The 72,089-nt window shown below is 36.5% G+C and overlaps 1 long non-coding RNA gene across 2 annotated transcripts; it reads right to left on the bottom strand.

The window, feature by feature from the left end:
* Window positions 1–32,505: 32,505 nt before the first annotated feature.
* On the bottom strand, window positions 32,506–69,129 carry LOC123611206. Of its 2 annotated transcripts, none has more exons than XR_006718491.1 (3): window positions 68,453–69,129; window positions 56,272–56,662; window positions 32,506–32,943 (listed from the first exon to the last, which is right to left on the bottom strand). It is a non-coding gene; the product is annotated as an uncharacterized LOC123611206 (long non-coding RNA). The 2 variants fall into 2 exon arrangements; XR_006718492.1 differs by lacking the exon at window positions 32,506–32,943 and adding an exon at window positions 46,851–47,792.
* Window positions 69,130–72,089: the final 2,960 nt, after the last annotated feature.

Genomic DNA, 72,089 nt, shown 5'->3' with positions numbered 1-72,089 from the left:
AACACTAGAAGTATTCCCATTAAAGTCAGGAATATGTCTCAGGATTCAAGATTGTACTATCTTAGGCAGTACAGTAAGAAATAATAACATAATAATAATAATAATAAATAATAAGAACTATAAATGTTATAAAGGAGGAGAAAAATGATGATATATAAATAATATTATCTACTTTGCAAATCCAAAAGAAATAACTAAAAAAATTACTAGCCCTGGTAAGCGTTTAGTGCAGTAACAATGACCACTTAGAAGATATCTTGAATACTGTTCACAATTGCAAAAAGGAATATAAAAATATATTAAACAAAATATATAAAATATTAACTTTAAAATTATGTAAGATTTATATGAAGAAAGTAGTAAAACATTGTTTCAGTGATGGATGGAATGACTCAGTATGGTAAGGCTGGCAATTCTCCTCACATTAATCTGTAATTCAAGATGGCGCCAAACAAAAACTTAAAAGCTAATTCTAAAATATATTTGGAGGTGAGAACAGTTAAGAAAAATGAAGGTAAAATATCTTCTAAAATCTCCTAAAACCAAAGCATGCTAAGAAATTAAAGGAGCTTGATGTTGGGGGCAAATAGAGAAATAAATGGAATAGAATGGAGAGTCCAGAAAAGCAAATTTAGATATCATGAAGATTATATTTTAAACCATTAGATATACAGGAAAATAAGCTTTTTTACTGTTTGTTTATTTTGAGAGGGATAAAGTGAGCATGCTCGCAAGCGGGGGTGGGATGGTGGCAGAGAGAGAGGGGGAGAGAGAATTCCAAGCAGGCTCTGTGCTGTCAGTACAGAGCCCTACACAGGGCCACAAACCATGAGATCATGACCTGAGCCACGCAGGTGCCCCTAGAGGAAAATATTTTTATGACGTTGGAGTAGGACAAGCTCTGTTAAGACAAAACCTATATTGCGCTGTATGTTAACTAAAACTTAAATTTTAAAAACTTACATCTAAAAAAAAAGACAAAACCTAGAAACTAAAAAATCAAATTATTGATAGCTTTGAACACATGCAATTTAAAACCTATGTATGACCCCCAAAAAGCCCATAAACAAAGTTGTGACAAGCAATAGATTAGAATAAAGTATTTATGATATATATAACAAAGGATTATATATGGAATAAAGACCTCCTAATAATTAACAAGCAAAAGGTAAACAATCCAATAGAGAAAAATGGGCAGAGAATATGCCCAGGTAATCTTAAAAAGAGGAAAAATATATGATTAATTAACAAATGAAAATGTGTTCCACCTCGGTAGTAGTCAGAGAAATTAAGATTAAAAGTGAGATATAGGGGTGCCTGAGTGGCTCAAACAGTTAAGTGTCCAACCTCGGCTCAGGTCATGATCTCACGTTTCTTGAGTTCGAGCCCAGCACTGGACTGTCTCCTGTCAGTGTAGAGCCCACTTTGGATCCCTTGTCCCCCTCTGTCTCTGCTTCTCTCTCTCTCTCTCTCAAAAATAAATAAACATTTTTTTAAAAAGTGAGATATAATTTTTCAGTTGTCAGGTTGGCAATTTTTTTTAATTGCTAGATTCTAGTGTTGGGGAAATGTGAGAAAATAACTTTGCTCATATCTGTACAGCCAGGACTTCCACTTTAAGATGTCTGTAGTGGACACTATTGGCTGCTAGCTCAGCATTTTCTCCCTGTAGAACCCTGATTTCTTCAGTATGGCCCCTCTATATGCCTCAAGGGAAGCTGACCCTACCCTCAGCTCTAAGGTGAGTCTGGTTAAACCAAAGGTATTCTCAGCCCCTGCTCTCTTAATCAGCAATCGGTCAGAATTCTTGACAGTGAGAATTTTGCTGAAAGTTTTTTAGGAAGGTCTTTCCTCACCTCAAGGAGAACATCAAGAAATCAAATTTACTTTATCCCATAAGACATGAGCAAGGAAGAATATAGCCCAGAAGATCTCCTATCACTGAAATTCCTTAGATGGACTAATAATTTTCCTATCTTGTGCCAGATAATGTTTTAGGCTAGGAACAGACAGTGCGTAAAACAGACAAAATTCACTGCCCATGCAACATTCTACTTGGGGAAACAGAAATTAAAAGGATAAATTAATAACATATATAGTGTGACAAATAATAAAGCAGGGAAAAAGAATGGGAAATGTTGGGATACAATTTAAATAGGATAGTCAGGGAAAGCCTCCCTGAAAAGGGGACACTTGAGCAAATTCTTGAAGGATAGAGGAAGTCATGTTCACATATAAGAGGGAAAGATTCCAGAAAGAGGAAAAAGTCCCTGCAAAGGCAAAGAGACCCAAGTATGCCTGGGCAAATTCTGGGAAGAAGAAGAAAAGCTGTGGGTCTGGATTAGAGTGAGCAAGGAATAGAATGGTAGGAGACAAAGTTGGAGAGATAAAACGGGGCTAGATTTTAAGGGGTCTTGTAGACCATTAGAATGGCTTTGGGTTTGGCTGGGGAGTTTGGTATGGTTGACATACAATGTTACATTAGTTTCAGGGGTACAAATAGTGTTTCAACTTCTCTATACCTTACATTATCCTCACCACAAATGTAGCTACCATTGGTCACCATACAACGCTATTACAATATCTTTGACTATGTTTCCTGTGCCGTACTTTTTATTCCCATAACTTATTTATTCCATAACTGGAAGCCTATATCTCCCACTCCCCTTCACCCATTTTGCCAATCCTCTCGCCCCCTTCCTCTGACAACCTTTAGTCTGTTCTTTGTATTTATAGGGCCAGTTCTGCTTTTTGTTTGTTTATTCATTTGTTTTAGTTTTTAGATTCCACATGTGAGTGAAATCATATGGTATTTATCTTTTTTAGTCTGACTTATTTCCCTTAGCATAATACCCTCTAGGTCCATCCACGTCATTACAAGTGGCAAGATCTCATCCTTTTTTATGGCTATAAAATATTCCATTGTGTATGTGTGTGTGTTTACCACACCTTTTATCCATTTGTCTATCATTGGGCACTTAGATTGCTTCCATATATTTGCTATTGTAAATAATGCTGCATTAAATATAGGGATGCATATCTCTTTTTGAATTAGTGTTTTTATATTCTTTGTGTAAACATCTAGTAGTGGAATTATTAGATCATATGGTTTTTCTATATCTATTAGATCATATGGTTTAATTTTTTGAGGAACGTCCATACTGTTTTCCACAATGGCTACACCAATTTACATTCCCACCAACAGTGTGCAAGGGGTGTCTTTTCTCCACATCCTTGCCAACCAATACCTGTTATTTCTTGTGTTTTGATTTGAACTATTCTAAGAGGTATAAGGTGATATTTCACCATGGTTTTGATTTGCATTTCCTTGATGATTAGTGGTGTTGAGCATCTTTTCATGTGTCTGTTGGCCATCTGTATGTCTTCTTTGGAAAAATGTCTATTCAGGTCTTCTGCCATTTTTTTAATCAGATTTCTTGGGGGTCTTTTGGTATTGAGTCGTTTAAGTTCTTTATATAGTTTGGATATTAAGCCCTTATTGGATATATTATTTGCAAATATCTTCTCATTCCGTAGGTTGCCTTTTTGTTTTGTTGATGGTTTCCTTCTCTGTGCAAAAGTCTTTCATTTTTACATAGCCCCAATAGTTTATTTTTGCTTGTTTCCCTTGTTTTAGGAGACATATCCAGAAAAATGTTACTATGACCAATGTCAGAAAAATTACTACCTGTGCTCTCTTCTAGGATTTTTATGGTTTCAACTCTCACATTTAGATCTTTAATTCATTTGTAGTTTATTTTTGTGCATGATGTTAGAAAGTGGTCCAGTTTCATTCTTTTGCATGTAGCTGTCCAGTTTTCCCAGCACCATTTATTGAAGAGACTTTCTCTTCACCATTGTTTATTATTGTCTTCTTTCTCATAGAAATAATTGACCACATAGGTGTGGGTTTATTTCTGGGCTTTCTATTCTGCTCCATTGATCTATGTGTCTATTTCTGTGCCTGTACCTTACTGTTTTGATTACTACAGCTTTGTAATATATCTTGAAATCTTGTATTGTGATACTTCCAACTTCATTCTTCTTTCTTAAGATTGCTTTTGCTATCTTTTGTGATTCCTTACAAATTTTAGTATTATTTGTTCTCACTCAGTGAAAAATCCTCTTGGTATTTTGATAGGAACTGCATTGAGTCTGTAGATTGTTTTGGGTAGTATGGACATTTTAACAATATTAATTCTTCCAGTTCATGAGCATGGAATATATTTTCATTTGTGTCATCTTCAAATTCTTTCATCAGTGTTTTATAGTTTTCACAGTATAGGCCTTTCACATCCTTGGTTAAGTTATTTCCTAGGTATTTTATTCTTTTTGATGCCTTTTGTAAATTGGATTGCATTCTTAATTTCTCTTTCTGAATGTTCATTATTATTATACAGAAATGCTATCAATTTCTGGGTATTAATTTTGTATCCTGCAACTTTACTGAATTCATTGGATTTTTTGCTGAGGGAAATTAGAAGCCATTGAACAGTTTAGAAAGGTGGCATGGTCTTAGTTCCATTTGAGAAAAATAACTTTGATTGGTGGGTTGGATGGACTGTGAAGGAACAAGGACAAAAGTAGGGAGAGTAGTTATGAGTTTACTGCAATAATCAAAGGAGAATTGACCATGACTTAGACCAGAATGATGGCAGTGGGGATAGTAGAAAGTAGTTGAATTCTGGAATATTTCCAATGTAGAGTCAACAAGATTTGCTGATGGACAATATACAGGGTGTAAGAAAAAGAGGAGAATCAAGGAAGGGTCTAAAATTTTGATCCTAAGAAACTCCTGAGAATGGAATTATTCTTAACTGAGAAGAGAACTAGCTGCTTTAGGGTAGAAGTGAGGAGATATCAGAGGTTTGGTTCAATTTTGTTAAGTTTGTGATATTTATATCTCAAATTGAATATGTTAAGTGCACATTTGGATACTTGAATCTGGCTTATAGTAGAAACATTGGTTTGGTGGTAAAAATTTGGGAATTGTCAGAATTTATATATCACTTAAAGCTGTGAGATTTGTGATGAGGTCACCAAGGAAGTGAACACAAAGAGAGAGACGAGATTAAAGGACTTAGCTCTGGGGCACTCCAATGTCCATATTTAGGAAAGCCAGCAGGGAGGAAGAAAAGGAGCAGTCACGAAGATGGGAAAAGAAATCCTGGGAAGCATAGTGTTTTGGAAGCCAACGAAAGAAATTATTTTAAGGGGGAGAGAGCAATCAACTCAGTGAAATGCCAATGAATTAGCATAGCATAATGGCTAAGATAAAGGCTCTGCAGCCATTTCTGCCAAGTTCAAATACAGCTCTGCAATCATTTGCTGTGTGACCTCGAAAAAGTAACTACACCTTTCTGTCTTCTTTTCCATCTGTATAAAGAGTATTATATTGGCTCTATTTCATATGGTTTTTGTGAGGCTTATGTGTCTAAGTTTGTTTAATACACTTAGAGTAGTGCCTGGAGTGTATAGTAAGTACCTAATAAATGACAACCATGATTATTATTTTTTATTGTTTGACATTTTTATTATTTTTTCTTCCAGTTTCATAGAGATACAATTAACATACAGCACTTTATAAGTTTAAGGTGTACAGCACAATTACCTGACTTATGTATATTGTGAAATGATTACTACAATGAATTTAGTTAACCTCCATCATTTCAGACAGGTGTTAAAAAAGAAGAAAAATGGTTTTTTACTCATGATGAGGATCTACTTTCTTTGTAACTTTCAAATATATTATACTATGATTATTATTATATTTAACAGTAGCAAGAATTAGTAGGAGGAGGAAGAATAAGGAAAGGACTGAGACTTGACCAGTGGCTTTGGCAATGTGGAAGTCACTTGTGACATTGACAAAGAGCAATCTGGGTAGAATGGTGGGGGCAAAACCTTGTTTAAAGTGATGTCATGTCCAAAAGAATATGGGAGAAGATGAACTGAAGACAATAAGGGAAGGAACCATTTCAAGAAACTTTTCTTTAAAAAGTAAAGGGAGCAGAAAAATAAGTTGGTAGCTATAGGAAGAAGTTTAATAAGAGAGGATTTTGTTATTATAAGAGAAATAACAGGTTTCACATAGTATATTTATTTTAAATATACCTTGGATCAGAGGTCAGCCTGAGGAGTCAGTCTGAAGGCTTGCTGGTGTTGGGCAGAGAGGTTCGGGTGGTGTGGAACACTGTAAAGGTACTGAGCTCCAGTCATCTCATATCAAATGTGTTTATTTGTTCTCTCCCATACTAGAATGTAAGCTCCATAAGAGAAGGCCCTTGTTTTATTCCTTGACCTTATCTCTATCACCTTGAACTACTGTTGAAGTAGGCAATCAATATGTATTTGTTAAATGGATGACATCTCCAGTGAAAATTTGAGGCCCCCCAAATTTAAATAAATTGCTTGTCCAGCTCATTATGTCAGAGTTGGATCTAAGACTTGAGTCTCTTGGTACTCAGTACAGTGACCATTACAGTACTAGGAAAACCTGGGTTTCAGAATTCATATCCTGCTCTTCAAAGTAGCACATTATCAAAAAAACTTATATAGGAATGCAAGCTGGTGCAGCCACTCTGGAAAACAGTATGGAAGTTCCTTAAAAAAACTAAAAATAGAACTACCCTATGACCCAACAATTGCACTACTAGGTATTTATCCAAGGGATACAAGTGTGCTGTTTCGAAGGGACACATGCACCCCAGTGTTTATAGCAGCACTATCAACAATAGCCAAAGTATGGAAAGAGCCCAAATGTCCATCGATGGATGAATGGATAAAGAAGATGTGGTATACACACACACACACACACACACACACACACACACACACACACACACAGTGGAGTATTACTCAGCAATCAAAAAGAATGAAATCTTGCCATTTGCAACTATGTGGGTGGAACTGGAGGGTACTATGGTAAGTGAAATTAGTCAGAGAAAGACAAATATCATATGACTTCACTTATATGAGGACTTTAAGAGGCAAAATAGATGAACATAAGGGAAGGGAAACAAAAATAATATAAAAAACAGGGAGGGGACAAAACATAAGAGACTCACAAATATGGAGAACAAACTGGGGATTACTGGAGGGGGTATGGGAGGCGGTATGGGCTAAATGGGTAAGAATCACTAAGGAATCTACTCCTGAAATCATTGTTTCACTATATGCTAACTAATTTGGATGTAAATTTTAAAAAAGAAAGGAAAATAAAAAGAAACATATAGAAATTCCAAAGGCTAAAATGAGGCAGAAAAGAATGGAACTACTTCCCAGATTATCCTAAGTCGTTATCCTAAGTCATTACAAACACTATTTTTATTCTGTCAAAAAGTTATATTTTGTTGATGATATGGCTGTTAAATAAAATTTATAAGCCTTGAAAAATCTATAAATGATATAACAATACTAGTTATTTGTTGAATAATATGAATGAAAATGAAATTTTTGAAGATTACCACAAATCTGACCTTCTTTGTATTGCACACATATTCTGTATATTTTTTAAGAACTACAATTGAAAACTTGAAAATATGATTCCTGGAGGTAAAAACGTTAACTTATGTTTAAATGTAGCAGATATTTCCACAAAGCTTATTAATAATAGGACTTTTTATGCAATTAAAAATAACCTTGAACTCTTTTTTTTTTTTAAATATAAAATTTATTGTCAAATTGGTTTCCATACAACATCCAGTGCTCATCCCAACAGGTGCCCTCCTCAATGGAACTCTTAATGATACAGAACAAACTGAGGGTTGATAGAGAGAGGTGGGCGGGGGATGGGCTAGATGGGTGATGGGTATTAAGGAGGGCACTAATTGTTATGATGACCACTGGGTGTTATATGTAAATGACGAATAACTGAATTCTACTCCTGAAACCAATGTTGCACTGTATGTTAACTAGCTAGAATATAAATAAAAATTAAAAAAGAAATAGCCTTGAATCTCTTTATTACTGAGTTTGATAAACCATATCCAACATAAGATTGCAAAATTAAGAGAAGAATTGCATTTCACTGTAGGGTTTACTCCTAGATGTTTAGTGGCATTGGGAAGTAGCAATGAATCACTCCATCTAAATGTAAAACTTATATACAAAGTGTGTCTAAAGCAATATGGATGGAGACATGTAACATGCCTGTATATCGAATTTGAAAATTGGGTCTCCAATACTGTAACCATAAAAGAGTCTGTCTTGCTAAGTTTCTAAACTGTGAAATTAGACAAATAGTTTGCCAGAGAATTTTTTTCAGCTTAACAGTGGCCTTATCTTTTAACCAAGTAATCTTACTTCTGGAATATTACTCCAGAGAATAATCAAAAGGAAGGAAAATGCTATATGTTTGAAGATGTTCATTGCAGTAGTGTTTATGTAATTACAGAATTGGGAAAAACACATAGATGTCCAACAAAAGAGGTTTAATTAAATTGGAGTGGGTCTACTTTGTATAATATGTAATCATTAAATGCATAGTATAAAATGCTCACTGTCTTAAAATATGTACTTAATTTGTGTATGTCTCATTAAACAGTTCATTCTCAATCAATTCAACCATTGTCATACACACACACACACACACTCACACACATATAAATGTAGCTGTGTGAATGCTACCTGGATTAAGGGCAGGGGAAAAAGCAGAGAAGTAGCACCTTTTATAAAATTTTGTCTTAAGAATGCTTAATTCTGACACGACACATTGATAAAGACTTTTAGGTTCCCACCTAAGCAATCACCATTTCTCATTCATTGTAACTCGCCTCTTGAAGCAGAGAAATTTAGCTTATTGATTCTGGGTATTTTGCTAGCCTCTTCAAGTCATTTTGGAATCTTTTTTCAGATGATATGAAGTAACTCTATTTCAGTGCACATCTTTGCTATAGAAACGTGATTTTTGGCTTTGCAGCCCAAAGATACATTCCATGTATGAATAGAAGTCTTTGTGCAACAAAAGTAAAGTCATCAGCTTCTATGCTATGAAGAAGAAATGTTCATCTCCTAATGTGCATATATGTAAGCCACCTCTTTAAAATCAGCCTCCTTAAATGGCACTGAGTACGCTTCTGTGTATGACACATCAATGTCCATTAATTGCATGAAGAGAACCGAGATTCCAATGGCAAAATCTGTAAAAGTAGATATACAAAGAAAAGTGGAAGCATCTGTTTAATATATACGACATTAGAATTTAATTTTACCTCTGTGATGCTTTTGTGTGGCTGCAGTGTTACAGCAGAGCACATAAGCATAGCCGCGCAGTGTCAGCAGGTGCATGCCACCAAATTACTGCTTTTAATTTGCATATTCATCTGCTAAGAAGCATGTCATTATCATATCAAAGGGATACTAAGCAACATCTAGCTTGGAGAGATGTGGCATAGTTTCAATAGGAGCAATTAATGCAAGATGAGGACTCTCTTTCTGTCATGTCTCCCAGGGCTAGCTGTAATCGGGCTGATTATTGGATACCAATAAGACCGAGGGCCCAGTTGGCACAGAATAAGAGAAGAACTGGAAAGGGAGCCTGCTAGTCCTCTCCACTGTACACTTGATGGCAACGTGATGCTCTGGTCACTCAAAAGAATCCTGTTCTTATTATAGACGCTGTCTATATGCATTCATCTATTTCAGTTGTCATAAAATGACCAGATGTGGTCCAAAATTAGTCATGTATTAAAAAAAAAAAACTGATCTTGTCTTTAGAGAGCGTGTGAGGAAATGTGAAAGAGACATTGAAATTGGGTTCATAAACATAGGTTTTAGTACTTGGGTAAATTTCATTTGAACAAACAAACATCATCTTCCTCCTTCAAGCGTTTATTGAGAACTTAAGTATATGTCAGACAATGTCAGGTGATGAAGATGCAGATACCAACTAGTGACAGTCCCTAATCTCAAAGAACTTGCAGTTGAACAGGGGAGAGAGACACATATACCAAAACAACCTTAAATAACATTTTCTTTGTTGTTGTTTATGAACTTAGGAAAGGCCACACAGGTGGCCATTTTGATAGGACAGCAAGGGCACATGGTATCATCTCTTTTTAGAAAAGTCTTTAAGAACTTTAAGAAATCTTTAGTTTCATTTTAGAAATCATCTCACCTTTCCTCTCCTGATGGTAGGAGCTAAAAACAGTGTACAAATGTGAATTCTTGAATAATGAAAGTATAGTAACTTCTCCAATTGTCCTGTTGTTTCTCAATCTGTCATTGGATGCAATGGTATAAGCAAGTGCTTTTAATGAGTGGGGACAACTAATAGCTTGCTTCCTACAATGTCTAGGATGGGATAGTATACACATAGACTTTCACTAATTTATTCATCAGAAAAATGTTGAACACTGTGTAGCAAGCACTGTTATAAGCACTGGGGATATGGCTGTAAACAAAATGGGCCAAGGGTCTGCCCCTGAGTTTACATTTACGCATGCCCCTGCGTGTGAATATATGCACCAAATACATGCCTAATGTAAAGCTCAATGACATTCATTCAACAAGCATTTAATAAGCACTTTGTGTCGCATTTGGGAAATGACAAGGATATAAAGTTTACCTTGGAAACTACGAGCCAACAGCGAGTACAAAAAAGGCTTCCAAATGACCCATATACTGGTCATTTCAAATGGCTTATGAAAAACAAAACTTAAAATAAGAAGGTATTCTTTCACGGGTGTCCAGTCTTACAAGTAGTTTCAGACATCAGCCAGGCATCTCTGCATAGCCCCAGAAAATTCACCAACCACCTTCTTGTCCATTGCTGTTAAAATTTCAGGGATGAGCCATTGGACCTTAGTGAGCATGAGAGACAGGCACTTTGGGTGCATCATCTTATTTAACACTCAGAGAAATCGTCAAAGATATGTGCTACTACACCCAATTTGCTGGTAAGGTAACCAAGGTTCAGAGAGTTTATGTTTCCCAAGGTCAGTGGGTTGGTAAATAGCTGGGTAGGTTTGGAACTCAGAGTTTTCTGATGCCAAATATGTTTGTAACACAGCATTCAATATTCCCAGTCTAATCTAGTTTGTGGCAATGAACGTGAATATCAGAGCCAACTTACATAATTATAGCTGATCATTTGAGGAAGAACAATATTTGACCAGTACTACTATTTTACTTTATTATGGTGGGAAATTATGGGTTAAATGATGTATATTATATGAAAACTATAAGTTGTAAATTTTAACAAATGAACAAAAATATAGTCTAATTGTATCTTACTACTCTGGTTGGCTTTTTCACCAAATGGAAAGGATTGTTTTCTCTTTTTAAAAAATTTCTTATCTGAGAGAGAGCACACGCGAGTGGGAGAGAGGGGCAGCAGGGAGAGAGAGAGAGAGGGAGAGAAAGAGAGAGAGAACCATAAGTAGGCTCCACAGTCAGTGCAGAGCCTGACGAAGGCTCAATCCCACGACCCTGGGATCATAACCTGAGCTGAAATCAAGAGTTGGACACTTAACTGATTGAGCCATCCAGTCACCCAGATTTTTTTTCTTTTCAGTTAACCTTATGCTGAGAATTATGGACTCAGGTTTTATTTGGTTTGGTTTTGGTTTTGGTTTGGTTTAAATTGGCTGCTGGTAGAGTTGAAAGAGCTGCTGACTTGTAGTCAGAAGACGTGGACTTGAATCCTAGTTGTCTGTGGAAAATACTTAGCTAGCAAAGGCTTCAGTCTTCTCCCCTGCAAGGAGAATTTCATCTATATGCCATCTTGGAATGCTTCTGGGTCTAGCTTTCTATGATTCTGTGAAAAACAGCTAGCAAAGGTCCTATGTCGAATATAGTACATAAAATACTTGAATTGTCCACTTCTTGAATCCTTTTTCCTTCAAATAAACTAAACTAAAATTGTCTGTTATGTTTTTAAATATTAACTTTAGGCAAAACTTCAGTAAGCGGTAATTATTGATTGTTACCTTCTCACAAGAGTTAATTGCATCATAGCACTCTTTACTGATTTCTTTGTTATGAAGAAGAAATAAAAGAAGCAAGGGAGGGAGAGAGAAAGAAAGGAAGCCAAACTCGGGTAAATGTATGTTACACATATAAAAATATACATGTTACATATGCATGCATACTTGTCTGTGTGTCACATATACACACACACATTTATACTAACAACTTCTTTAAGTTCTATGTTTTTTTTTCTGCCATAGAAGAATAAGGAAAATATTGCCCTTAGACAGTTGCATATTCCAAGTAGTTAATGGCATTCTTTCTCTAAGTGCAGCAGTGGGTTCCACAAGTGCTGGAGTTTTACAGAAAAGTTTACTTCATTCTCCTTTTCTGTTAACAGGAGTCAGCTTAAGAATCAATCATGAATTGATTGAATTTATGTTTATAGCTATTTATATTGTTTGTTGCTATTAAGTTAAATATCATTCAATTATCATCTAATCTAGACATTGGAGATTTTCGAATTGATTTGTTTAAGCCTGCATTCACACAAGGAGGGCTTAAAGATCATTCTGTTGTTTTCAAGATACCCTAATTCAGGTCAAAACCTGAATTAATCTCACACAGAATATCTTTAATCACACACAATTCTGTTGGAGGTATATCTGAAAGGCGGGACCTTTCACAAATAAATCACATCTTCAACTATCAGCTTGTTTTGTGGCCTCCCATCAGTTTTGAAACAAGTTCTCAAACTTCTTTTTTTATTTTTTATTTTTTAATGTTTATTCATTTTGAGAGAGAGAGAGAGAGAGAGAGAGCAAGCAGGGGAGGGGCAGAAAGAGAGAGACAGAGAATCCCAAGCAGGCTGTGCACTATCAGTGCAGAGCCTGATGTCGGGCTTGAAGTCACAAACCATGAGATCATGACCTGAGCCGAAATCAAGAGTTGGATGCTTCACCGACAGAGCCACCCAGGTGCCCCAATTTCTTAAACTTTTATACAGCAATAATAGTCCTCAAATAAGTGCTAAATTTTTTAAAACTTTGATTAGGTTTTCCACTCATAATTCATGGAAGAAATTTTTGTGTCATCTGCTAGCTTCATGTCTTATAATAGTGATAGAGTTTCTCAGCAAATTCAGTCACAAAACTGTCACTTTCATGTTTAGGTGCTACTGTAGGACATGAGAACCTCTATGCTTTGTTAAAAGCCACCTGGGTGGCTCAGTCAGATTAAGTATTCAGCTCTTGATTTTGGCTCAGGTCATAATCTTGCACGTTGGGGGTTCGAGCCCTGCATAGGGCTCTGTGCTGACAGTGTGGAGCCTGCTTGGGATTCTCTCTCTCTCCCTCTCTCTCTGCCCCTCCCATGCATGCTCTATCTCTCTAAATAAATAAATAAACTTTAAAAAAGAAAGAATTCAAGTACTTCACCCATAAATATTTATCTAAAGGATACAAAAATACTGATTTGAAGGGGCACATGCACCCCGATGTTTATAGCAGCATTATCAAAATAGCAAATTATGGAAAGAGCCCAAATGTCCATTGACTGATGAAAGGATAAAGAAGTGTGTGTGTGTGTGTGTGTGTGTGTGTGTGTGTGTATACCAGCTATCAAAAAGAATGAAATCTTGCCATTTGCAAGGACATGGATGGAGCTAGAGTATATCAGGCTAAGTGAAATAAGTCAGTCAGAAAGAGATAAATAGCTTATGATTTCACCCATATGTGGAATTTAAGAAACAAAACAGATGAACATAGGGGAAGAGGAAAAAAGAGAGAGAAAAGCAAACTGTAAGAGACCCTTAACTATAGAGAACACTGTGGGTTGATGGAGGGAGGTGGGTGGGGGATGGGCTAAATTATGGGCTAAATGGGTGATGGGTATTAAGGAGGGCATTTGTTATGATGAGCACTGGGTGTTGTATGTTAGTGATGAATCACTGAATTCTACTCCTTAAACCAATATCGCACTATATGTTAACTAACTAGAATTTTTAAAAATTTTTTTAAATGTTTTATTCATTTTTTGAGACAGACAGTGTGAGCAGGGGAGGGGCAGAGAGAGAGGGAGACACAGAATCTGAAGCAGGCTCCAGGCTCTGAGCTGTCAGCACAGAGCCCTAGGTGGGGCTCAAACTCACAAACTGCGAGATCATGACCTGGGCCGAAGTCAGACACTTAATCAACTGAGCCACCCAGGTGCCCCTAACTAACTAGAATTTAAATAAAAACTTGGGGAAAAAAAAGAACAAAGTACTTCATCTACCATATGTAAACAAGCAGTGTTGGTATAACGTAAGAGTTTTTCCTTTCTAAGGAAAGATAAAGAAGCCGCTTTTATTCATGCAGATTGTATGTAGTAGCAACAGTGAAGCTAAGTGGTGCTATTGGATACAGTGGAATAAGAAAATGTGGCGTTCTTTGGAAAAAAGTGAGCTTTATTGGTACAATTCAGTTGGCAAAAAATAACATTTGTTTATTCCCAAAATAAAAGCAAAAAATGAAAAATGTGAAGTGGTGACTATAACAAATTGCTGAGGTTGAAATTGAAGAAAAATTTACCGTTGATGGGGGAGGGGAGACATGACTAGAGGAAGACAAAATTGTGTCATTAATCACATGGGAAAAAATACATCATGAACAAATTTTAACTGCATAATACCTGACGACTAATAGATTCATTATGTGGTTATATCATACAAAGTCATAGCTAGAAATTCTTGATCCAATTCTGTAATTATGTGTGGTGATGGATGTTAACTAGACTTCATGTGGTGATCATTTCACAATATATACAAATATGAAATCACTATGTTGTACACCTGAAACTAATATAATGTTGTATGTCAATTATACCTCAATGAAAGTAAATTAGAAGTCCTTGATCCACTTGGGAAGAAATACTTGGCAGAAAGATAAATGGATAGTTAATTAATTAATTAAAACTAACCTAAAACAAGAACAAAATTTGAAACCACCCACAGACATGTGACAAGAGTATGTTTGTATGGTAAAAGAGAATTAAGACTTTCCAGAAGAGAAAATTGGTGACACAAATATGTTTTGTTGGGCTGCCTTAAAAGTAGGAAAATTTCATACTTAAAATATCCAGATTTCTTTCTCTTCCTAAAAAAAGGAGGAGGAAGGAGAGGGGGAGCAGGATGGGGAGGAAGAAGAGGAGGAGAAGAGGAGGAGGAAGAGAAGAAGATGTGGAAGTATATTCCTACATGACCATTGGCAAAAGACCAAGCAGTGGATGTCCCCTTTAGACTGGGTCTCTCTTGTTTTGCTATATTTTCCACCAGCCCCTCTCATCTTACCCAGAGGGATTACCTACCTGATCACTTGGTGGCTTTTGAGTGTTCGCCCCATAATGTGCTAAGCATTACTCCAGGCCACATCCTTTATATTGGTAATTGTTGAAAATATCCTGAGTGACAGATAGCATAATTCATATTTTAACGACAAAGAGACCAAAGCTCTTGGACTTTCAGTAATTTGCAGAATAGAAACAGCTATCATGCTCTTTATTACCTTTCTCTGTAAATAATACTTTAAGGTTAGAAAAGTTTAGGCCATTCTTAAATTCAGCTGTATATTAAGATCACCTGAGAAGCTTTAAAAACCTGTGTGGATCCCACCCCAGGCCATAGAAATCAGATCTTACAGCTGATTTTAATGGTCAACCAGGGATACAAACCCCTAATTTATGTCTTTAGTTTATGTATTGAAAGACGATTTCCTGTTTGTTTTTAATTCTGATTTTTATTAGTTGTGTCTGTGGAGAGACAGATGTTTGGCATTTAAAGCGCTATGTGCTTATTGAAAGTTTTACTTTTGAAGGTGTGTATTGTGTTGTATAACCAATGCATTAACAAGCCTCCTAAACTGAGTTTGAGTTGACCCAATTCTACATGGAGTTTGCATAACTCTGTTTGTTAAAGTACTGAAACAAAACAAAGATTTGAATTCTGGTACCTATTTGCTATAGGTATCACGTATCTTCCTAAGACTGTTTCAACCTTGCATGCGTAAGGCCCGGCCAGGCCTCTGAGTGCACTGAGCAGTTGTGTTTTAGTATAGGCCTCATGGGCAAAGCTTGAATCTTTTCTGATGCCTTAGGCCTGTTTTTGGTCACTACATACAAACCCCAGTTGGACACTCAGTCAAAAAATAATGAAAATGGTTGTTTGATTACTTTAAAAAAAAATAAGAAATTAGACTAATGTAACTGGTCAAATTATCCCAGGTTTGCATGTGCAGACCATCTACAATATCAATGCTATTATTGTATTTTATTGACTTGTTGATAAAATTCAATGTGATTTTCCTGTGGATCAATTCAAATATTACTAGTCCTGGAGAAAAGGAGGAAGAAAGTAGGAAATGTAATTATTTACTCATGGTAAAATGTGACACAATTTTTGCTTTAAAATAAACTCTATGCATTATAGATGAGTATTTGTTTTTAGAGCCTCATTCAGACAGAAAGAAAAAAAAAACCTTGCAAATTACTTCCTTCTTTTGGAATACGTTCTTTACCAGTAAGTGTACTGGAAATGATTCTACATGAAAGTGGTTTTTGATAGAAAAAGAAGCACCATCTAAAATTAGAACATTTACTTCAGACATGACTTATTTTGATACATCATAAAATTTTGTGAAGAACAATTTTGAAGCATGGTTTAAGATTGCAATATTCTCTAGTGAATAGAGCACTGGATAGTAAATTTCAGAATTTGGATATTCATCCAAAATTAGAAGCTAAAGAAATGCTGGAGTTTGCCACAATTAAGACATGGGTTTATGGAGGCCTCATACGCCTGCTTTCAACAGGTCACTAGTGTATGTTAAATAATCACTCAGCATCAGCAGGCTCTATTAAAATTTCCCTAAGTTAGCTAATTTTAGCTCATTAATTCTCAAAGCATCTTCATAAGTAAGAATACTAATAAAAATCTATTTTACACATGGCATACAGAGACAGAGAATATGCATTGCTGAAGATGAGGTTGAAATTGGATAAAGTTTGGGGTGCCTGGGTGGCTCAGTCGGTTGAGCGTCCGACTTCGGCTCAGGTCATGATCTCACAGTTCGTGAGTTTGAGCCCCACATAAGGCTCTGTGCTGACAGCTCAGAGCCTGGAGCCTGCTTCGGATTCTGTGTGTCCCTCTCTCTCTGACCCTCCCCCGTTCATGCTCTGTCTCTCTCTGTCTCAAAAATAAATAAACATTAAAAAAAAAAAAAAGAAATTGGATAAAGTTTAGATCGTCATACTGACCACAGTGTTGAACCTGTATGACATGGTAGATAGATAGATAGATAGATAGGTGTGTGTGTGTGTGTGTGTGTGTGTGTGTATAACTTATAGATATGATGTAGGTTTGAATATGAATGTCATGACATCAAATTCTTTATGTAACATAAGTTTTAGTTAGAATCAAGTTGATTATAAACAAAAAAAACAATTCAACTAACCTATACAGTAAATGGGATTTATTAGCTAACATACTGTAAAATCCAGGGGCAGACCTGGCTTCATTCCATGGCAAGGGATGTCATCAGGGCTGTCTCTTGGTTTCTGTCTTAGACTGTCTCTACTTAGCATCAGGCTGATGCTGAAAAACCTCCCTCCCCCCAAACCACCACTTCCTTCGTAGCAGTCTAGCAACCCCTCTGGAAACAATTGTTCTTTAATAACTCTAACGAAAAATGTCAGGCCAGCACCCTGATTAGCCTGGCTTGGGTCACCTGCCTGCCCTGTATCAATCACCACAGCCTGAGGGATAGGGGACTCTGATTGTCTAGGCTTAGGTCTGGGTGGGACATGAAGGGGCCAGACATTCTGCCTCCCCCCAGCAACATGAAGATGGCCCTGTCCTGGAAAAGAGAGTTCTATTAGCAAGAGAATGTGAAGAAAAATAGTGGTTGGACAAAAACAATATATACTCCACTTCAACATACAAAGCCCTTTGTATCTGGCCCCTACTTATGAATGTAACCTTATTAGATTTCATTCCCCATAAATGCATTAACTCTAGGCAGACCCAATTACTAGAGTTTCCTTAGTGTTATGTATTTGTTGAATGAATTAATGAGCAACTCTATCAATAGAGGTGACTCTGCTATTACTGGGTATATGGAAAACTTAAAGCCTCCTGGGTTAACTGAAAATTCCGGATAACTTAAAAATAATTGATGTGGTTCTAAGTGATCTTTATTATTCCATAGTGTTGGGAAAAGATGAAAGTGGGTTCATTAATGATGGTTTTATATGATGAGCATATTTATGACTGAGGGCAGGAATCCCATTTTCTTTGATTCCTTCAGAGCACCTATAATAATGCTCTACACGTACTATGTGCTTAGTAAAAGTTTCTGAACTGAAATGAGTAGTTGACATCAGTTCTTAGTCAAGGCCCATTCTGCTTTCCCATGATGACTATTTTTCCGCAAACAGCTATCAAAGGCTACAATTTACATGTATGTATTTGATGAAGAAACTTTGCTCTAACTATGAATGTTCTCACGTCATAGTGGTTGTCCAGAGCAGCCTGCATAATAAAAATCATGTTGCTTAACTTCTACATTAAAGTTGAACCCTGGAGTGTTTTAGAAATATTAAAGTCCATGGATGACAAAGCTCCTACTTACAGAGACTTGCCTCTATTATTTGCAGGCAAATTGGCTTACCCTGTTTGTTTTTTTTAACGGTTTGGAGATTTTTAGAATTAGATTTTTAGAATCCACCAATTAAAATTTATTCTGTGAACTGTTCTGCTTTGAAAGTAGATCAAATCTGCCACTTATGCTACTATTAATAAATCATATTAGTATAGTAGTTTTATAGTCTGTAAATTGCTCTCACATTCATAAATTTTATAATTCATATGGAAAATAAAACCCTCAGGGTTTTAACTGACAGCATTGCCAGTAAATGTAACACAATTTCAGACAACATTAATAGAAGTAAAGGATCTGAATAAAGGAGGTGATAGTTTGAGTGCAGTCTACACCAGTTAGGTGGCATTATGTTCAGCCCTGGGCTCCATCCAGTTTTAAGAGGGACATTAATTGACACAACCAGAGCTTGTCCAAAGGAGAGCAACCTGGAGTGTGTGAGGCCTCAGGCCAAGTTACATGAGGAACAGCTGAAAGAGATGAAGATATTTGGTGTTAAAAAAGAAAAGAAAAGAAAAATGAAAAAAATAGCAATAGCCTTTAAATATTAATAAGGCTAGCATAAGAAATAATAATTAAAACTCTCCACATATATGACTTTAGTGTACAGAACTAGGACCAAGAGCTGAAAGCTATACATTACAGTTCAATATTTTTAAAAAGTCCTTAACACTGCCTACAGGTGTTGTTTTCAAATGACATAAGGGTTTACCTGTCACTGGGAGTGATGACTCAAAGTCTACATAATCATTTATTAAGGGGATCAGCTCCACAAGTGTGTTAGCCATGTGAGTTTGGACAAGTTACCATACTTCTCTGAGCCTCAGTTTTCTAATCTTGAGAACAGACTTTCAGGATTGGTATAAGGATTACGTGAGATGATGCAAGTCAGTCCAGCAACACAGTGTCTGCTTATCATATATGCTGAATGAAAGGGCAGCATTATTACCAGCAGTTTGAGAAAGGTGTATATAAACCATGCAAAAATAACAGAGAAGGATAATAACACCAGGGTTTAACTTCCTTGTCAACCAAAGGTTGACAAAGGTCAGTGTGGAAACCTATGTCCTCAATGTGTTGTACAGTGATTGATTTTAGTGGTTCTCTTGTCTTAAATTTTATTGGAAGCCATAGCCAAGGGAATTACATTTCCTCAATAATCAAAAATGTTTATGGAACACTTCCTTGACTTTGTGGAATGCCACAGAGTATTTTTTAAGCACTTGGGAAGGAGAGTTACTAAGAAGAGGTGGCAGAGATGGAAGAGGGTAGTTGTGGAGTCAGGCAAAGGCCATCTTACAGTTCGTGAAATACCTTATGCATAAGCAATAACTTAGGACACTTAAAATGGAATACAGAGGGGCGCCTGGGTGGCGCAGTCGGTTAAGCGTCCAACTTCAGCCAGGTCACGATCTCGCGGTCCGGGAGTTCGAGCCCCGCGTCGGGCTCTGGGCTGATGGCTCAGAGCCTGGAGCCTGTTTCTGATTCTGTGTCTCCCTCTCTCTCTGCCCCTCCCCTGTTCATGCTCTGTCTCTCTCTGTCCCAAAAATAAATATAAATGTTAAAAAAAAAAAAATGGAATACAGGTACAGAAATGCAATATGTAGCCTGAAGACCATAGAATTTGGGGGAACTGAATCCATTCAAAATGCAAACATTTATTTAAAAAAATTTTTTAATGTTTTTATTTATTTTTGAGACAGAGAGAGACAGAGCATGAGCAGGGGAGGGGCAGAGAGAGAGGGAGATACAGAATCCGAAGCAGGCTCCAGGCTCCGAGCTGTCAGCACAGAGACCGACGCGGGGCTTGAACTCAAAAACAGCGAGATCACGACCTGAGCCGAAGTTGGACGCTTAACCGACTGAGCCACCCAGCACCCCAAAATGCAAACGTTTATTAAGCACCATCTCAGCCTTTGAAGAATAAGAGCTGAATATAAGAAATGTAGAAATAACTACAGGAAACTTTTCCTGCCCTAAAGATTTCATACAGTGTAGTCTGAGGTATGGCAATGTATAGAATTCGTCATAAATCCAAACAAAATTTAAACCAAATGCTGTGGGAAAATAGAATAGGAAGCAATGAATAGAAAGGAAGTATAATGCAGGGTCAGGGAGTTAGGAAAGTTTTTGAAGTGATATTGGTACAGTTCCTACCTTTCTATACGTGGTTAAAAGAAGACAAGCATTCATGACCTTGGGAATAGTATTAATCTAGGCAAAGAGATGTGGAAAATCATCAGTCTTCCAGGGATGGCAAACTGCCTACTGTGGCTTGAATACAGGAGGTTGTGGGGAAGGAAGGAGTGGCAGGAGATGAGCCTAAGAAAGTCAAGTGTGGTCAGTTGTTACGAAGCGGAGAACTAGACTAAGAAATGGAATTAAAAGAAGAATTATTAGGAGCACCTGAGTGGCTCAGTGGGTTGAGCATCTGACCTCTGCTCAGGTCATGATCTCATGGTTTGTGGGTTCAAGATCTGCGTCAGACTCTGTGCTGACAGCTCAGAGCCCAGAGCCTACTTAGGATTCTGTGTCTCCTTCTCTTTGCCCCTCCCCTGCTCACACTCTGTCTCTGTCTCTCCAAAATGAATTTAAAAAATGCTTAAAAAAAAAAAAAAAAAGAATTATTGGAGAAGAAGTTTCATGAGAACATATTTACTATTATGTATCTTATGGGGCCACTGATGACTTTAAACCAGAGAGTAACAAAATATCCCAGAAAGGTTGATGAACTTGTATTGAGACAATTGACAAAGGTCTGACTGAGGAGATGAGAGAAGATAAAACTTGGAGGATCCCTAAACATTCCTGAATGAGAAGTGAAATAATGAAAATTTTGTTTGAGGAAGATCGGACGATCAGTTGTAAACCTCACAGGGAGGGGAGAGCCTAGAAATAAGGAACTGTTCTGTGTGTGTGTTCTAGTGAGGGAAATGGATAGAAAGTACTGGTGAGAAAGCAACATTGAGGATAAGTGGAAGAATTGGTAAGGAAATATGTAGAAAAGGAGAGGAGTTAAAATGACTTATAAATTTGTGCTGTGTAACTATATATACCCAAGAAATGCTATGGCTCACATTGGCCTTTTGGTTCTTTTTGGGTCCCTGTAGTCAACCACTGTCCTGCTTGAGACAACAACCACGACCGTCAACACACTATCTTGTTGAAAACCTGCTTGTTTATTTTCCCATTTTAGTTCTATCCAATCTTAAGGATGTCTTAACCAGGAGTATAATATGAAGGCAATTTCTGCTTAATGGAACTAATAAAGGATTATTCATTTCAGCCTAATTAATGATTAATTAATTAGCCTAATGATAATTAATTTACCCTAGTTATATTTGTAAAGGGTGAAGCTGCATATAGCCTTTTATTTTTTGAAGCTTTGCAAGCATGTCTATAATGTAATCTTTGTTTACATTTTATTATTTATTTATTTACTTATTTTTATTACAAGTTTCTATTTAAATTCCAATTCATTAACATATAGTGTAATATTAATTTCAGAAGTAGAATTTAGTGATTTATCACAAATAACGTCCAGTGCTCATCACAGGTGCCTTCCTTAATACCCATCACCCATTTAGACCATTCCCACCACCTCCCCTCAGCAACCCTCACTTTGTTCTCTATAGTTAAGAGTCTGCTTTATGGTTTGCCTTTCTCTTTTTACCCCCTATGTTCATCTATATTTTTTTTTCTATTTCCAGACTAGGGTTATTTTAAAGATGACTGTGGGGCAAGCTTTTTCATGTCCGTACATGACGACTCCAGGCCACTTCTAAATTCAAGGAATTGAGGATGCAGTTTTCTCAGTTTATTGTCATAAACTAAATTTTATTTTATTTTATTTTTAAATGTTTATTTAAAGAATTGTATTGGGGTGCCTGGGTGACTCAGTCGGATAAGCGTCCAACTTCCACTCAGGTCATGATCTCACAGTTCACAAGTTCAGGCCAGGCATTGGACTCTGTGCTGACAGCTCAGAGCCTGGAGCCTGCTTTGGTTTCTGTGTCTCCCTTTCTCTCTGCCTCTCTCTCTCTCTCTCAAACGAATAAACATTAAAAGAAATTTTTTAATAAAAAAATAATAAAACATTGCATTAAAAACACAAGAAACAACAAATGTTGGCTAGGATGTGGAGAAAAAGGAACCCTTGTGCATTGTTAGTGAGAAAGCAAACTGGTGCAGCCACTGTGGAAGACTGTATGATGATTCCTCAGAAAATTAAAAATAGAACTACCCTATAATCCAGTAATTGCACAACTGGGTATTTACCCAAGGAATACAAAAACACTAATTTGAAGGTATACATGCACTCCTATGTTTATTGCAACATTATTTACAATAGCCAAATTATGGAAACAGCCCAAGTGTCCATCAATAGATGAATGGATAAAGAAAATATGGTACACACACACACAGAGGAATATTATTCAGCCATAAAAAGAAAGAAATCTTGCCATTTGCAATGACATGGTTGGAGCTAGGGAGTATAATGCTAAGTGAAATAAGGCAATCAGAGAAAGATAAATATATGATTTCACTCATGTGTAATTTACAAACAAAACAAACAAACAAAGGAAAAACAGAGACAAACCAAGAAACAGACTCTTAAGTATAGAGAACAAACTAATGATTGCTAGAGGGTAGATTGGTGGGGTTATGGGTGAAATAGGTGAAGAGAATTAAGAGTACATGTATCTTAATGAGCACTGAGTAATATATGGTATTGTTGAATCACTATAATATAGTGATTATACTATAATATATACTATGTATATAACTACATATAATATATACTATATATATAACTGTATATAATATATAATTATATATACTATAATGTAGTATATTATACATCTGAAACAAATATAGCAGTCATATGTTACATTCAGTGTATGTTAGCTACACTGGAATTAAAGAAAGAAGGTAGGAAGGAAGGTAGGAAGGAAAGAAAAGAAAGGAAAGAAGGAAGGAAAGAAGGAAGGAAGGAAGGAAGGAAGGAAGGAAGGAAGGAAGGAAGGAAAAGGGAAGAAAAAAGGAAGAAGAAAGAAAAAGAAGGAATGAAAGAAAGAAAGAAAGAAAGAAAGAAAGAAAGAAAGAAAGAAAAAGAAAAATAAGATAAAAAAAAAAGTGATCAGTCCCCATCTCAGTAAATGGCCCCACCATTCACCCAGTTGCTGGAGCTAAAAACCCTGGTGGTCATCTTGGAGCTCTCTCATTCCCTTAGTGTCTACATTCAGTTTATCAGCAAGTCTAGACTGCACTTCCAAAACATTGTGAATCCATCTCCTGTTCTGCATTTCTCCTGCTATAACCATCTTTTGCCCTATCACTCTCCTTAATCTCTCTGCTTCCAGTCTTGCCTTTCTGCAATCCATTCTCCACAGAGATGTCAGAGTGATCTTTTAAAAACATTGATCAAATCATATCTCCTTACTTCTTATAATTTACTGCAATAGTTTCTACCTACACATAAAATTGAAATTTCTTTCCATGGCCTACAAAGTCCTGCATGATCCAGCTTCTGTTTTCCTCACCAACTTCACCTCCTACCTCTCTTATTTTCTCCATCATTTTCCACCCATACAGGTACCATTTTTGTTTTCAGACACACTAAACTTGTTCTAATCTTGGCATCTTTGCACTATCCGTTCCTCCTGCCTGGAATATTCTTCTCCCAGATCTCCTCATGCCTCTTCATTATTAGCAGTGAAGACTTATATCCCCCTCTGATCACTTACACATCACTTCTGTAACCAACCTCCTTAAAGAAGACAACACCCACCCCCTACTACTATCTATTACATCCCTGTTTGTGTCCTTTATGCAAATTTTGAAGTCTGAAATTATCTTGTTTAGTTATTTACTGACTTATTGTCTCTTTCCTCCACTACAGAGCAGGAAATTTTGTTTCACTTCTATCAACAAAGCTTAGCACAGTCACTGGCATCCTGTAGGTGTACAATAAATGATTTTGAATAATATTAATCCCAGTTATCACCTATATCATACCTACTGCGTACCAGGCACTGTTCTAGCACTTTACATTATCAACTGATTTAATTTTTGCAACAATCCTAAAAGATGGACGATACTGTTATCATCTTTATTTTACAGTTAGGAAATACATATAATGAAAGGCTAAATAACCATTCCAAAGTTATACAACTGTTAAGTGTCAGACCGAGGATGCCAATTCAAAGTCTGACTCTAGAGTCCTTGCTCTTAGTCTCTACAAAATGCTACCTCTGAAAATGAACTCAGTGTTGAAGTCTGTTTGTGTGGAAAGGGTAATTGCTTAGAGGAGAAAGTGCTACAGTGGAATTTTAACGGACAACTGGGGAATAAAGGAGTGAGAGGCATTCAAAGTTGAGGGAAGAGTGTATTCCAAAGCACGCATTTTGCAATAGTCATATGTGTTTATCTTCCTTTTCATATTTTTATATATCTGAAATTTCAAATAACACTTAGGATGCACCTACATTCCCTGAATGGAATGTATATGTTATTTCTTAACATTTTTTTCCAGAAAGAGCTTTGGACAAAAATCCAGAAAAAACTGTGTTCTAATCCCTACTCTATAATTTTGAATCGCTTTGGCCTCTAAAATGCTCTCTGAGCCTTAGTTTCTTTACTGGTAGAATGGGAATGATGATCCTCCAGCTCACGATGCTGACAGTTCTCAAGGAGATTATGGACGCAAAAGACAAGTGCAGACTGTGAAGCGCGAAAGAAACATCATATTCTTTCCCTCATATAGCTTATTTTAGCTTTCAAAAAATTTTTTATTTATTTTTGAGGGAGGACAAGCGGGAGAGGGGCAGAGAGAGGGGGACAGAGGATCTGAAGGAGGCTCTGCGCTGACAGCAGCAAGCCCGATGTGGGACTTGAACTCAAGAATCACGAGATTGTGGCCTGAGCGGAAGTTGGACGTTCAACTGACTGAGCCATCCAGGTGCCCCAGCTTTATTTAACTTAATAAGTCCAATGGTTTTCCCTCATTTTAAGGCCCAGATCTCTCAATACTGGATTTCCTTTCTTGACTCAGCTTAGTGGGGCTACTTGATTCTTTTGAGTCATTTAATGAGACCCAGTTCTTTACTAATCCTAACACCTGCCCTAAGTATATTGCTGAGAGTTTGATTGTGATTATATTAATCTATAGATCAATTTGGGGATGTCCACAAATGTGTTACATTCTTCCATTAATTTAGGTCATTTAAAATTTTTCCCAATTATGTATCAGAGTTTTTTTTAAGATACTGACCATCTTTCCTAAGCATGTAATGATTTTAATGCTATTATACATGATAACATTTAAAACTTCTTATTTTCTACTTGATTTTTGCTGGTTTAAAAAACACAGTTGAGGGGCGCCTGGGTTGCTCAGTCGGTTGAGCGTCCAACTTCGGCTCAAGTCATGATCTCGCAGTCCGTGGGTTCGAGCCCCGCATCGGGCACTGGGCTGACAGCTCAGAGCCTGGAGCCTGTTTCGGATTCTGTGTCTCCCTCTCTCTCTGACCCTCCCCTGCTCATGCTCTGTCTCTCTCTGTCTCAAAACTAAATAAAACGTTAAAAAAAATTTTTTTTAATAAAAAAAATAAAAAAATAAAACACAGTTGATTTTTATATACTGACCTTATATCACTCCCCTAAATATTACTTATTAATGCCAGTAGTTTACCTTTAGGTTATTTTTTATTTTTACATATATAATTATGTCATCTGTAAATAATGATCATTTTATTTCTTCCTTTTTAAACATTATACTTTTTATTTTTCTTGCCTTACTGCATTTCCTAAGATATCAAATATACTGTTGAATAGTAATAGTAGACATCCATGTCTCTTTCCAAATTAAAAAAAAAAAAAAAATATATATATATATATATATATATATATATATATATATATATATATGTTATTTTAGAGCAGGCGTGAGTGGGGGAGAGGGACAGAGGGAGAGAGAGAGGGGCTCTTGAGCAGGCTCCTCACTCAGGCTCCTCCCATGTTGCATATAGTGCAACAGTGATTTCAGGAGTAGATTCCTTAATGCCCCTTACCCATTTAGCCCATTCCCCCTCCCACAACCCCTCCAGCAACCCTCTGCTTGTTCTCTACATTTAAGAGTCTCTTATGTTTTGTCCCCCTCCCTGTTTTTGTGTTATTTTTGCTTCCCTTCCCTTATGTTCATCTGTTTTTTGTCTTAAAGTTCTCATATGAGTGAAGTCATATGATCTTTGTCTTTCTTTGACTGACTAATTTCACTTAGCATAATACCCTCTAGTTCCATCCACATAGTTGCAAATTTAGGATTTTCTGTATGTAAACTGATGTCATCTGCAAGTAGAGACAGTTTCACTTCTTTCTTTCTAATCCTGATACCTTTGTTTCTTTTTTTGCCTGGTCGGTCTAGCTAGGATTTCCATTACTGTGTTGAATAGGAGTGGTGAGAGTGGGCACCCTTGCTTCTTCCTGATCTTAGAGGAAAAACTTCCAACCTTTCACCATATACTTGAGTATGATATTAGCTGTGGGATTATCATGTATGAGCTTTATTATGTTAAGATATGTTCCTTCTATGCCAAATTTGCTAAGAGTTTTTATCATGAATGGATATTGAATTTTGTCAAATGCTTTTTCTGCATCTACTAAAATGATCATGTGATTCTTTCCTTTCCTTCTATTAATATGATGTATCACATTGATTAATTTACATACATTATTATACCATCCTTGCATCCAGGGTTAAATCCCAGTTGATCATGGTGAATGATTCTTTCGATATATTGCTAAATTCAGTTTGCTAGTATTTTATTGAGAATTTTTGCCTCTATTTTCACCAGGAATTTTGGCCTATAGTTTTCTTTTTTTTATTAGTGCTCTATCCTGGTTTGGGTTTCAGGATAATGCTGGTCTCATACAATGAGTTTGTTAGTGTGCCCTCCTCTTCAATTTGTTGGAAGAGTTTGAGAAGGATTGGTATTAATTTTTTCTTTAAATATTTGATAAAATTCACCAGTGAGGCCATCTTGTCCTGGGCTTGGGAGATGTTTTATTACTGATTCAATCTCTTACTAGTAATTGGCCTATTCAGATTTTCTATTTCTTTCTGATTCAATCTTGATAAATCATATGTTCCTTACAATTTTCCAGTTCTCTTGTAGTTATCCCAAAATTTTACACTTTTTCTTCTCCCTCTAACATTTTAAATTATTGATGTTACAATTTGCAATCTTTTTTATATTGTGTGCCTAATAACAGAATATTGTAGTTATGGTTATTTTTACTGTGTTTTTGTTTTTAACTTTTAAACTAGAGTTGTAAGTGAATTATACATCACTGTTACCATCTTGCCAAATCAATGACTATTTACCATTACTAGTGAGATTGGTGCTACCTTTTCAGATTTTTATGATGTTAATTAGCATTCTTTTACTTCCACTCAAAGAACTCCCTTTAGCATTTCTTGTAAGGCATGACTATGAACTCCATAGTCAGCTTTTGTTTGAAAAAGTCTTTATCTCTCCTTCATTTCTGAAGGACAACTTTGCCAGGTATAATATTCTTGGTTTACAGTTTTATTCTTTTAATATTTTTAATATGTCATCCCATTCACTCCTGGTCTGAAATGTTTCTGTTGAGAAATCCACTGATAGTCTTAGGGGGGTTCCCTTCTATGTAACTTCTCTTTTTCTCTTGTTGCTTTAAATTTTTGTTTTTGTCTTTGACTCTTGACAATTTTATACTGTGTCTTGGTGTGGCCCTATTGGGGTTCAACCTATTTGGAGTCCTTTGAGCCTCATATATTTGGATATCTATTTCTCTTTCCAGGTTCAGGAGTTTTAAAGCCATTATTACTTTAAATATACTTTCTGTCTCCTTCTCTTTCTCTTCTCCTTCTGTTATTCCCATATTGTTGAATTCCTATTTTGTGAATATTGGTTTTTTATGATATCTGTAAGTTTCATAGGTATTCTTCATCCTTTTTTATTTTTTTTCTTTTTGTTTCTCTAACTGGATAATTTCTAATGTCCTATCCTCCAGGTCATTGACTTTTTTCTGCATGGTCGAGTCTGCTTTTGAAACTCGAATTCTTCAGTGCAGTTATTGTATTTTTTTTTTTACCTTTAGGATTGTACATTTTTTGATAGTTTCTATTGATTTGTTGTTCTCATTTAGTTCATGCAACTAATTTCATTTAGTTGCCCATGTGTCTTTATAGTTCATTAAATTTCTTTAAGTGATTTATTCTGAATTCTTTGTCAGATAGTTCATAGATCTCCATTTCTTTAAATCAGTTATTTGAGCATTATTAGTTTCCTTTGGTGGTGTCATATTTACCTGGGTTTTCATGATTCTTGATTTCTTACACTGGTATCTGTACATTTGAGTAATTGGATTTCTGTTCGAAGCTTGAGAGTTTTGCTTTGGCAGAGACTGATTTTTACCAGTCAACTCAGTTTGGGTTTCTGGGTGTGCTGCTGGTAATATCCTTAGGCAATGAAGTCTGCTATTATGGTCTATTTTGGGGAGAGGCAACAGCTCAAGCTCTGCAGTTGGATTGGGGGGGAGGTGCTACTGGCTAAGAATAGTTACATGAGACTGCTGGCTTGGTGCCCTACCCAAGTGAAGCCGTGGGATGGGCTCTGCAATTATCTGGATTCTCTGGTAAGGCTTACTAGATGGTCAGGTCTGGGTACCATATTCAGTTATAGATGGGGCTATGAATTAGCTTCCTACCCTGGTGTGACAGTAGGACAGGACCCAGGGCTTATATGGCACTTTGTTTGGAGATCTGAATCAGGCCAGAGTGTACACTGAATTTCCTGATCAGGTGAGACCACTGGTTTTGCTCTACAGACAGGGAAAGCCATGAGCTATGCTCTCTGTTCCAGTGCCACCATAAGTAGGGCTTGTTGGGTGGACTATGCAGTTTCCTGTGTGCTTTGGTTAGGTTCCCTGGTCAGGTAGGCTAGAGGCTGTATTCAGTAATGAGTAGGGCTACAAATTATTTTACCCGCCTGGGCACAGTGGGAAAAGCAGCTGTAAGACCAGTAAAGCTCTGTGTTGGCTTAACTCAAGTGAACCTGTACTCCAAGTACTTTGGCTGAACAGGTCCATTAGCTTTGCTCTGCCAACTATCAGTTCTACCTGCCTTTGTCTTGTCTTAAGCACCACTGTGTTGCATTTTCCAAGTGTTCTCACCAGCTCTTTAGGTTCTACAGCTAGTGGACGGAGCATCTCAGCTCCCTTGCCTGGGTGGGAAAGGGAGGAAATACTCTAGGCAATTCTCAATTTACCCAACATTTGGGAAGGGCCAGAAGCCACCCTCAGCATGATGGATTAATCCCTCTGGCTATTTTGAGGGTGATCAGCTATGCTTGTGCATCTCAACTTGACATTGTTGGGCTGCACAGCTTGCAGGTGTTCTTGCCAGCCCCTCTGGTCAGATGTGATAGTTCCCGATCACTCTCCACAGATCGTGGGACTGTGACTCAGCCTCTCTCTGGATGTATGCAAACCATGCTCTAGGGCTGGGAGAATTCCTCATATGGGGTCTGAATCAAGTATATCTGTACCCCACTGACTTCCCTGGTCAGAATACACCACTGACTTGGTTTCACAGATGAGCAAAGTTGCTGGTTTGTGATTAATACTTGAGCATTACATGTATGAATTTGGCCTGCCAAGATTTGCATGCTAATTGTTGCAAGCCCCTCCCTCCCTTCTCTGTCACAATCAGATTCCCGGGGGTTGAGCCCTGAAGATTCCACTGCAATCCCTGTGGGGCAAGAGCAGAGTAGTACTCCCACAAAGTGATCCACAATGCTAGGGAAATGGCTGGTTGTCCTCCTGGAGTTCTCTTTTCCCACTGGAGCTGGAGGAGCTGGAGTTGCAGGAAAGACCTCTCTGCATAGTGCTGTGCTGGCCTCGGGGAGGGGCAATGCAACCAGTGTGTAACTGCTTTTTTTACTGTTCCAATGCAATCTGTCATGGTCTCTGTGGTTGGGGATTGCTTCAGCCTCATCCCCATGCTCTACGATTCTCTCAGTGGTGTTATGTTCTTGAATAGTTGCTAGTTGTTCTTGGGAGGCGGAAGGAAGTCAAGATGCTAATCCATGTCAGGTTCCTGGTGACATCACCCCCCTAAAGTTTTTATAGCTATATGACACAATCTCAATTCTGGGGGAGGGGGAGAAAACAGATTTAAAATATTTTGCATTCTACTCTTCTGTAAACTGCTTGAAAGTAGGGCAAGTCTCATTCATAGTTCTTGACATAGTGTCCTATACTTAGTAGGTACTAAATAAATGCTAGATGAAGGAATGAAAGAATTAATTGATGAAATGTGGAATGTTCTGGCCTGACTGAATGTAATTAGCCATAGGGCATGAGAAAGAACAATCTCTCTGAACCAGTCTACAAGAACAATTTAGGACTCTGCCTTGAAGATTCAAGATCTGCCTTTCTAATAGAAGGAACATAAAAGAGATTAACCTTTCTGCTATGTGACTACAGACCAATTGGTACAGCTTGCCTTATATCACTGCCATAGAAGAACAGAGATAATAAAAAACCCTCACCAAGTTATGTGTGTATTTTAGAGGACTGATTAAATTAAGACCCCATTAAATAATCTTTTACCACTACCAGGGTTTCTGTATTATGCTATCAATCCAAAGAGAACCCATAGAAACTGCAAATTATAGGGAGAGTTCTCTTTGAACCTATAGTAGCTTTAAAAGGGGGGTGGAGAAAAGTAACCTTTGAAAAGTGGCTTTCTGACAATTTTGTGTGGGAGAAAAAAATTACAAAAATGCAAAAATATGGCTATCTTCCATATTTTCTGTAGCTTAAGAATAAAACTTTATACCCCTCATTTAAAAATGTTAATTCCTGCCTTTAGCTACTGAGGGAACCATTTTTCTATTTTGAAACTTTGAAGAATTAAGAGGTCATTAAATCTTGGGGCAATAGAAAATCCTAAGAAATAATTTAAGTTTAAGAACTAAGGATTCAATTATGATGAATAGCCTATATATATATATATATATATATATATATATATGCTGTAACAATTTAAAGAATAATTCTACACTAGTCAATCGCTCACAATTACATCAGTTCAACCAGGAATTATTCTTTTTTCCTTTCCAAGTTGTGATTGTCTCACAGTTACCAACACATTGATGAAGTTAATATCCTAGTCCTGTTGATGTCATTCTGGGTTTTCTTGTCAACTGTCATGAAAAATTTTGTCATTAGGCAAGTTGGTAGATGCCTACTGCCAAGTCCTCTTGCCTCATTAGACCAATTTCATAAGCCTTTCTGACTCTATTTGGTAGGAATGGAATCCAGACATCCATGTCTGAAATTAAATTCTCCCAGCAGCTACACCTCAAACATCTCTTTGCTTTCCTTTTTTTTTTTCCTTGGCTATGGTATGAGACAAGTTGGATAGGATGGAAATGGACTGCTCAGCTTTTAAACTTGCCATTCTCCATGGAGCATGCATATGGTCTACTCAATTTGAACAATTCCTGGGAGCAGGATTCAGTCCCTGATCCTGCCTAAGCTCACTGCCAATAGTGCTACAAGGGGGAAAATGGCCTTCTTTTTTTTTTTTTTTTTTTTTTTTTTTTTTTTTGGCTAATACATCTGTGATATATATACACTGTATCTAGATCCACTTACAAGTAGTTGCTCTGTCAGTTCTTTGACTGCCCTTGCAAATCAATCAAAGGATCTACCATATCTCTGTAACAAAATAAATGATTTCTTAGGGCTGACCGACATTTCCTTGATACCATATCCTTTACAAGCATGCATTTTGTGAATCAAAAGTATGGTAAATACAACATACACTGAGTGTGCTCTTTTCCCATGACCAAATAAGAAAGGATTATTTATTCATTTATTTGTTTGCATATTTACGCTTACAGTTTTGTTTGGGGACTTGTCAAGTAAGAGATTAGAAGGCAATTTTCACACAAAAGCCCCAAAGAAACATGATGTTATTCTGTGGAAGTTATTTGATTGTTCTTCATAGTCTTTTCCTTTCAATTGGCATTTAGAGAACCAGCCACACAAGCTGCTCCGTACCTTCCCGCATGATACCATTTCTTCCTGTTCTCCTTATCTGTACCTGCGAGGATGCACAGCTTTCTCTTTTTTCTTTCTTGTGGGTTTGTGCAGTTTCTTGATGTTTGTGACAGGCCACGATAGGGGAAGCTTTTATCACCGTGGGGTTTGGAGGCCTCAGTAAATTGAAAATTGCAAATGAAATCCACTGGGCTTGAATTCATCAGCTATTATGTCAGATGACCTTTGGCAGCTGCTGATAAAAATGAGAGAATGTTAGCTCTGATCCAATTTTCAGCACTAACCATTCCTTTTCAAATCCATTCACAGTCAGGCAGCAGACACATGGGAAGTGAAAATGATAGGGTTTCAAGAGAACGGCATTGTGTTGCAGATTAAGATTTTCTCCCCCTATTTCTAGAGGTCGGCCCCCAGGCCCCTGTCTGGTATCTACCTATTGTCCAATCAGTTTCAATATCTGCTTCAGAGGACATGTTAGCCATCCTTACAGATAAGTGCTTACAGGAGAGAATGTTGGACTTAATAGTTTTGCTTAGGAGGCATCAAGGGTCGCAGTGTAGCAATATTGACTGGCACATGTTAGTTTAATCTGACATTCTAAGGAATGTGACACTAGATTCTTTTAGAGTTGTTGATCTCTAGGTAATTTTTGTTACCAGCTCTGGTTTTATAAAATTTATTTTTGCACAACTATTTATATTCATGAGTCCGGAGATATTCTAAAATGTCTGTCATAGCCAAGCAAAGGAAGCCTAAGCTTGTCTAAATAAGGTACGGAAGCCAAAATTATAAAACTGGGAACCAAATGACTTGTGTGTATTCTGTTCTTGCAATCCAGTTAAACATAAATGCTATCAATAATATTTTAAGAACCAGATTATCCTGAAATAAATAAGTTTCTACCAGTGGTAGGTTCCTCAATAAAAGTAATAGATTTTTTTTTATCGTGCAGGGGGTAAAAATTAGACTTGTTATTTTCCACTGACGTAGCATGAAACAGCAAAATAACACTATGGGTGGTTGAGTCATCAGTATGATTTCCCCACCTATGAAACATAGAAGCCTTCTGAAAATAAAGAAAACTGAGATTAATCATTTTTCCCTTATTTGACTGTTCCAAAAAGACAAATAATTTCTCCTTCAGTCCTTTGAATTCACTGAGGGAATAGTCCAACCAAATGTGAAGGCAAAAAGCATCAGATGTTTGAAACCCATGTATAATTTTTTAAGCACTTAAAAAAACTAATTAACTGAAAAATATTAAACCTGTATTTGTATAGGTTTTCTTGATATGCAGATTCTTACTTTCATGTTTTCCCTTGACACTCTGATGGTTGACATTATATGAAAATAGGTGATTATATGTTAATAGTGTTGCAAGATGGCTTAGATGGCTCTTCTAAATGCCAGTCTTTGGAGGAAGAATATGGCTGTATGAGCTTCCTCATAAGAAAAACAAATAAGTGCATATGTATCTATAGGATGTATATTACCCATATAATATATCTCACTTTTGAAAAGTAATTATTTAAAGTTAATATCTTGCTGGGTTTTCCCCCCACCTTTTCCTGGTACTGTTAAGCCCTTTTAAGAGAAGACACTTATTTGCTGTTTAATGAGCATGTGTAAATAAAATGTGACACCAGTGATGGTGTCCAAAAACAAATATGCACATTAAAAGTCAATTATTATTGAATAATATTTTAAAGGACTCAAAGTCAAGTTGTAAGCAATGATTGAATCTAAAATTAAGCGGGACCACCCAACCAAAAGATACGAATTCAGTATATTTGTGGCTGCCTTTGATTTTCTCAGATAATTGATTTTCTAAACTTTTTTTCCAAACCAATGAAGGCACACATTTTGGACACTCATGGATAAAGAATAAAGCCATGATACATGGTTTTCTGGTCCTACACACCATCCATTTGGACCCCAGGGAAGTGATGACATGACTGGTTTTATGAAAACAGCACTACAACCTTGTGTGGTTTAGCCAAACCACACTTCAGACACAGCAGACAACAGCTCTTACCAAAAGGCTGAAGTCTGCGGCTTTACAAGTTTATCAATGACTGCAGTCACACATCGCCCATTTCATCCATATTCATGTGGCAGAATTTGTTTCTCTGAGTTATAGCTTCCTCATACCTCTACCTGCCTTTAGGTTTGCAATGGATACTGTCACTACTTCCAAAAAAAAGAAGCAAATGATTTAACAATGAGCATGTTCTTAGGGGACTGCAACTATGACAGGCCCAAGCCATTCAGCTTGGACCCAGTGAGCTAACAGGAATCTGCCAGAAAAAACAGCAGCACCCACACTTGGCTGGGCCCTAGGACCTGGCTTTCAGCCACTATGATCTGCATGCTCAGATAGATGGAGCAATTAGATAGGCCTGTTAAGTCTTATGTCTTCATTATTGATTTATAGTATGAACTCAGCATGATTATTGAACCAGAGCAGCCAGTGAAACAAATGAGTCATTGATCTTTACATAGGCTTATATTTCCAATTTATATTTGGGGAGGAAAAACATGGATATACCATTATTTCTGGTATTTTGTTCAAAGGCTTGAACAGAGATTTGGGTAATTCATTGTTCCCACCTTCTGACCTTTCATTGTCATTGCTTCTATAGAAACACTATCCAATAGAACTTTCTGTTATGATGGAAATGTTCTACTCTATCCTGTCCAATACAGTAGCCACCAGTTGCATGTGGCTATTAAGTATTTGAAATGTGACTAGTGTGACTGAGGAGCTGTATTTTTATTTTTATTTTTATTTTCATTGAAATTTAAATAACCACACATGAGTAGTGGCTACCATATTGGACAATGCAGCAGCTTTATAGCATACCAAGCTTTTCTCCTCTCTCTATGAATAGCACTTGTTGAAATTTTACCTCTTTTTAAAGACCCTGCTTAAATACTACCCCTTTTATAAAGCTGTTATTGATTCTCCCACCTCAATATTCCCCCACGTGTCTCTTAATACATATAATTTTATACCTTTGATTGATTTCTGCCTTGTATTGTAATTATCTGCTGTACCCTACTACAGACTGCTTGAGGATAAGGATTATGTCCACCCAATGATAGGTTGTCTACCACAAATATTAAACTGAGGAATTAAACTGAGTTGTAGATTTTATTGGGGGAGGAGTTATAATTTTTTAATACATGCTAATTAGAGAGGTACTGACACTTTTCATGCCCTCTTTTAAGAATGAATGTAGGAAAATCTGTATTATTTCCCTCTCTTGATTAATCTATTAGCACCGAGGTAGAAATACTAAAGAAAACTGTTATATTTTCTCCTCATCTTCATAGATAACAGCACAATGCTATGCATATAGGAAGAAGTCAGTAAATACTTCTTGAATCAGTGTACAAATGACTGAGAATTATTATCCAATTTTCAAGTAACTTTGAAGTCCCTGAATCAAGGAAATATGCTTCTATTGGCTTCTAATGTTAGAAAAATTCCTTATAGAATATTCACATAAATTTTTACTCAAAAATAAACTCTAAAAACTGTTCTATGCCTTGGTTAGGATAGTAGTTACACAACCGTATGTGCTTGTCAAAACTCAGAACTGTACAGTTTAAGAGGATGAATTTTGCTGCATATAAATTATTTATGATGAATAAAAATACTGTGTACTTTAGTAATGCTTATAATTTTAAGTAGCTATTTAGCATTGGAGTACTAAATCAATCATATTTATTTAATACATGTTACTAATTTTATTCAATTGTGTGTTTCTGTGGTGCTATATTACACCTAGTTGACTTCTGAGGAATAGTGAGGTGATCTAAGACAAGTGTTCTATGATTAAAAAAGCACTAGATGTGGATGGAGTTACACCTTATTTTAAAAACCAAATTCTTCCACTTACTAATTTGAAATACTAGTAATAATTACCACATTATGTTTTATATCAGCTTATACTTGCTGAATACATGCTGGATACGCTCTGTTCTCAGGACTCTATTAAAGTTAAGTCAATCCTCTGACAAGCCTATAAAGTTGGTATTATCCCCACTTTAAAGATGAGGAAACAGAAAGATTCAGTAACTTGCCCAAAGTCACACAGCATTTAAGTGGCACCTGGCCATCATACATTCTCCATATTTTTTGGTGTATCTGACGATTAGCATGGTAGAGTCAGGAGACAGGTTTAAGCATTACACATGGGCTCTTACCAATATTATCATATTTGAACATGTATTCTCTTCAATAAAAGGAAGATAATATTATTTTATTCCAGTCTCACAAGGAAGGCTGCTCTGATGGTCAAATGAGACATTAATATGGAGATGCAATTACCCATTTTAGGAATTGTGCCTAGTACGTATGCTTGGTGTTTTAAGTTAAGGTTGGGGTGCCTTTTTGTGTATTGGGAAACACATTGATCTCAAGTATGCTTCGTTTGCTGACAAGAGATCCTCCTCACTCCCATTTTCATAATTAGTCATGACAGTACTTGAGGAAATCAGGGAAAGGGAACAATAAAGATTTTAGCCTCCTGTCACCTAAGTATATAAGAAAGACCTTTGGGTCATTTTTTCTTTTTGAAAAATCTGGGAAAGAAAAAAAAAGTAGAAGAGATGAGAAGGGAAGGAACTGGAGGTTGAAGGAAAAAGTGGGAGAATCTCCCAGAGCTCACCAAAAAAACACAATTCAACCAAGAAGAACCATTCTAGCACTTTCCTTTACCCTTTGACTCCTTCCATTCACTCATCTGGGTACTATCAGAGTCGCAAAACATTAGCCAATGGATGGATTTCTAATGTAAAACTTTTAAAAAGAGTAATAAAATAGTTCAATATCAGAGCACTTAGAAATTCTTATTTCCAGAATATACATGGAGTATGTGGGGGTGGGGGGTTTGAATGAAGTTAAATTGTTCTACCTAGTATTATTTTAGACATTTTATATCTATTCAGTGTCTGTGAACAAATTACTTTAACAGGATGCATGTCCATGCATTTAAATTCGTTAGTTTATAAATACCCAAAGTTATGTCCAAGCAGATTTATGAGTAATGATCAAACTGTACTAATTAGTACTGTCTACCAATGTATTGTACTCATTTCCATTTCATAAAAGCAATCATTCAGATGAATAAGAGCCAGTGGTTTTAAGGAGTTCAGGATAGGTGGAGATCTTAAAGAAATTTAGCTAATTATAGTAAAATCTAAAATTCTGTGCTTCTTCACACTTCTTGTAAACACAGTCTTCTGAGGATATTCAGAGTTTACTTTTTTTAAAGTGGGGTAAGGAGAAAAGTTTTCAGAGTCAGAATAAAATTGTTTTAGTTCTTTTGGTCAGTTAATATTAAGTATGATTCAAGTCTAAAGTTGACATTGGCCATTCCTTTTCATTGTGAAGAAGAAGAAGAAGAAGAAGAAGAAGAAGAAGAAGAAGAATAGCTTCCATTCCTTAAGTGTTTTTCCCCCATACAAATGTAATGCAGGGTAAATCCCTCTAACTACTACAATCAGTAAACCCCTAAACCCCCACAGCAGCTTAATAAAAAAAGAATCTAATAGATAGCAGTGGAATCTGATATGGGTCATATGGCTCTTCCTTGTGGCTTTTCTCTAAGTGATGATTCAAGGAGACACCTTCTTTCCAACCTGCAACTTTGTCACCTCAAAGTCTCTTCTATATTTTGAATGGAATAGAGAGGACTTTTACCTGCCCCAACCTACAACTGACATATCACTTCTGTTACATTCCATTGGTGAAATGTAGTCTTGTGACCTCACCTAGATTCTAGGGGAACAGGGAAATGTAGTTTACCTCCATGGCAAGGAAAATGAAATGGGTAGTGAACCCATAATATTGCATCTGCCATAGCTAGACAGTGCTTTATATATATTGACTCATTTAATATGTACAAGAACACTAGAAAGTGAATGTTATTAACCTCACTTCATAGATGAGAAGCCAAAGATGCAAAAAGCTTAAACAAGTTGCCTAATTTTCACATAAATGGTGGAACCAAGATTCAAATACAGTCTGTCTTAAAAAAAAAACAGTATTAACAAGTTAACATGCAAAAATATATGGAAAAAGGTTATAAAAAAAGAAATAGAGCTAGTAACTTGGTTATGAGAAATGCTCAGGCTACATAATAACTGAAGAAATGGGAATTTAAGGGGGGAAATGTTTTAATTTGTGAAGTTAACAATAGCAACAAGAAGTTTAATGCTATATCCAATGCTGACAAAGGCATGGTAGAAATAATTGAAAGGAAAGTCACCAAACTATTAATAGTAGTTGTTTTCTGTTGGTGGATTTATGGGTGATAGGTATCACTGATTTACCTTTAAAAATTATTGCATTTTATAAACATGTAAGCACCTATGTACATGCATGTGGACACATGACATATAACTGCTTCGTAGAAATCCCAACTGGGGCTATGACAGGGCACGACTCTGTGCATGTAAGTGAACATATTACTTTAAAGAAATATGGAGGCATGCATGGTCCTGAAAATTTCCACCATCTCAAAACAAACAAAAAAAATGCACTGATTTATTTCTGTAGCTTTGGGATCTATCCTCTTTTTATACTCACTCCTGGAACTTGTGTCTCTTAAATTCATTTCTGAAAAGAAATATAGATTTTGGCAGTAATAAAGCTGTCAGAACATTGGTGGAGAGATAATATTGCATAATTAAGAAAGAAACTATCATGTGTTATCCAACAGTAAGATTAGTCATATGGAAAGCAATGTAAAGACTGCACATGCAGAATAAAGCAGATTTAAGAAGACAAATTCTGACAAAATAGACAGAAGGCTATGGGGGTGGGAGTCGTACAGAGGATGGAGGGTTTCATAATGCTTATGTTTCTGGCCATTTGGAGAAATACATTTCAACTCAACAACCAATTCAGATATTACTCTTTTAGCTAAAAAGGAAAACGCTAACCCCTCTCTCTTCCATCATGATAGCATGTCATAGAGCACAGACTCACTACACAGTTTTAATAAGACAAGTCACTTATATTTTTTTTGTGTTAGAAAGAGCAAACTTTCATGAAGATCATTTGGTGAATTTATGCTCCTTTAAGTGAATTTTGAGAGATTTCATTACCACAGTCCAAAAATAATCTGTAAACAGTAAAGGGGTCCTGAATTAAAGTGGCCAAAGCCAATATAGACTAGCATAGGACCAAAATAATATAGGGAAAGTAAAATAAAGTCAAAGAAGATAGAAAACATATCTCTATAACCTGGGAAAAAGAAAAATTTCATTTGAATAGTATTTCTCTGACTGAGGCACACGTAAGGTTTTAACTTTAAGGCCCATTCACCAAATCTAGTTTGCCTTGCTAACTTCATATGATTTCTCAAAAGTAAGATTCCAAGTTTACATTAGTCAAAGAAACAATTAGCAATGGTTATTTTTGTAACATGACCAGTTATTAGAGCAGCATTTTTATATTTTAATGCAACACTTCCCCACATACAATTTATAAAGTACTGATTCTGAGTAAGAGTAATAAGATATTATACAAGTAAAGATCCTGTGCTGGGTGAGACAAATGATAAAAAGATGTATTAATGACAAAATTTATTAGAGACTGCAGTGGGTGTAAGGAAGAAGGAAATATAATGTTCAGCATTTCACCAGTGAACCCTTGTTTGGCCATGAAACATGTTGAGGGGCCATTGTCTTTTGGGTCATGTTTTGGAGACAATGATTTGGCACCACTTCTCTTCACCAAGAGAGACCTTTCTCTTTAGTTGTGAAAGGGAGAATAATGCAGTGGTTTGGAGAGTGGGTTTTGGACCAGACTGCTGGCATTTAAACTCTGGGATTTGCTGTGGACCCTTGGGCAAATTACTTGACCTCTCCTGGTTTCAATTTCTTTATCTCTAGGGTGGGCAAAATGGTAGTACCTAGTGAAGACAAAGTTATTGTGAGCATTACATAACTTGACACACTTGGAGTACCTAGGACACCTTCTAGCATATGATAAATTCTCAATATTAGCTCTTGACTGCTACAGCAAATAAGCACTTGCACCAAATATCCTTCTTTATGAGGACAACTCCATATCTATTTGGGGGTATGCTATACAAGACACATTCTTTATTTTTGTAGAGGTTTTTCCCGAAGACTTCAAATGATAAGCCCATTTTTAAAAAGTCTAAAATTTGTGATTAAAACCAGAGAGATTTCCTTTTTTCTAGCTTAAAAACATGACCATTTGAACTTTTGTTTTTCCTCTTTAGACCCTAATTCTCGTCATTTTGCCGTGGTATAATGACAAATGAGGTTGCTTCACCATCAGGGCTCTCAGAATGACCAGAACCTTCTACTGAGGAATAGGTCTTAAATGTCACATCCATGACTAGCCAGAACCCTAAGGTTTGTTTAGTGCTTCATAATGCTGACAATATGTTTTCACATGCATAAGAATGTGGTTCTTCCTATACCATGTTCCTTTAGTCCAGGCTGCCTTCTTGCCCCCACCGGTAGGTTTAGCTTTATGTTCAACCCCAAGCAGGAAGCATGAATTATTTATTACTCATTTATTTAAATCTATCTCATTCCTTATGCAGGATTTCCAATAGATAACAAGAGATCGACTCACTATTCACGTCGGCTTTGATAATCATCACCCCACCTCCCCCAGCAGATGACCCACTGCTCTGGCACCCAGTAGCTGGATCTCACCTACTTGGTCCAGCTCCCTCCTACAGAGCCCACCCTGGCACCACCTACATCCTGTTTTGTGGCCCCAAAGTCCTTTATTTCAACTCCTAGGTCCCAGATAACCAGATCTACATCACAATCTGTTTTAAGGAATCCTTGATCAAACACTCTTTTATAGAGCCTCTTGAGGCAAAAATAAGGAAAACAATATACGATGATGGATAGTATTTTCAAGGAGTCATAGTAATTTCCATATTCACATCCCTCAAAAAGAAAAATGTAACAATATTGAATTCATGGGAAGGACAATGCTTGCAACTTTTTTGTGGGAAGTATTTGTCCAAAAGTTTCCCCATTTTCTGTTTAATGTCACAACCAAAGAACTAAGTGTGATTTGTCCAATTAGTTCCTCCAATGAAACAATGGATGTCATTATTGTCAATCAAAAATTGCCAGAGTGCCTCCACATGTCTTTGAAGCAAATATCCAGTTTATTTACAATTTAGAGAATATACATATACTTAGACTTAGGCAAAAGAAGAAAATAGGGACCTGAAACTGTTATCCAATGTCTGAATTGTATACACTAACGAGTTTTTTGACTGATTTATTCAGATTTTCCCATCTTAAGAATTCTAACACCCTTAAAACACAGATTAATTTTTCTGATACTTAACCTGTTCCCTCAGCTCCCCTAAATAATACTGCCCAATTTTTTTACCTTTTTTATTGTGGTAAGATCTATATAACATAAAATTTGCAATTTTAAATTTTTTTTAAATGTCAAGTTATACAGTGTAGTCTTGGCTTCAAGAGTAGATTTCCATGATTCATCACTGAAATACAAAACCCAGTGCTAATCCCAACAAGTGCCCTCCTCAATGGCCATCACCCATTTACCCCATCCCTGTCAACCCTCAGTTTGATCTCTGTATTTAAGAGTCTCTTATAGTTTGGGGTGCCTGGCAGGCTTAGTTGGTTAAGCGTCCAACTTCAGCTCAGATCATGATCTCACAGTTCATGAGTTCGAACCCCATGTCAGCCTGTGTGCTGACAGCTCAGGGCTGGAGCTTGCTTCAGATTCTGTGTCTCCCTCTCTCTCTGCCTCTCCCCCACTCATGCTCTATTTCTCTCTCTCTGTCTCTGAAAAATAAACATTAAAAAAAATTTTTTTTAAAGAGTCTCTTATGGTTTGCCTCTCTCTCTGATGGTATCTTATTTTTCCTTCCCTTCCTCTGTGGTCTTCTGTTAAGTTCCTCAAATTCCACATATGAGTGAAATCATATGATATCTGTCTTTCTCTGACTTATTTCACTTAGCATAATACCCTCCAGTTCCATCCACGTTGTTGCAAATGGCAAGATTTCATTCTTTTTCATCTCCAAGTACTATTCCATTGTGTATATACACCACATCTTTTTTTTTTTTTTTTTTTTTGGGACAGAGAGAGACAGAGCATGAACGGGGGAGGGGCAGAGAGAGAGGGAGACACAGAATCGGAAACAGGCTCCAGGCTCTGAGCCATCAGCCCAGAGCCCGACGCGGGGCTCGAACTCACGGACCGCGAGATCGTGACCTGGCTGAAGTCGGACGCTTAACCGACTGCGCCACCCAGGCGCCCCAACACCACATCTTTTTTATCCATTCATCCCGTTGATGGACTATGTAATTCATCAGCATTAATTACATTCACAATGTTGTATAACCATCACTACTATCTATTTCCAAAACTTTTTCATTACCCTAAATAGAAACTCTACCTGTTAAGCATTAACTCCCTAGTTTCTCCTCTTTCCCGCCTAGTCCTTGGTAACTTCTATTCTACTTCCTGTCTCTACAAATTTGCCTATTCTAGATATTTCATATAAGTGGAATCATACAATATTTATACTTTTGTGTCTAGTTTATTTCACCAAGCATAATGTGTTCAAGGTTCATCCATGTTGTAGTATATATCAGAATTTTATTCCTCTTTATGATCAAATAATATTCCATTGAATGTATGTACCATATTTTGTTTATCCTTTCATCTGTTGATGGACACTTGGGTTGTTTCAACTCTTTGGCTATTGTGAATAATACTGCAGTGCATACAAGTATGTGAATACTGTTTGGAGCGGAATTGCTGTATAATGTGCTTTATCTTTTTGAGGACCCTCTAAACTGGTTTCCATAGCCACTATACCACTTTACATTCTTACCAGCAGCATATGAGAGTTCAAACTTATTTTGTGTGAGTCCTCCAACTTTGTTCTTATTTTTCCAGGTTGTTTTTGCTATTCTGGGTCCCTTGCAATTCTATATGAATTTGAGAATTGGCTTTCCCATTTCTGGGGGAAAAAAGGCTGTTAGAATTTCTATGCAAATTGCATTGAATCTATAAATAGTTTTGAATAGTATTGACATCTTAACAATTTTAAGGCTTTTTATCCATGAACATGAGATGTCTTTCCATTTATTTACATCTTTAATTTCTTCCAGCAATGTTTTGTAGTTTTCAGTGTAGAAGTCTTTTACCTTCTTGGTTAAATTTATTGCTAGGTCTTTTATTCTTTTAGGTACTATTGTAAATGGAATTGCCTCCTTAATTTTCTTTTCAGATTGTTCATTTTTGCCATATATAAACAACTAATTTTGTTGGTTGATCTTATATTCTACAACTTTGTCAAACTTGTTTATTAGCTGTAGTAGTTTTCTTTTGTATTTTTTGGGATTTTCTATACGTAGGATCGTGTCATCTGTCAATGGAGATAGTTTTATTTTATTTTCCCTCTTTGAGTTTCTTTTTTCTTGTATAATTTCTCTGGTTAGAATTTCCTAATACAGTGTTGAATAGCAGGGCATTCTTATCTTGTTCATATCTTTAGGGAGAAAAGTTTTAGTCTTTTACCACTGAATATATTGGCCATTGGTGCTTTCATTAATGCCCTTTGTCATGTTGAGGAAGTTCCCTTCACTTCCTAGTTTTTGAGTTGTTTTAATCCTGGAAGGATTTTGGATATTATAATGTCTTGAGTGGAGAAAAACTATTGTAAAACAACTCTTTGCCTCATGTCTGGGTCTCTTGTAGTAGTGAAACTTCTGCATCATTTTTTATCTAGCAGGACCAAAATTAGGCTGGGTAAAAGGAAGGAATCACTCTGATTCTGTCAAGTATCTGGTATAAAATCTTTGCTTCTAGCCTGAACAGTTCTGTTTTTTTATGTCATGATTTATGCCACTTCTGCCTATGGATCTAGATGACACATTTGTGCTGGCCCTCCAATGGGAACTGAGTCTCTTGACTCACCAAAGATAGTCTCCAATCTCAGCTCTTCCTACTCAATCAACAGTTTCTACGTTAATGACTTATTCCCTCTATCCTCAGGCTGTGGCCCTTGCTCAGTGTCTCATGATCTACCAAACCTTAAGTGAGCCTCTCAACATCTCTTGTCAAGCCTCCCATCCTCCTACCCAAGCTTTCTGGGTATTCCTGGGGACTGGGTTGTTATGGTCACTTCTGACATTGAAAGCCTATCCCCACAGAGTTCTCAATGTCACGCATACATCACCACTTCCTAGTGTCTCTTCTGGGCTGATCCATGGGTAAACCTCAGCCCTCTTTGATTTTCACCAAAAAACCCACTCACATAAGGCATGTGTATGGAGCAAACTACACTGAAACTTTGAGGAGATGATTTGGGTTTATAACCCAGTAACATAACAAAGTAGAATATCAGATTTCACTATTCTTAAAAAATCTGCTCAGCCATTTGTACTGATTGGAGATCTTGTTTCCTATCATGTTGTGTATCCCCCTCTTACTTTCACTCCACTGCTTGCTTTGTTATGCAGAGCAGTTCAGTTCTTTTTAGTCTATTTTAAACTAGGTTCTGGTGTCCCATTGCATATCAACAGACTCATTCTTCTACTGGGTCTCACCCTTCCTTCTTCCCTCCACTAAAAAGGGAAAAGAATAGCATAAAGATGTTTTGCTCTCCTCATATGAATTAAGCCACCTTTCTTCAAAAACGGAAAAGGCTACAGTCAGTTTGATTTTTAAATAACAGGGTTTCTCTCTCACGCACATACACAGATGCATATAAAATACACTTTAAATACTTAAATACTTTTATATTAAAAGATAGGGTATCATATATAGTACTCTAATACCATAATTCCCAAACTATGCACTACAGTATCTCAGAGTGCCCTAGTGAACTCACAGAGAGTACTGTAGGATATTTTCTACTTGTGGAGGAAATACAGACACAGTGCAAACTACCAGCTCTAGGTCCGTAGCTTCAACATTAGATTGTTCTGCTTCCCATTTGGCAACCTCATGTCTTTGCAAAGCAGAGTTTTCTGTGCTTGCTTTGATAAAAAGCAAGTACCATACTAAAATCAATGTGGAACAGAAAATAGGAAAGATGGGAACCAATCTGATTCCAAAGATTGAGGAGTTTTATAGCAGCGAACAGGTGCACATGTCCCATTAGGAAGTAATTGTGATTATTCAAGAATAAAATAAAAATAGGGGTGCCTGGGTGGCTCAGTCAGTTGAGCACTGACTCTTAATATTGGCCCAGGTCATGATCTCACAGTCTTTCATATCAAGCCCCGTGTCAGGCTCCATGCTGGTCATGGAGCCTGATTAAGATTCTCTCTCTCCTTCTCCCTCTGCCCCTCTTCCCCCACTTGTGCTTTCCCTCTCTCTCTTAAAAAAAAAAAATAAAAATGTATAAAAGAATAAAATAGGGGCGCCTGGGTGGCGCAGTCGGTTAAGCGTCCGACTTCAGCCAGGTCACGATCTCGCGGTCCGTGAGTTCGAGCCCCGCGTCGGGCTCTGGGCTGATGGCTCAGAGCCTGGAGCCTGTTTCCGATTCTGTGTCTCCCTCTCTCTCTCTGCCCCTCCCCCGTTCATGCTCTGTGTCTCTCTGTCCCAAAAATAAATAAACGTTGAAAAAAAAAATTAAAAAAAAAAAAAAGAATAAAATAAAAATATTTTTCTTTTAATTTATGTGTAGTATTTTTTGAAAAGGCTGCGAAGTTGTTAAAGCATAAATATTTATTAAGTTCTTTGGAACCTTACTGATTAATAAATGAAACTATTAAATATTTCCTTTGGCCTAGTGGCACTGTGAAAAAAATACCAATAAGGTTTAGTGAACTCTGCCCTACTCCTTTATGTGTATAGACATATATGTATATATATATGTGTGTGTGTATATATATATATATGTACATATATATGCACACACTTAAAAAGCCCATATTTAATATTATGAAAAAGTAACTAGTAAATAATACAAACATCCAAAGAAATTATTACTATAAAATGCACTAATTATTTAGGACATGATTGTAATTATTATTACCTCCTTTTTGATGTAAATACCTGAAAAACTTTAAAAGATAGAAAAACTTTAAATCAGAAAGGTCTTAGGAAAAAGTCAAACACTGGTTAATTAAACTGTTCTAAAAAAAAAAAAAAAAGACACTCCGGTTAAATATTTCTCATTCACTAACCTGAATATTAATGAAAAATCCCATTTCCAGTCTTTCTGAAAATTTACTCAGAGACATGTTGGCCATTCTTCTGTCTTGGTAGGTACAATTTGCTAAATATAGTTCAATCTTCTTTTGGTGACTAAGTAACTTAATAAGAAGTTAAATCACTTGCTCAGGGTTACAAACATAGCAAGTGGCAAAACTGGCATCTGAAACGAGGCGCTCATGCTCCAAGCACTTGAGTGATCGATGGGGTTTGGTAAGTTTAGGAAATACTGTGTGTTATATTTCACCTTAGAGACTCAATGACTGACTGAGAAATTGTGCAAGAAAGAAGTTTTTCAATTTAGTTTAGCTCTGTATTTCCAAATTCATTGACCCCAACATCCTTTTTTACCTAACAGTTATGCTGTACCATTTAAGGGTGTAATCTCCAGAGTCAGACTGTGGGATTCAAATTCCAGTTCAACTGCTTAGCCACGTCATGCCACCTCTCAAATCCTCACTTCCCTCATCCATAAAATGGAAATAATGCTAATACCACTTGTGAGCATTCGATGAGAAAATTCATGTAAAGCACATACTAGGTGCTTAACAAATGTACTAAAATTGTTAGCATTCCTCAAAATTAGTGTTTGTAGAACATAATTGAACATGCCGTCATAAACATTCAGACAAATGCATAAAAATGCATATGCGAGTAATTGCTGTAGGTCTATAACTTGCCGCTGAGAATACAAAATGTATCGTAAGACTTTCAGGTAGCTCGTGTTTGTGAGGAAGACGATTTGCAGTCCTGGCAGAGTTTGGAGTTTTCGTTCAGGGATGAAAGGCCAGGCAGTGTCGTAGCCATTACGGGGATCTGCTGATGTCTCTCTAGATGTTTGTAGGCACGCAGATGGTCTACAGAAGGATAAAGAGAAAGCTGGTACACAAAGGCAGATAAAGAAAAGGCAGAGAGAAAAGGGAGCACTGACTATTGCTGCTACTCTTACCAGTCGGTGGAAAAAGAATATCTGTCTTTCCATTAATTTCACCTCTTTCCTCAACTTACAAAGAGGACAGATGCTTCTTGCAGTGATTACCGTTCCCAAAGAAAAATAAGTCATGTTCTTTCTTTGAAACAAAAAGTAAAGAATTATGTAGGGAGAAAAATAGCAATTGGTTTTCTTCTAAAATCTATAGCTAGGTGAAATCATAAAAGAAGATAATATGAAGTAAATGCAGCAGACTTCGTTTAGGTTGGTGAATTAGTAAATCCTAAGGAAATATCAGACAACTAATATTGCCATTTTCCATATGTTTGTATAGCTAATACTTTGCTACACAACCACATATCTTATATATTATTGAAGAACTTTCTCTAAACATCACTTTGATGCAGTCAATAATAATTTCATCACATTTCCACAATAGAAAATGGAAGATTTTATTAATATTAATGTACTGTTGGGAAACAAATAGTTACACTTGACTCTAATGACTGTATAGATTTTTTTTGTCAAAAGGGGAATGGAATATTATGTTTTCTACAGTGTACATTGGCCACATGCTTTTTTATGATTAAGCTGTCTCTTCCATGCATTAGTCACACAATTTATACCTGGATAGTTTTGTATGGCTCATCAAGAAATCTTTATGCAACACAGCATTACATAAGTAGGCTGCCTGATATATTATTCCTTGTTGTAAAAATGTTTATCTTTCCTGAATGCGATGATGAGCATTTGATTCGTTTGTTCATGTCTCTCTGCCGATGATTTATCAATGTCAATGATACTTAGAGGTCTGAGAGCAATTCATGTTGCTTCCAGTAAAGTTAGTATGGCAGCCCCATTGAAAGTATCCAGGGAAAACATTGCTTCTTATATGTTTAAGGTCACTTACTCTGTGACTAAAACTCTAACAAGCCAATCTCAAGAGCTTATTGTACTTTTGTGAACAAATTGGAGCAAGAATATGAGCACCCACAAAAAAATATTTCCCCAGTTCAAGTGTTACATTTGTGCGAAATTAGCTAGCAGAGGCAGGATAAGCCATGGAAGCTGACCTCTATGCTTACCCTTTCCTCTTGAAGCATGAAATAGAAGTTCAATGTTTTATTTTGACACTACAGAACTTTAAAAGTACCATTTGTTGTGCAAATTAAAATATGTGATTTGAACTATGACATGTTTCTGAATTCATCAAAATCATCAGAGATTATGCCTCTGATAAGTCTCCCCTTTGATCAGATGAATCTTAAAACTTTGCTCTTGTTAAGTAGCTGCAGAAAAAAAAAGCCAGCTCTTTCAGCACGTTGTCTGGCTGCCCGCCCCACTGATGGGAGGGAGGGGCTAAGCAGGCAGTGGGTAAAGCTTCTCACGGAAGGGCTGGGAAGTATTAAATGGTGCTCGTGCTAAGTACAACCTCACACAAGCAGAAATTGGAATTTGATGACATTACAAGGGGAGAAGACAGTGTTGTACTGATTGTTTTTCCCCTGGGAAGTCGGTGTCACATGCAAACTATTGTGGAAGTATATTGATACCTATTCGATTTTCACTGGGAAAAAAGTATGCTTATTAAATTCTCCTGACCAGTAGATTTTTTAGCGTTCACTTTGCTAGAGCTGAAGAGATGTGAGCAATTGCTTTTACTCTCCCAAAACATCAGTACATTTTGTGTCTTTTTCCTCTTTTCTTTCTTTGTTTCCTTCTTCCTTCATTCCTTCTTTCCTTCCTCTCTTTCTTTTTTGCTGTGTGCTTCAAATTGCTTTTGCTTTAAAAATCCTCAAGGTATTTATTTCTGGGTTAGGGAAAGTTGGCTCCATGCAGAAATCAAAATACATCATTCTTAATTCCCAAAGCAATTGCATTTATCTGTAGGCAAATACATAGAAATCAGGTTTCTTTGACACTTAAAAAAAAAAAAATAAAGGGATAAAACATTCAAATAGCATAAAGGGCTCCTGTGGCACTGCGTTGTTACAGCATATTAATACAGAACTCTTCAGAGTCTTAATTTCCTTGAGCAGCCCCTGTGAAATTTCATGCCAGAGAATGGGAAAGAAGGTTGGCAGCCAGAGAAGTAGATGCCAAATGGCTCCTCACTGGCAGTGGCATCTGGATGGGAGGTTGGCCTGTCTCCGGGACTCTTGGCCAACAGCACTGTTGTCTATACAGACGGCTGTGTATCTGTTCAAGAGTCCAACAACTGTGTGTGTGTATTTTGGTAAGCTATTATTTCTGGGCCAAAGATTTCCATGGCATTTTTGCATCTGTTGGCACCAATTCTATATTCAGTGCCTCCCCCCTTCCCACCCGCTGCTACATTTTAGTTTTCTGATCAAAATCGTTGCACATAAGTGGAAATGCATTAAGAGGAGAAAAATACATTTCTGAAGATTTTTTCTGATCCCACCAAGGATATATAGGTATGGCAGTGACATTATTCTGGATGGACTTTCTTCCTTCCTACCATCCATGAAAAATGTGAAAATTCCAATCTCAATGCAAAAATTTCCTTCATCCTTACAGGATTTAGATAGAAGCTAATTATAGAACTATCAGAAATCACTTTAATCATCAGAAATAAATGGACCATTAGGAAATTTAAAGTCAAGTTACTCTTTCGGTGTTTCCAGAGAAACAAAACTATTTTATAATTTTATAAACTGCAGTTACTGCAATATGATGCCAACAATTGCCACACATCCAGTCAACTAGCTTGTCAAAGTCCTGCCTTATTGTCAAGGCTACAGCCTCTCAAGCTTTTAAGATTTCTTTACCCCCAAGTAATTTGCTTTCAGGGTACTCCCACATTAATGTAATTCAGCCAACATCTATCAAATGGACTATTTATACAAAATCTGTGGAATACAAAGTCAAATAAGATAACTGCCCCCAAAATTTTATCCTTTTTTCCTTTTTTGATGAAGAAAATTGGGAACAGACTTTTAACCAAGTTACAACAACACCAGGAAAAAGAAATTAAAGCTAAATAGAGGTCCAGATTACCATATGGCATATGCCAAGAGTGGGGCAATAAAGAAATAAACCCATTTTTATGCATATTTTACAGAAACATTCCAGTTGAGCTTAGTTTTTTTTAAAGCTGGAGGGGTTTGTGGAAATCATATAATCCAAAATATTTCTATTTCTGATGAGGAGACTGGTGGCCAAAAAGAAGTAATTTGACCATGGTCACACAGTAATTAGTATGAGGAGACAGATCTTGTTCTATCAGTGCTACTCCTGGTAATTTTAGAGTTATGACATATTTAAAATGAAATTTGCAAGGAAATCCTTTAAAATGGCATGGCATAATATTGTAAGATAATCATAAACAGTGAACCAAGACTAGGGAATTGTTGTGTGATGAAAATGAGAGGTAGAATGAAGTTACTGCCATTATAGGCAATTAATTCTCCTTGGCTAGAGTGGCGAGGGCAGGACTCCCAGAAAGATCACTCAAAACCAGCCTGTAGATGCTGCAGTTAATCGCACAAAGAACAGCTGCTACAACTTTTCTCTCTCTGGCCTGTAGGCATCTCTATGCAGAAAGCAGGATGTACAGAAGCTTATAGATGATCACAATGTTACCTCCATCCTCCAGGTGATCATAGAGTCATAAAAAATGACCCCCACTCAGATACAGCAGTTAAGTGTTACCATCACCAATCTGGAAAAGACTGAGGGCTCCATAGTCTGAGGTAGGGCGTTACAAGTGTATGAATAGTCATATTAAGTCAAAGTTATATAAAATATGGTGTTGTCTATTTTGGGCACTATATCGGGTCCCTTTCCAACTTGGTAGTGAGCAAAATAATCCCGTTGTCCAAGTTAAACTAGGTAATTAACATCTGCTAGATTGGAGCCATGTCAAACTTGATCATCAACACACAAAATCAATTAAAAGAGGCTGTAGGATGCCCAGACCAGAAGGACTTCACCATAACCTAAAAGAATGAGCAGATCTGACAGAAGAATGTGTCAATTAGAAAAGAGTTTGGTCAACTACAAAAACAGAAAATAAACAAAGAGGTATATATAGGCAGTGTCCATCCCATAACTATCCTAGACAAAGGTGCCCTGGTCCAAGGACCCGCTACTGATCATACTTTTTTAGTTTCTGTATTTCCTGGTATTTTGGTGTCTGGGGCCTTGGGGACACTTCCCAGGGCTAGCTAATTCCTAGAGAGCAAACAACTCAAGGAGACTATACTTTCATATGCAAACCAACCTAATCAAAGCCCATACCCCTTAATCCCTCCTTTATCTAGCTTTTAGACTCTGGGCCACTATCCACCTGCCCTAATCACTCCAGGGCTCAGTACCAGACCCAAGAGATACCCCTAAACCCCAGAGCCTGCTGAAATTATTAAAACAAACCAATCCTAAACCTGCTTATCCTGCCTCTTCCATACCCTAAACAACCATAATAAAGGCCCTTGTTCATGTTTTTCCCTTGCTGCCTCTGCCTCCTGACCAACCCTAATCCCTCCCTGTGTGCTGCTCCCCCCTTGCATAGCATGCTATGCCTCCTATTTCTAGGGATCTTATTCCTTCATAACAGTCACTTCCATATCTGTGTGTCTTGCCCTACCTGATTAAGACAAATCCCAGGTACATTTTAAAACCATTACTCTGGTGCCAGTAGCAGTGAGCTAGCAACTCTACTCGTCTGAAATCGTTGAATAATCTAAACACATAGCCATCTCCTGCTGCTTCCTGTCCCTTCTTTTCCTTCTGTTCTAATTCAGCATCTCAGGTAGCATGTCTATAGGGACAGAAGATTCTGGATCAGTCCCTATCATATTTCTCCTTACAGACTAGTAAATTAGATTCCCAGGTTTCTGCATCAATCTTGTGAACTAGGTTAATGAGTCCATCCCTGAAAGATCTGCTCTTGATCAGACTGACATCAGTCTTGTGAGCCTGTATAGTGAAGGTCATGTTCTATAGACTTGCTTCTCAAGTATGGTTCTCAAACCATCAGCATCACCAGGTAGCCTATTAGAAATGCAGAATCACATCTCAGATGCTGTAGACTTACTGAATCAGATCTATATTTTAACAAGATCCTACATTTGTATGCAAATTAAAATTTGAGAAGCACTACTCTACAGCAGGGACAAGCAAACTTTTTCCAGAAAGGACAAATAGCAAATATTTTAGTTTTGCAAAATGTACAGTCTTTATTGCAAGTACTAAACTCTGCCATTTTCATAAGAAAGTAGCCATTGATAATATGAAAATAAGTAAACATGGCTATGTTTCAAAAACTTTTATGTATGGACAATGAAATTTGAATTTCGTATAATTTTCATGTCACAAAATATCTTTTAAATGTTTTTGAATCACCTAAAAATGTAAAAAGCATTCCTAGCTTGCAAGGCCTTAGAAAAATAGGTGGCAGGCCAGATTTTCCCACTGGCCATTGTTTTCCTATCCTTGTTCTGGATTATGAAAAATTCAGTAGGATCAAGTTGTTCTTTTTTTTTTTTTTTTTTTTTTTTTAATTTTTTTTTTCAACGTTTATTTTATTTATTTTTGGGACAGAAAGAGACAGAGCATGAACGGGGGAGGGGCAGAGAGAGAGGGAGACACAGAATCGGAAACAGGCTCCAGGCTCTGAGCCATCAGCCCAGAGCCCGACGCGGGGCTCGAACTCAACGGACCGCGAGATCGTGACCTGGCTGAAGTCGGACGCTTAACCGACTGCGCCACCCAGGCGCCCCTCAAGTTGTTCTTTGAAGTGAGGCATTCCCTGTTGACCCACCCCAAAGTCCCATGTGCCAAGTAAGACTTTATACTTTAATTTAGTGAAGACTTTCCTCTTTAAATTACCAGAGATGCATTTTTTTTTGTTTTGAGCAAGCTTGATGAAATATAATTCACTCCTTTAATAATTAAAATTTTTAATAAAGACTTTATAGAAACATAGGAATTCTAGAACATGGATGTAGAAGTTCACAGAATGAGCTACCTCCCTAATGGAACTGTTTAATAATCTGGAATATCAGTGTTTTAGTCAAACAGGCCATTTCCAATTTATTTTATGTGGTTGCCTGGGTGATCTGACCATGAGAAGCAACGAGGAAGTGATAAACCAATGAACCGTCCTACAACCATGCACTCATATGCAACAAGAATGGTCCAAAGATCACATAACAAAGTACAGACAGAAGTGCACAGAGTGCCTATTAGCTGATTTTTAATCCATGTTTATATGTGCCAAATGGCAGGAATATTCTGGACTCTTGATTTTCTGTCACCATTTATGTAGCAGGATATCTGTTTGGAAGCAGGTCACAATCACCAGTCAGCCCTGCCACCATCTAGTTCATCAGTCAGCCACAGAAATGGTCTGGCCACCTTCAATGGTTTTTTTTTTTTTTTTTTTTTTTTTTCCAATGAGATAAGGCAATTGACCCTGCAATTCTAATAAGTGATACGAAGTGAGTTGGTGAATTCAGAATATCATTCTTACCATTTGAATTTTTAGATCTTTTTCTCTCTGATTGGATTACCTTTTAAAAAGTATTTCCAACATGATTCTTTAAGTAGTAACTTCAGATAACGCTAAAGGTCGCACGTGTGATACACTTCAATTTCTAGACATCCACTTCACAATATTAGTTCTTTTAGTCTGAAAGAATTTTTACTTTATGCATTAAATCTTGCTACATAAGTTTTTAATTGTGTGTTTTTATCTCCAGTTCTAAATCCTGGATATATATCAGAATCAACTGGGGAATTTTTGAACATGCCAATGCCCACCAGGCTCCCCAAGACCAATAAAACGAGGATCTGGTGGAGAGTCCTGATTTCTTTATTTATTTTTTATTTTTTATTTTTTATTTTTTATTTTTTATTTTTTATTTTTTATTTTAGAGAGAGAGAGAGAGAGTGCAAGTGGGCAAGAGGGACAGAGGGCAAGGGGAGAGAGAGAATCTCAAGCAGGCTCCACACTGAGCATAGGGCTCTATCCCTTTACCCTAGGATCATGACCTGAGCCAAAATCAAGCGTCTGATGCTCAACTGACTGCATCACCCAGGTGCCTCTTGATAATTTTATTTTAAAAAATTTCTTCCAGATTATTCCAGTGTGTGGTGGTTGAAAAAAAAAAAAAACTGTTTTTGGTGATGACCAAACAAGAGTGATACACTTTAGTATTAAACATTGCTATTTTTTCTGAAAGTTTTATAATACACCCTTTTAAAATTTAAAAGTGAATTAGGTACACTATTAAAAGAAGAAATAATTGGGGCACCTGGGTGGCTCAGTCGGTTAAGCGTCTGACTTGAGCTCAGGTTATGATCTCACAGTTTGTGGGTTTGAGTCCCACATCTGACTCTGCGCTGACGGCTCAGAGTCTGGAGCCTATTTTGGATTCTTTGTCTCCCTCTCTCTCTGCCCCTCCCCTGCTCATTCTCTGTTGCTCCTGGTCCCTCAAAAGTAAATAAACGTTAAAAAATTTTTAAAAAGGAGAAAAGAATCATTCTGACTCTTTGTGAAAACTACTTCCAACATTTTCTTAGGAGTAGTATACATACAACTAAAACTGTAAGCCTCTTTTATTTTTTTAACCTAAATAAATTGGCTTTAGATATTGATTAAATGGGATCTAATAAGTACATACTCCCTAGTGTCCTCGAAATATGACAGTTTTATTACTTCTCAACACTGTTTCAAAAACTATAATTGCATCATACTGTCTCTCTGTGTTCTTTTGTCACTTTCATTCTCTGTTAGATGGCTAATATCAAAATAAATACATACTAAATTACCAAAATGCATTTGTTCTGATGTTATTTTTATTTTTGTTGTTTGTGCTTGGTGCTTTACTATTTCAGTTCTACAGAATATGAGATTCTTCTAAGTAAACATGACACAGATCTGTCTCTACCATCACCCCAGAAGTTTCTGAAGACATTATTACAGAGATTTGGAGGGAAATAGGCCACCCTCTTCTAGCCTCTGCCCCGCCCCATCAATTCTGACTTTTGTGCCTCTAAGAAGCAGCTAAATAACTCAAAGTAGCACCTTGGGATATCTACTATCCAGGCACACTATTCATCTTTTCTCAGTTCTCACTCAGGGATAAATGAGCATTAAGTTTTGTTTTGTTTATTTTGGAGTGTGCAAAGGAAAAAAAGATCATTAGTTGTTCTTAAAACATTTTTATGTGAAACAAACTGAAGGTACTTGGACTATTCAAATTTTAAACGGTGGTGTTAATAATAATTGTTAATTATTGAGCACTTTCATGCTAGACACTGTGCTAGGGTGCTTTACCTACATTATCTCATTTAATCCCCACAATAACACTATTATATAGACTGGAAATGCTCCCATTTTACATTGAGAAGCTGAAAAATTAGGTTAAATAACTTACCCAAACTCACACAGCTAGCTCAGTAGGACCAAAGTTTGAAAGTAGATCTTTAGGATTCCAAAACAACCCTGACCATTCCCTGCATAATCCAAAACTACAGTGAAGTCAATGGTTCCCTTTACTATGACCTAAAGGAGAGAGAGAGAGACTGGGTTCTTCCCATAACTCACACTTTGTCTAGGCACATAATTTGACTCTTGGTTAATAATCAGTCAGCTCAAACAGGTATCGCTTTCTGACCAATCTGTTCGTAACTCGTCAATTCAAGAAAAGCAGTCAAGCTGGCCGCACTTTTGAATAGCTGCCTCAGGAAGATGGTCTTTTCAGTTTGGGATGGAGACACATGGTTGGGACAAATCACAATGCCAGTGTTTCAGGAAAATATTCAGCTCTGAAAAAAAAGACAATTAAAAACATTTTTTTAAATAAGTGAACATCACATACCCTAACGTATGTATGTGGTTTTTTTAGTATGAACATTCCTTAATAGTGATCGTACATACATGTAAATGGATACAATGAATATATGTATGTATGTGTATATGTACACACACAGAGATTACTAGCAGGTGAGCATAAATTAAAGCAAGTGTGAATCCTGTCACTTTTTAGTCTTTTCTTCTACACCTGGTAAATTTAAACCCCTACAGGTCATTTTGTCAAAATACAATTTTAGGTTCTGAAATAAAATAGCGGAACAGAAACAATCTATTTTAACTCACTGCCAATGTTGCCAGATAACTACAAAAAAATAGAGTGTCTCAGACAGAAATATCAATAACTTTAATGTGTGCGATTTGTTAACAGGGAAGAAAACAAGCAAACTTGCTCTCCGCTGACTGTCACTAATATTTATTCGTCCAGTGACTGTTAATCAAACCAAGTTTACAGTCCCGTACAGCACCTGTCACAGGTGCTGATCATTAATCAGCTATTACGGCAGTTTATTCTGCTGCTGACAAGTCGCAATTTTCCACTGATTCAGCTAGTTTGTCAGGTGGGAATTATGGCATAGCGCATGTGACAAAACACATCACCCTTTTTTTTTTTTTTTGCATTTTCAGGCTTCTCTCTCCTGCTTTCTCCCCCTTTTTAGACAAACAATATCTGGGAACTCAGAAGTAATAAGGCGGAATGCATAATTAATTACCCAGCTTGCTCTAATTAGGGATGAATAAGTTGTGTCCCTCTCATCATCACAAATGTGGTGATGGGTAATACCAGTTTATGCTGTATTAACTGCAAATATGCAATCCTTCTGAGAGCACTTTTGTTGATGAATTTGATGAATGTGACAATAATTAGCAGAGACAGATGAGAGCTAAATTACTACTGACAATGTAATGCTATCCTGCTCGAGGGCCTGGGAACGTGGCAGGATAACATGGCAGGGACCTGGGCCTCGTTTCTAATTAATAGTCTTTTTTTTTTTTCTTTTCCTTTTTTTTTTTTTTTTTTTTTTTTTTTTGCCAGTGGGGGAAAAAGGAGTAACGGTAATTGTTTTCGTAAAAGGCTGCAGGGAGTTATCAGGGTAATAAAGTTAATTAGCAGAACAAACATCCTTTCACTGCCTTACCAGTCTGTGGAAAAGAGGGTAATTCAAACTGCAGAAAGATATGACGAGATGGGATGATAAGAAAAGAAATTTTACACAGGAGGCTAACAGAGAATGATTTTCTCCCTTCATTTCTTGAGCTGGATGGCATGGGAAGAAATTATAGCCCCTTCCTTCAGTTCACAAAGTTCCTCATTGTAAAGAACTTCATCGTTATGATTTTGAGTTTGGGATATAAAGTTAGCTTAGATCACATTCCACTGTTTACTTCTTTCTTTTCCAGGTAGTGATAGGTGTGGTCAATTCAAGCATAGAAGTAAGTTGGAGCATTTGCCAAAGAGAGCACTTAGCTGTATTTCGTCCTACAGAAGTCTGTTTCATCAACTGAATCTTTTGGGGAAAGTGAGAAATTGTGAAATGATTTCCACAAGTACTATTAGTTTATTCTGTGTACATTAAAAAATTAAAATGAGATTTTAATAATATACATGCTATTTTATCCTATTTTGTAGTCTCAAAATATCACTTTTGTTAGAATAGGAAAACATTATTTTTCATTTCTGTTGCAGCTCTTCACAAATACAAGTAACTGGTCAAAAAAGGTGAAGGGTTTAATGAATCTCAGGTTTACATTAGAGTTTTATTCAGTTCGATTTCATTCAATTCACACTGCTTGACCTAAGTAGATACAACATAAAGGGAAAACATCCAAACATCTGAAGCTTTTGCAAGTTCATTTTCTCCCTTTAAAGACCATTAGTGGTTGGCCTCTTTTAAACACCAATGCTTGAAACATTTGTTTAATATTAAGTAAAATCAGAAAGTGCCTATGGATTTTCATTCCTTTTAGGCACATTTTTAACAACTTTATTTTGTGCTTTTTAAAAATCATTAGATATCTCACAAGTTCTACATACTTACCATGCATATAAATATGTACCCATTTACTGCTTGTCAGAGCTAAATAAAGCAGCCTACTGTAATGACTGTGTTTCATTCTGAAAACATAAGGAGTCAGCAATAACCCTACTTCGCGTTTGACAGCACTGCACCGGGTGACTGTTCAGCACAGAGTTCTACAGGAAGAAACCTCTACGAAACACGAGGAAACATCTACCAAAATGGCCTTCACTTCTAAAAGCTGTATTTTTAAAGTGCTATTCTTGTCTCCAAAGACAAGAGCGGTGTGAGGGTGGACTATAACATCGAACTAAGAATCCGAAAACTTGAGTCCTTCACTGGGTCTGCTACTAACAGCTATATGATTATGAGCATTTCCCTGTCATGCCTCTACTCTTCAATCTCTCTGTGAAGAGAGATTCACAACTCAGTGAAGAAGAGTTTCATCTGTGAAACTGGGTGCCTTCCCTACCTACCTCATAGTATAGTTGTTGACCCAAAAGAAATCATTTTTGAACTTTGTAAATGAGATTATCAATGACTATAACGTTAATATGATTACAATTTAGAAAACATCATGAAAAATAATCTTGAGACAATCCATCTCCTCTTCATAACCCTCCCATGTAATATTAGTCAGAAACCAGAGCTAAAAGATTTGACAAGAAGTTTTAGAATTCAAGTAAGAGGTACTGAAATCTAGCCTTATTTTGTGACTTCGCTGCTAAATTTACAAGAAAAATTATCATTGTAAAAATACCCCCGAATTCATCTGGCCAAAGCTACCTATGTTTCCAAGATTTTCTTAGTCTCTTGTTAGAAAATCCGGTTACAGTCAAAATTAGAAGAAAATTAAACCATTAGTTAATGTAGCAGGATTTCTTAGGCTTGTCAAGTGAACTTCCATTTAAAAATACCCAAGTTTCTCACAGACAGGCAGACACACACACACACACACACACACACACACACACACACCCCAAATTTAGATTGTTATATTTTGCCTAGGATCTTTAGGAACATTTTAAAGTTTTTACCATATAATCAAACTATGTAGGAAAACTCTAGAAGTGAAGGAAGCACTGGATTCTACTTTCAACCATTTATAACAACTGTTATTTAGCTACTATGTGAGGTAATACCTTATAAGATCACTTAAAGATACCGAAAGAGGGAATGAGAAATTATGAAAGAAGTAACACTAAAATCCAAATTGAAATAGTTTTTTCTAGAAATCTATCAGAATGCTTGTTGTGAGAGAGAGAGACTAACAAGGAGCATTGTTTGTTTGTCTCCTTTGAGACCTACACAGAATTTATTGAATATTCTGGTCTTTTCCTCTCCAGCCACTACCTCCTTCATTAGACCAAAAGGTATGTCCTTTTGGAAAAGTAATGGAGTCCAATCAGCTTACTTCATGGATCTCCAAGGACTGTTGAAAATTGTAAAACTTGCTATGGGATTCTCACACACCAGAAGCCACTAGAAAAAGAATTTTGATATTCAGAACCTCATGAAGAGGTTCCCCTCGTCTTTGGATAGAGACCAAAGTGATACTTTCAAGTAAGTAATAATTTCCAATATTAGCCTACTGGGTGAGCTAAGAATGCTTAGGGAAAAAAAAACAGTTGAAATTGCAGTTTCACCAATAGAGACTGTAGGCACTGAATGCACGTACTGTTGGTATTATTATGAATATTCAGGAAATTTAATTCTTTCTTTTCCTTTTTACTCTGAATTCCTTGGCCATTGTTTTAGAGAGCATTTTGACAAATTCTGTCCTTGAGGACTCTGGGGGCATTTTTGCTTCTTGCATGAGTGAAGAAGAGTGTAAGGTGGTTAAACAGTTACAAAGGACTAAAAATAAACCATAGTTTATTTTTTCAGATTTTCAATTACAAAATAATTTAAATGTTGTCTCTAATCGAAGTGCTACATTACTATGTAATGAAATTACAATACTGCTTAATGACATTAGGAAACTGCGTGCAAAAAAATATTTGTACACAAGGTGGTGATGTTAGCAACCAACTACAGTACTTTTATTCCACAATAAATAACAACAGATTGTTTTCCCCTGAGTGGTCTCCAAAGGGTATGTTCAGGTATTCATATAATGATAGTATGTAAGGGCACAGGGCACATAAGAAACCTGTCATCATGTGTCATTAAAGTCAAAGGGAAGGAAAAGAAAAAAGACAAATCACAAAAAAGAGAGTAACTTCTGAAGAATAAAATTACATTTACATGTAGTAAAGATTCAAGTATCCAGCTTTTCATACCTTTTAATAAGTTTCTGTTGACACGTATTTGGATGTTTAAGTCCAAAGATTAAATCCTAAATGTAAAACTGTTTATGTAGCTCTAATAAACTATTCCCACTTCTCAGAAAGATTTCCTCAGAAAGCCTTTACCTCACAACCTCCCCCTGCAACCTTTACAAACAGTTTTCTTTATCCCAATCCTGAGTACACCATCGATCCATTGAGGGCAATGTCTTATCCTCTATTCATGTCTCTTGTGTATAAATTCAAGTTTTGAGGTTTATGTTAGCACAATTCAGAACAATTAAAAAGTGAGGCTTGTCATAATAAATCACAAACTTTATTTCTCACGAAATGTTGGACTTACTAACCTCATCATCAATACTAAAATATAAATTAACCAATATGTGCAAACACTTAAACTAGTTCATATTGTTTGTCTATTGGTAAGTTGATAATAACCTCTAAGACATAGGTAATTAATTTTATTATTTGGCCCCCCACACCCAACTATTTATCATAGTTAAATATACTTATTCTCAAATACGTTTCTAAAAAGGCAAATGATGACATCACAGAACTTGTTGGTTACGAGGCAGAACACTTGTGTGCCATGCATGAAAAAGGTAGGCAGTTGTGTTTTCAATTTCTAGATTTTTCTCCCAAGATGAAAAGAGCAGCAATTGTTGCTTGCAAGCTAGAAAGCAAAATATCTGTTCTTGAATTATCTAAGGATGAGTCAGAAACTTAAGCCCAAAGAAAAGTAATAAATGACAACAGATGTTTGTAAACCTGTGCTCCCCTGTTCAGTGTTTCTACGTGTTGTTTTGCCTTGATGTGCTGTCAGCCGCCTCTCACCTGGGAGTAGTGATATCTTATCAAAGCCCAAACAGTTCCTCTTCACAACAGGCAGATAATAGTGCCTTTCAATTTATCATACTGGAAGTCTAAAAGAACCATGGGAACGATTGGTCAGGTGACAGCTTGATGGACAGTTTGACAGCCCTTAAAGCATCATGGGAAATGGTTGTCACCTGATTTTCAGAGCGACCAGGGAGATAACCTTCAGAATGACGAGGAAAACAAAAATCTGAATATTTGTATAAGATCCATTGGCAGCATCAGTGCTCACTTAAGTGATAATAGGTATGCATTTAGATTACTCAAAATGTTATTATCAAACCTGAGAGCTCTAACTCCAGAAGTGCCCTTCATCTCTTTAGATGCCTTTTACATTTTTATTCAAATGTCATTTGAAAAGCATATACATAATATAGGGCTTTTGATTTTAAAGAGACACAATAAAACATTTTATTTAACCACATGCCAAATATATTAGCTGACCATTAATATTCTCCAGATTTTTTTTTTTCCAACGTTTATTTATTTTTGGGACAGAGAGAGACAGAGCATGAACAGGGGAGGGGCAGAGAGAGAGGGAGACACAGAATCAGAAACAGGCTCCAGGCTCTGAGCCATCAGCCCAGAGCCCGACGAGGGGCTCGAACTCACGGACCGCGAGATTGTGACCTGGCTGAAGTCGGACGCCCAACCGACTGCGCCACCCAGGCGCCCCAATATTCTCCAGATTTTAAATCTACTTTCCTGTTGACAAATCCTTGTACACCTTTTCCTAAATATTGTTTGCACATTGCAGTTCTAATTAGAAAGGCTGTCGCAAAGAATCCTATGTGTCAAATTGAACACTCTGGGCTAACTCAACCTCATGAAGCAAAATAAGAGAAATCAATTTGAAGATCTTTGGCGCAAAAGTGTTTCAGTCTGTGTTTATTCATTCATACGGCCAACAAATAGGAATTGAGCACTTACTACACACAGGGTCTCCGCTGGATGTATAAAGATGAGAAAGATTAAGCTCCAGCCTCAAAGTTGTCTCTAGCATGTTTTCTCTTGTGTATTGTATGTGCATTTACAGTAGTTTAATGGCTTGATCTGAAGAAATTTGGCCTGAAAATTAAGATTTCAAACAAAAAAGTAAGCACTCACTGTTTATACATTTCTTGAGCATCTCCCAAGTTGAAAGAATGATTTTAGAAACAGTAGGGAGGTAAAAAAGATTTGAGATGCAATTCCCATCATTGAGGAGGACTCTAGACATCCCAAACCTCAGTCCCTTAGATATTTCATCTACTTTTTTTCCAGAACAGACACTTAATAAATTTCTCTTTTAAAATAATATCTAACATACAGAAAAGTTATAAGAATTGTGCAAAGAACTCCTTTATACTCATTGTCCAGAATTCACCAATTGTTAACATTTTGCCACATTTGTTTTTATCACTGCTATTCTCTCTCTCCTTCACACATCCACCCTTCCTCCTTCCTCCCTCTCTTATTTAGCTATCTATTTAATATTACCTTTTTTAATAGATGGGAATGAGATTAGATTTATGTCTGATTCATCTTTACACTCCTTCATAAAATCTAGCAACTACCTTGTATATGCTTAATAAATATATATATGAATGAATGAAAAATGATAAATAATAATCAACCTAAATCTAGTCTTGGATATCTTACATTTGTGTTTACACATCAATATAAAAGATATTGAGTAAAAAGATATTATTCGTCTAAAATATATGTACTATTTTATAAAATATGAATCTTCCCTCAATTATGTCTGCTCAACAAGAGATTTAATAAGATAAATAAATAATATAATAAAATTAAAATATTGCAGCAAAATGTCAAGTGACTTTCCAAAGGAAGTAAAAGAAGTTTCAGGTGCTTCTGGCCCTTTGTCTTTGGGACAAATAGACCAACTATAGATACTAGACAAAAAGCAGGGATTTAAACAAAAACTGTCTTTCTGAAAAACACTCTGGCATCATTCTTGAAACTGGTACCATTTGGCTGCTTGACACTTTTGGGAAAACACTCTGCTTTCACAAATTCTGATGCTTTGGATTCACATTCCAACATGATTTTCCAAGAGAAGCCAGACACATTGTGAGAACGTTCTCAGTGTTTTCCAGGGAAATGAAAAAAAAGCCAGTAAATAATTTAAATGACTATTAACAACAAAATGTTCTCCATGTAATTCTTCACAAGACACATGATTTGAAAAAAAAAATTTTTTTAATGAAGCCGAAGTTTGCAAATGCAAAACAAAATGCTTTTTGGGTGCCATATGCAAATTTAAATACTTAGAGACTGATAAAAACAAAGTTTGCTTATTTCCAATTGGGAAGACAAGATGTGGGAGGAAGATTTGTAATAACTGATACATGGACAAGGTCCAAATGCTACAGAATAACTGAATTCAGAATCATTTCTGAATCAGAGCTGGAGTTTAAATGCGTTTCCTTTCCTTGTTGAAACAAACCCATGAGGCATCAGGTTGTAACAGGTCCCAGATGTAGTCCCCAGCTCACCCTCACCCGATATGAGTTAAGTTTCATTGTTAACAACTAATGTAGTCACTTAAGCCAACTAAATAAAATAAGCTAAATATAAAACCAGAAGCAAACGGGGCGCCTGGGTGGCTCAGTCGGTTGAGCGTCCGACTTCAGCTCAGGTCACGATCTCGCGGTCCGTGGGTTCGAGCCCCGCGTCCGGCTCTGTGCTGACAGCTCGGAGCCTGGAGCCTGTTTGCGATTCTGTGTCTCCCTCTCTCTCTGCCCCTCCCCCATTCATGCTCTGTCTCTCTCTGTCTCAAAAATAAATAAACATTAAAAAAAAAAAAAGCACATTGCTAAAGCCAGAAGCAAAGTCTTATAACATATTTCATAGTAACGCCAAAATCTGTGGGTTGGCAAGTTAGAATAAGCACTAGTGCTGGGTTTTCAGTCAGGCTGAAATTTTCACAGAAAGAAATTTTCAGACTAAAAATTTCACAAAAAGAAACAAAAATGATCAGTTAAGTCATAAAGCTATTTTAAAATTATGACGTGACTTGCCCATCATAAATTTCAACACGCACAATTAGCTTGACTGTTAAGCAACATTTTGAAGAGACAAAAGTCTTAAATTATTGGCTTATGTAAGTTATATGCACCATGGACTTTTGAAAGTCCATGCTTACTTGCAGTGTATAAAATTGGTGATCTCTTAGTTCAAAACATGTAAATATCACCATTTGGACTCTTCTGCTAAGGTGTAACAGGGTCTGTGGTATGAGACACTAAGAGAATTGTAAGCCTTATGATACAAATTACACAGTTAAAGTCATTTCTTTTAGCTTTTTCTTCTTTCAAGGTATGTACATTACACTTCAAATGTGGGAAATTCTGGATCCATTTTCCCTTATTTTTCTGACAGTGTCTTCCTAGATTTGGTAGATATTGGTATGCAAAACACAAAAAGCTTCCCTTTCTATGCCTTATTTTATATAGGGTTTTTTGTCATTCATTTTAAATGATAAAAGACATATAGCTTGTACAATTAGAAAATAGGCTTAGGATTTTAAAATCTTCTGAGCTCATCATGTTTGTTCTGTATCTTTCCAGTAAACTGAAAGCTTGTTAGGGAAGTGAATCAATGACAATGTTGGTTTTTTTCTTTTTTAAAGGCATTTAGAAAAGCTGTCTGATTTTCTTTTTTTTTTTTTTAATGTTTATTTATTTTCGAGAGACAGAGAGAGACAGAGTGTGAGTGGGGCAAGGGACAGAGAGAGAGGGAGACACAGAATCTGAAGCAGGCTCCAGGCTCTGAGCTGTCAGCACAGACAAGACAAGCCTGATGCAGGGCTTGAACACACAAACTGTAAGTGTGACCTTGACCTGTGCCAAAGTAAGACGTTCAACCTACTGAGCCACACAAGCACCCCTAGAAAAGCTGTCTAATTTTCTTAATGCCAAAAAGGAACTGAAAAATCGTAACTAAATCTCTTGTTACTTTTACAACTTCTTAGAGCTGAAAAGGTTTGATTTTTGTTTCTTTTTTTTTTTTTCAGTAAAAATATAAAAATTTAGAAGAGGGAAATATGGCAGCATATCTCACTAATACTGTTGTAAACATGCTATTCAGGGGTGCCTGGGTGACTCAGTAGATTAGGCGTCCAACTTCAGCTCAGATCATGATCTCATGGTTCATGGATTGAGCTCCACTTTGGGCTCTGCGCTGACAGTGAGGAGCATGCTTGAGATTTTCTCTCAACCTCTCTCTCTGCCCCTCCTCTGCCCACTGTCCCTCTCTCAAAAAAATAGATAAATATTTTTTTAAATGGAAAGAAGCATATGCTATTCAATGATTTAAGCTAAATATTTACATTTATAAGACTATGTCTTGAATGTAGAAAGGGACTTGAGTTTAGCTTTCTATCTATTTCTCAGTTATGATTTGTGATTACTCAGAGATATATGATAAACTTTCTCAACCTCACGTATATACCGAATAATCCTAGGATTATAAAAATTGCACCTTATATGGTTCAACTTTCACTTCTACCTATCTTATTCTCATAAATTCTTCTTTTGAAGGATGTAAGAAGATTGCAAGTAACTGCATAGTATCTCCTGTAACACAGCCTACTCCCAAAGAGAGCTAATTCCCTTCTCTTTGATTATGTTAGAATATTTATTTATTGACTTGTGTCAAAAGGCAGGTTATTCAATGTCTTAACACTTTTCCTTCAATTACACCAAAGCATAAACCAATATATCAGAAGATACTAATCCTTCTGCTGGGCTGATTTAATAAAAAGGATGCAACACGGGGACACCTGGGTGGCTCAGTCAGTTAAGCGTCTGACTTGGGCTCAGAGCCTGCTTCGGATTCTGCATCTCCCTCTCTCTCTGCCCTCCCCGGCTCACATTCTGTCTCTGTCTCTGTCTCTCTCAAAATATAAATAAACATTAAAAAAAAAATTTAAAGGATGCAGCACAAACATAATTTTAAATCATAAGACTAAAACATTGACGATATTCAGAAAACAAAGGCAGGAAAAAAGATTATTTGCCAACCTTAGTAAAAGCCAATCAAATTTCCCTTTAACTATTTTTCTCTACAAATCGATGAAGCAATAGTAATAGAATATTCGGATTATGTTGTCCAATATGCTTATTTAGATACCTAAAAACTTCAAAAGAGAGGTGCTTGGGTGACTCAGTCAGTTGCATGCCCAACTCTGCATTTCAGCTCAGGTCATGGTCCCAGGATTCTGGGATCTGCCCCATGTTGGGCTCCACACTGAGCATGGAACCTGCTTAAGATTTTCTCTCTCTCTCTCTCTCTCTCTCTCTCTCTCTCTGCCCACTCCCTCACTCACACACACACTTTCTCTCTTTCTCTCTCTTATGTAAAAATTAAATTAAATTAAAAATTTTTTAAAAACTTCAAAAGATATGCAAAGTATTGTTCACATTTTGTTACTATGAAATCAAGGAGGAAGTTAACCTCAAAATATAACAGCTCAACAAGTACTTGTTCAGGCATAGGCATTGTGTTCAACTACTTGGACTATTTAAACCTCACGACTGTTGAGATAGACATTATTATTGTTATTATTATTATTATTCTCATTTTACAGATGAGAATGTTGTCATGGAGAGAGTAAGCAGCCTGGTCAAGTTTATACAGTATGTAAGTGTGGGGGTTGAAATTCCAAATAATTTACACAAAACTCATTATGCTCATTTGAATGTGAGCTTTAAAGGAAGAGCAGTCTTTTTATCCAAAAAAAAAAAAAAAAAAAAAAAAAGAAAAGAAAAGAAAAATTGTGCTATAACTATTTCTTTGCCTTTCATCTCTTAGGTAATAGTAAAATCTAATTCTAAATATTTAAAGTATTTGTTTAAATTTTGTTTCTCAAATTTTGTTGGCCTTAGAAACCATTTACGCTCTTAAAAATAACTTAAGACCCCAAAGAGTTCTTGTTTATATAAGTTGTACCTATCAATATTATCATATTAGAAACTGAAACTGAGAAACTTAAAACATTTAACAATTTATTTAAAAATAACAATAAAGAACCCACTATATGTGAACATTAATTTTTTAGAAATAACTGTAGTTACCTCATGAAAAAAATGGCATTACTTTATATTTTTTTCAAATCCTATAATATATGGCTTAAGAGAAGATAGCTGAATGCTCATATCTGCTTCTGCACTCAATCTGTTGTGATTTTGCAGTACATCAAGAAAATCTAGACTTTCACAAATGTGTAGTTGGAAAAGGGAGTATTTTAATAGTCTTTTCAGATAATGATGCATATTATTCTTTGATACAACCTCAAAACTAGACAAATGTAGTTTTTTAAATGATAATTTCAATAAGGAATTTGAAACAATATTGGTGGACTTTTTGTGCATTGTTATATTAAAATCCATTGGGTTTCTTTGCACTTTGAGTAGATCTTTTACCTACACATGTTTTTGAAAAACTGTTAGTCTTTTGGAAAATATTAGTTCACTTCAAACCTTCGAAATGTTGACACATTTCATTATACAATATTTAAAAATCAAATCATATTGATTAATATCACCACTAATCTTACCATAAAGTTGGCTTGCAACTCAAACAGTCCTAATGCAGTAGTCCTCCCTTATCCACAGGAGATATGTTCCAAAATTCCGAGATTCCCAGCACATGCCTGAAATCAGGGACAATACTGAACCCTACTCCCTCCATGGGTTATTTTCTGTACATACATACCTATGATAAAGTTTAATTCATAAGTTAAGCATACTAAGAGATTAGCAACAATAACTATTAATAAATAACTAATAATAATAATTAATAATTAATAACTAGTAATAAAACAGAATAAGTTTAACAATATACTCTAACAAAACTTATGTAAATGTCTTATCTCTCTCAAAATATCTTATGGCACTATACTCACCCTTATTGTGATGATATGAGATGAAAAAATGCCTACCTAATGAGATGAAATGCAGTGAATGACATAGGTATTGTGACATAGTGTTAGGCTACCATTGACCTTCTGACATACTGAAAGATGATCATCTGCTTTCAGACCATGAGTGACCATAGGTAACTGAAATTGTGGAAAGCAAACCTTGGATTGGGTGGACTACTGTAGTGCTTCTGTTGAAACAACTGTACTATTTCAGGACACAGAAGTACTTTATGCATATTCCCATTTTGTTTTTCTTTCACAGAATATTTAAAAAGATGTGTACTCAGGGGAGGCTTCGTGGCTCAGTCTGTTAAGCATCCAACTTCCTCCCAGGTCGTGATCTCACAGTTTGTGAGTTCAAGCATCACCACATGGGGCTCTCTGCTATCAGCTCAGAGCCAGCCTTGGATTCTCTATCTCCTCTCTCTGCCCCTCCCCCACTTTCTTGTGCTCTTTCTCTTTCTCAAAAATAAACGTTAATTTTTTTTAAAAAAGACATGTACTCAAGGGACAAGATTTATTAAAACTAATAACTTTAACTGTTTAATCAAGGAAATTCTCTTTTTTTATTATTATTTTTTTTAATGTTTATTTTTGAGACAGAGTGCAAGCAGGGGAGGGGCAGAGAGGGAAACACAGAATCCCAAGCAGGCTCCAGGCTCTGAGCTGTGCTCTCTGAGCACAGAGCCCTATGAGGCGTTCAGACCCAAGGACCACGAGATCATGACCTGAGCCGAAGTCGGATGCTTAACCAACTGAGCCACCCAAGCGCCCCTAATCAAGGAAATTCTTAAGTGAAACTGGCCTTTTTTCATTAGTGTAACTGAGTGGAAGTGAAAAATATAATGACTACTAATATAGTTTAGTGCCACTGTCTTAAGTCACCAGAAGCTTACTCACTGTTGTTTGCGCACATTTGGTGCACAATACCAACTCAGTGAAAAAGCAAGTAACCTGTTATTATTATCATCATAAAAATGGTTTTGAATTCATTGACCACCTGAAAGGGTCCCAGGGACCTCAAGAGTCTGCAGACTAGATTTTTACAAGCTTTAATTTAGGATTATACTCTCATTCTGCCAATCAAATAGTCCCTTGATAATTCTAGAAGAGGAATTAAAAAGGGATAGAAATGTTGCATATAAAATTTTTTATGCCTTTGATTCTTAGTTCTCCTTGTCATATTATAACAATTAAATAAAACTTGGCCTTTTCACATGCTATAAAATTCTGAATTCATTTCCTTTTAATTGATTATCTGGATTATTATGGAACCATGTCTATGCCTGCAAGTTATTACACTGTTTTAAAAGGCTTTTTGAACAACATATTAGGAGGAAGAGAGAGTAGACAAGTGATAAGCTTTTCCCAGTCTATAAATTAGTTACTATATATAAACGGCTTACCAGGTAAAGTCATTCAGGTCAATAGGGTATCTTTCACTAATCAACCTCTACATTAATTTACTAATTTCTCTGTACCTCCCAAAGTGAGAACTCTATCTGGATGTATTATTTGTGCTCACTATTTTGAATATATTATGATGCAATTGAAGATACACAAATTGTGCATATTAGATCTTTTCTGGAACTAATTCAAGAATGAAATAATATATGTTGTTTAGAAGTCAATTTTCACGGGTAAATGATAGAAACTAGCCCTAAACTGAACCTTAGGTGAATTCCTTTAGTCTAGGCCATTGTAAACTATGTAATTCTGAAAATATCTCCTTAAAATAAATTTTAAAAATGTATTCCAACTAATCCTTTATGAATAAAGGTTAAAGACTTAATCCTATGATTTTATAAATCCATGGTGTCTGACAAATTGCATGTTTATTTTACTCTATTGTCCAAATTAGTTCATACAAGTTCTTAAACAAGAAGGGTTGATGCTTAAATATAAGACATTATGTGATCTGTGAACCTTTTATTTCAGAGTCATTTTAGATTCTGAATATGTCACTAATTTATTATTTTCTTCTTTTTTTCTGGTTGTAATCTAATAGAGACAAAAGAGGACTTTTACCAAATTTTCTTCCTTTACATCATAACATTTTAAATACCTTTGACTAAAAATAAAACTAAAATACTTTTCCTAAGAGTGGTTCAGGTGGGAATAGAGCAAAGGGATGTATGTTCTCCTTAAGCCTTCAAGGATCACCTGCCATTTCTCTAATTAAGGCAGCACTGACCAGGGGCCTACCTGTGGGCTTTCAGATTTCCCTCTTTCCTAGTATGCCAATACCCCAAGCCCCTTCTACCTTCCTCCTTAAAAGCTACTCATTCTTCAAGGACCTCCTGAATAAAGTCTGGTGACTCCAAATTCCATAGTTCTCCCTCTTGTATATTTACAGTCCAGGAGCATTCTCATATTTTGTCAGCACTGCTGTAGTGCCCAGTTCTTAATAGACACCCAAGGAAAATTGTTTTGATCAAGTATAAACTGCCAGAAAAAAACTAAAGTTAATTCATTTCAAAAATAATTTTTTCTTTGTTTAAAAAAATTGTAATGTTTATTTATTTTTTGAGAGAGAGAGGGAGAGAGTGTATGAGTGGGAGAGGGGCAGAGAGAGAGGGACACACAGAATCCAAAGTAGATTCCAGGCTCTGAACTGTTGGCACAGAGCCCTACACGGGACTTGAACTCACGAATCGTGAGATCATGACCTGAGCCAAAGTCAGTTACTTAACTGACTGAGCCACCCAGGTGCTCCAAAATATATGCTTTTAAATCTCTACGTAGTTTTATGAAAACCTTCACAAGGAAAGTATGTGACTTATATGAAAAAAAAATTTATATATTGTTAAAAGATATGTTAAAACACTAAGTGTACAACTATGGCATATTAGTGATCAGGGAAACAAATAATATAATGTTATTACAATAAATACCCTAAACAAATGGGTGGGGAGAGAGAGTGGGTCCTAAAGTACACTGAAAGACTGAATAAGCAAAATGCAAAGAAACATCTGAAAAAGAAAGGTATTCGAGGTCAGATAACATGACTATTTTTTAAAAACATACTGCAATAATTGAAAGGGAAGTGTTGGAATGATAATGAAGCATTAGGATAGAATAGCTCAAATATTACATATATATAATATGTATATATACAAACATACATATCTACTTCTTAATTTCTCCTCCTTTTAGTTGCTGTCATATATAATCATTTTATATATGATAACTAACATATAATATAACTAGTTAATGAGGAAGAGAAGGATTATTAGCAAATAGGAATAGAAAAGAAACAAAGAATTTGAAA

Source organism: Leopardus geoffroyi, chromosome C2 (genome assembly GCF_018350155.1).
Source record: "Leopardus geoffroyi isolate Oge1 chromosome C2, O.geoffroyi_Oge1_pat1.0, whole genome shotgun sequence".
Taxonomy (NCBI): Eukaryota; Metazoa; Chordata; class Mammalia; order Carnivora; family Felidae; genus Leopardus; species Leopardus geoffroyi.
This window is presented reverse-complemented; position numbering and strand designations above follow the sequence as displayed.